Genomic DNA, 70,051 nt, shown 5'->3' with positions numbered 1-70,051 from the left:
GCTGCGAGCACTAAAGTTTCTCTAGCAAATGAAGATCACGTGGACTCATGTGAATTTGTCTCCATTGTTCCGTCGCTCCCACCTGTCCCGGTACCCGTGAACGCCCTGGTAACGTTGCCCGGCAAGTTGCGGGGGGGCGATCTAGTAGCTTCCTGGGTTCGCCCTTTCCGGGAAGCTGGCCTTGCGACCCACGCATGCTGTGCCAGTGGGGCCCGTGAGCCATTGGTAGGACAGTAGCTTCCGGGTGTGGGCCGGTAACCTTGAGCTACCGGGAAGTATTGTCCTCAGTCGGTTGCCGGGAGACACCCTTCTGACGCGTGGGTCCCCAGATCAAGCTGGAAACCCGGACACGTAGGCCGTCGTTACGCATCGTCGGACCGTGAGGGACTGATGTACGATCGCTTGCTCCGGTATTTTTCTGCGAGCAGCGAGGCCTTCCAAATTAATGACGGTGCTAAATGGCAGTTTGGATCTTGTGGATCCGTAACTTATACATGTGTAGCTTGTGTGCGTGGTTGTAGTGGGTTTCCGATCTGTAGCACTAGAAGCGGGGATCATTGTTGGGCTTGTCGTGAGTGAGTTGGACATCATACTGCTCGTGTGGGTTTTCGGTCCATTATTAAAGTGACGTTTGTTGTTTGATTTGTAGGTCAATTTTTTGCTTTTTTTATCATGTTTATTGGACGTTTTACTTGGGGTTTATTTTTCCGAAAAGCACTCGATGCACAGGATCCATAATAATTTTCTTTGAGAAGCTCATGAATATCAGGATCTTTGACATTCTGTGATGTTGTGCGTGGACTGGGTGTCAATTGTTGCATTCATAGATGAAATTATGTTGTCCCTTATGATGGGCCTCGGTGCGTAGGTCCTGGAATATTTAATGAATGTTATGGGCTGTGACCCATTACTGGTAAGTAGGCCAGTTAGACTAGACCACGGTGGGATCGATGCTATAAGTACTTTGTCGATCGTGATACGCCTTCCTTCACCCTCTACCTGTTCATTTCAGTCCTCATAGCTTACTTGTTTTACCAAGTTTTTCGCCTATGCCTACCGGTTCAGGCCTAGCCCATGTCTCTACGAAAGAGCAAGTGTGGGAGTATACGGTGGCTTTGCATCCTATGGCTCCTACCTCTCTTCAGGTGCCCTATTCACAGTCGCCGGTCGTAGTGAAGAGAGATGTGATGCCTGCGGTTTCCGGAGTGCATGTTGCCACAGCTTCGCTGGCTCCGGCGCCTCCGACTCCTGTGGCCTTTGGGGTTTGCATTGGTGGAAGTGCGCCGGCTCCGGTGCCTTCGATGTTTCCACTGGCACAGCCTACTTCCAGGCCTTCTCAGCATATGGCTACTATGCTAAGGTACTATCGATCTGTGGAGGGAGCTAGGTACCCGGAGTCAATGCTTGAGATAGGAGGTGTGCATGCGAATGCGACGGTATTTTCTTCACGCACAAATTGTTCCTATTGCTTTTTTTCACTGGTTAGAATGTTGGATTTTATCTTTGTCATTATTCTTTTGATTATAAGCTACATGCATGCTTGATTTGTATAGTAAATTTTTTTGAGTTCTGATGGATTTGTGCTGTGACCGTGTCGGTTTTGTGGATATTTTGGTCTTGGTGGAAATGGATCTTGGCTGAAGCTATGCATTGCTTGTGGATCGGTTGTTCCTGCAACATGCATGCCCCGAATGATTGCAGAAATTGATTACTTTTCTGTGTATATATATTGCGAATTAAGGATTTACATTTGAGAACAGCGAGATAAATCTTCTTTGAAAATAACCGGTTAATGGTTGTTTATGTGGCGTGCATGTCTTGCGTATTTACAAGGGTGATGTGTACTTTGATTTGGAGGGAGTTACACGTTGTGTTTTTGCGGTTTATCTTTCTTCTTTTAATCAGATTTTGTTGGAAAGTGTGGCTATTCATGTAACTTTCCTCTTTGAGAGCATTATGATTCAATTAACAAAAACACACTGATGAAACGAACATGTGTGACCGCATGGTTGGTGTTCCAGAATTTCTTAACGCCTTATATTACATGTGTTTTTTAAAACGAAATATTTTTTTATGTATAAGATCATATGTGGACGTCCCCTTTCCAGTTGTTTTGTTGTACTGGGAAACCTACGTGCGTGGTGCCTGTTTTTATTTTTTTATTTTGTGTGTCCATTAGTAATTGTAGTTTCTCCTGTAGATATATGTCTTGTTTCAGCTTAATAAAATGATCTTTGCACCATGCATTTTTGGTCCATATAGGTCCTTCGTGTTTCTAGGATCTGGATTGCGAGGCAACTGATAAGTGAACTGAAGTTCTATATCGGAGGAAGGATTCATTTATGAAGGCGAATTGGTAAAGACTTGGATGAAGGTACAAGTCCCACCGGTTGGACCTGGCATTCCTGTTAAGATAGAGGAGATAGTTAGTGATCTCACCTTAACACGTGAAGCTGTAGACGAGAGTCTTGGAGAGAAGATAATCGAGTGCTTTACAAGCAGAATGCATATTATCATTGATGACATAAACCATGGGTTTTTCAAGGCCTTGAGATATTTTCATTCCTCTCTGAACTTTCGTACAGGCCATCTGCTTGCTGAGATGTGGCGTTTGCAGGAAGAAAATGCTTCGCTTTTGCCAGAGAATGCTTTGCTTTCGGCAAATAATATGAGATTTATTGCCCATTTGGCAAAGATTTGCTGCAATTTTGGTGATTTGCTGCCTTTCTCATCAAAATCACCAGCGTTTGGTGGTCTTGAAGTGCCTCCTGGAGTTATACCATGCACAGGTAATACTCCTCCGTCTACTCGTCAGGAATTGCTAGCTGAGGAGCTACTGCGCCTTTTTTTTGGGTACCAGGACCCGGAGGAGGAACAACACGCAGGTATATTAACTTAGCACTGTGTAGTTTCGTTTACGTGTCTGTTTCGTACTGCAGCGTATCTGCTAACTCGATATGTTTCTGTCTTTTTTTATATTGTATATGGCACAGGTCAGTTGACAGGCGTCCTGTAGGAAGCAAACTCGCCTGCGGCGTGCAGTCGGCCTGTATGTAGCGAGTTCTTGCCTGCAATACAGCCATGGAATAATGGTCTCTGTTGGACTGTAGCTTTTGGTTGCGCTTGTTGATGTCCCGTCTAATGCAACACATGGTGAGTCCCAGTGATGGCAAGTATATTCTGAGTGTGTTGCGAGCACGAAGATCTGTCAAGACTGATATGTGCAAGGCGATGGATTGGCTGTTCACGTTGTTTGAACGTAGGGTCTGTGTGGTCTGCTGTTGTGAAAGTAGAGATTGTATTTCTCTATAACGCCTGCCCATGCGCATAGTATTTAATTGATGTGATGGGACGTATGTTAATTGTTACTTCATGTATTGCTCGCTTGAGTAGTAATTTCATGTAGACTACTTGAGTATATGTGGGTTTGTGTGAGTTGGCTGTGTGGCCTGGCTACGGTGTCCAGTGCTAATGACGTTGTTTCTACGTGCGGTATGCTGTAAGATTAGTATATGCGAGGAGCATATATGTGGTTAAGCTATCATTGTGTAATGTAACAAGTGTAGTCACGGTGTGTTTATTTACATTACGATAGTGTTAGGTGAGTAAGTTAGATTTTTCGTTCTGCAGTTATGTGTTACTCCTCAGGTCGCGGATTCTATAATTGCATGCATGGTTTCTTTCCATGCATGGATCCTCGGATGCAGCGAGAGCTTTGGTGAGGTCAAGATGACGTGGTTGTACGCATATCAGCATCACATGATCAGCGTTTGGTCATGTCATCTGAGATAACTTGTTGATCAAAGAAAGAGGTCACTACAACAAAAAGGTGAGCAATGGTAAAAGTTTGTATCCGACCCATCGGGTGCGCAGTAGAAGATTTTCTTCAGTGGAGGAGCCGATGGAACAAAAGAGCCTTTACAGAAAGGAGGATGGACTAAGTACGGTAATTTACATTGGGTGCATTAAGTGTGCCTATTTGTGACTATTATCTGTTCTACCATGTGTTTCTAGCGTTATCCGCACTGCCACGTACCTTCAATTTCATGACAACATGTGGTGATACACGTAACGGAACACGGCACGCATGCATTTCTGGACGTGCGGCAACATTCATATTGGGCCACGTTGCATCCATGCATGGGGGCAGGTTTTAGTGAATACGTGGTACTGGTCGTGGATTACACAGGCTTGGGTTCCTATAAAAGCAATCTCCTTGCACTTTCAAATTCTACCTGGTTGGAAATCTCCGTCGATCACGTAGTGTGTGGTATAAGATACAGTAATGGTGGCTCAATTCGATGAAGTACAACTGCTTGGAGTTGATGAATATGATCTTTGTGTACGTGACATCGAAGAAGAAAATGACCGTGCTGGGTCAGAAATGACCACGCCTCCAAAATCGAAAGGTACTTTTGTTCGAATGTTTATTCTTTGTTGGTTCGTATATTGTTAAGTTTTAGTGTATCGTCCAATGCGATAATCCTTCTCAGGTGATATAGAGAAAGTGCGTGTTAGCCGAAAATTGATATTAGGATATGTACTACGAGTTTTACAAGCGGCGGAAGCATCGTACAGCACAACTTGCACTGAAAAAGGATTCTACACGTTCGTTAAGACCATGGTAAGCAGAGGTTCACATGTCATTGACACGTGGATCTACAGTGATGGGCCTATGCGTTCTGCATACGATGCAGAGGAAGAAGCAGCTCAGAGAATGATCTGTTCACTCCAGAGGCGCATTGGATTTGAGGTGGACGATGTAAACTGGGATGAAAAAATTCGACTTCAACACGCAAGGTACAATTGCGTTCGAGAACTGCGGGATGTGAGGGAAGAGGGCGTTAGACTTAAACAAGTGATCAATCGAATGACACAGGGATGGAAAAGCACGCTTCAAGAGCTAAAGGTTCTACACGAAATGGCATATTCGACGTGCTGCTCGGCGTTTAACGCGTATACTGATACGACAGCTAATATTGTGAGCGAGGTACTTGGCAATACGGTTGAGCTCGAAGAGCAGGCTGAGAGAGCAATGAGAGAAGCAAATGTTGCCTTTGATGAAGCTACATAAAGAAGTCGTTTGTCCTATCACAACCTCCAACACAAGTTTGTAGTTAGCTGGTTGTTAGCTATTGCAATGTTCGAAGTGATTAATAATTATCGTGATGTATAAAAGTAGTATTGTTGTATTTCGTGTTTTATTTGTTTTATGTATCTGGTGGCTTCACGGGTTCGCGTGGGTCCCCAGGCCAAGCTGCGCACCCTGCCACGTAGGCCGCTGTTACGCATCCTCCCGTCGTAACGGGAGAGACGGATGCACGATCGATGATTGCCCCACTATGCCTCTGCGAGCAGGGAGTTGTGGCCACGTTGCGCATATTGTCTTGATTCCTCCACATTTTTAGGGCACTTAATTACTAATCGTGGGGGGGGCGTCCGTTGCAATTCCGCCTGCCGGATATAAATATCCAGGAGCAGCGTCACAGGGACTCCCTTCCGCCACTGCCCCTGCCATTCCCTCCACCGAGTCTCCAGCGCTCCAACTTCCGAAAAGTCTCCCACCTTTTTCCTCCCTCCCTCCATCAATGGCACCCAATGGTTCAGCACGTCCCAAGGGCGCCAGCAGCAAGGGGGGGAAGAGCGGCAAGAAGGAAATGTCGGAGCGCGAGCGCAGGGACAAGGAGAAGAGTGCCCAATTCGCGTTCTTCAAGCCCGGCTACAACGGCGAGGCTGTGGAGAAGCTGCGCTTGGCCTTGGCCACCAAGGACAACAAGCACGGCCCGACGCGCATCCTGCCCGTCGGGTCAGACCCCGGCGAGAATTACTACCGGGTATTCATGAGGTTTATCCTCTCCGGGTTCATGCCGCCGACCTCCCTTTTCCTCCATGTTGTCCTCTCTGCGTACCGCTTGCAGCTGGCGCAGATTCACCCTGCCTCTTTCTTCAAGCTCGCCGTCTTCCAGTACCTCTGCGAAGCGTTCGTGGGGGTGATACCATCCGTGCCGTTGTTCTGCCACTATTACTATCCCCGCGTCCAGAAGGGCGAGGTGATGTCTTCCGGGGTCTCGTTCCGGTTCTGGGACGGGCTCAAATCAGAATTCATCGTCACGGAGGACCGGAAGATCGAGTCGGAGTGGCGCGCGGACTGGTGCTGGCTCTACATCGAGGAGCACGACGATGCCTACACCAAGCCCACTGCGCTGCCAAAGAAGTCCCGCGACTGGCGGGACCGCGACGCCAAGCACACCGAGCTCACGCCAATCTGTGAAAAGATCGTGGCACTGCGGCATGCGGGGCTCACAGATCTGGACGTGGCCCGGAGCTTCATCGCGCCGCTGCAGCACCGGACTTACCCAGTCTGGACGTATGCGGGGGAGAACGACCGAATGAGGCTACAGCAAGGCGGGCTCACCATGGAGCAGATTCGCACGTGGCTCAGGGGGATTACCGGCGACAACTCCCCCTTCGCCAGGCTTCCTCCGGGTGTGACCGCGCTCCACGCGAATGTCGCTAATCCGGGGGCTAGCAACTATCCACCCTGCAATGAGTGGGGCATCATGGCGGGGACTCCGTCGGGCAGCCCTCCCCCGCGACCGAGGGCCCGGACCGGGAAGCAACCCGTGCCCGAGAGCGAGGAGGACGACGACTCAGACAATGATTCTGAGGGGCCGGCGGGCGCCTTCGCGGGCCACGACGCCCCCCACGAGGGCGCCGAGACCTCCGAGGACGAGAGGTCCCGGCGTGTCGATAGCCCCGCGGAAGGGGACAGCGACGACGACATCGTCGTGCCTCTGTCCCGCCTAACCTCCGTGCAATGCAGCCAGCGCAAGGGCAGCCCAGCGGCTCGGAGCTCAGCCCCCGGTGCGGTTGGGGGCTCAGGCGGTAGCGGGAGCGCCTCGCTAGCGCCGAAGGCGCTTCCCGCGGGGGGAATATTCGCTGACCGCAGGCTGGTATTGAACCCAGCGAAGTAAGTTTTTTTCCGTTTATCCTTGGCATTTTTTCGATGAATAATTCATCTTGCTTCAGGCCGGCGAGAAAGAGGGGTCCGGTGAGCTCTCCACCGGCAACCTCGAGCAAGAAGCCGCACACAGTCCCGGACACGGGTGAGGGAAGACCCCAGGTCGTGACGGGAAGTGCGGCGACGGATGCAGCAGCAAGTGGGGGCGACGCCGCCAGGGCCGCAAGCAAGCGGGCGGACCCGGGAGCAGGTGCGCTCGGCGACCTGGTCATGTACATTCCTCTCTTATTCCCTTTTCAGTTACTGACACCCTTTTTCTACTCTCTTGTCCAGGACCGGGGAGTGTTGTCGGGGTCGACCCGGCAACCATTGACGGCGATCGCCAAGAGGCGCCTGATGCAGGGGGAGGTGAAACTGTGCAAGGTACGCCACGTTTGCCGCTCTATTTCTCCCCGCCGCTTTTTCTTGTATTGCGCTTCATCTCTTCCTAATAATTCTGCTTGCAGCCTCTCCTGCCCCTGCAACTGCGAGAACAGGGGCCGCAGAACACAGGTCGGGAGGCACTGCGGTTGACAAGGAAGCCACCCCTGAGGTGATGGTGGAGAAGGCCCCCAGTGGAGAGAGCGGGGACAGAGAGGGTTCTCCCGGCGTCCAAGCCACCGACCCGGCGTTAACCGAGGAGGCAGCGGACACTGGGGCTGAGGCCCTCGATCTCGCCGCATCAGAGGTCCGCCGCGAGCGGCCTCCCAGCCCCCAGGCGGAGGCAGTGGACGAGCTCGCGGCTGGGGGAAACAGAGGGGTGCGTTCGCCTTCGCCTGTGCCCGAGGAGGTGGTGAGGTCACAAACGATGGCCGCAGGTGCCTCCTCGAGCTCCGAGGCGATTACGGGCGCAGGTTGGGGTCCGCTGAACTGGGACCCCGGCATCTTCGACCAGGGGCACGAGATCATAAAGGGCATCAAGCGGCAGCAGCTGGGATTCGTCAGCTGCTACAACAGGGTGCGCCAGCAGCTCTCGGAGGCTCAGGGTCGTTTGGACGGTGCATAGGTGGAAGTTGAGGAGCGGCGGCAGGAGCTGGCGCGGCTCCAGGAGGATATTCGGGTGGTGCAGCAAGCCCGGGCCGAGGCATCCGAGCCATTGGTTCCGGAAGCGCACTTCCAACGCCAGCTACAGGAGCTGCGCGTGGAGCACCAGCAGGTTCTCGAGGAGCTGGAGGCAGCGCGTCTTCGCGCCGAGGCGGAGCACCAGGAAGCACTAAGGGGCTTCCAGGAGCGCCTCGACAAGAAGAGCCGGCTCATCTCCAATTACTCCTCCGAGATCCAGCAACTGCGGCAGCAACTCGGGGAGCAGGCCATGGCAGCCCAAGCTACAGTGACGCGAGCCGCGTCCCGGGAGAAGGAGCTACAGGAGCAGCTCCAAACCCGGGACCGCGAGTTCCAGGAGAAGTTCAAGACCGCGACCGACCCTGAAGGGCGAGCTGGACGTCGCGAGGAAGGATCTTCGACAGCTTGACGAGGAAAACTCGGAGAAGGCGTCGAGGATCTCCCGGCTGAAGGACAAACTCCAGAGCCAGAAGGCGGAGACCAAGATTGTCCGTCGCAACCACGCGAAGCTTGGGAGCCAGAGCCAAGAAAGCACGGCCCTGCTCCGCAAGTTGGCGGAGGCAGGGAACGAGTCGCTGGCGAAGCTGTGGGTACCTCCGGCAGTCATCGACGGCAGCGACGTCAGCACCCTCATCCCGTTCTTCGCGGAGTTCATGGGGAGGCTGACGGCCGTCGAGGAACGCATCCGCAGATTCGGGGACCGGCAAGTGAGTGTCGCCACATCTTAGGTTGCCGGCGCCATCCGGCTGAGGGTCCACCAGGCCTACCCGGAGTTCCCCTTCGAGACCATCTTCAATGACTGGTCGCCGGATGAGAACAAGGAGGAGCACGCCAACGCTGTCAGCCACTTTGTCGATGAGATGGTCGCGCGAATGACGGGGCAGGCTGGTGTTGGTGACGATGAGGGGGCCGCCGCCACCGAAGAGGCACCCGCCGCTGAGACCACCACCCCGGAGGCACCCCCCGCGTAGCCTTTCCCTGTAGTTTTCTTTTTCTTTTTTTTTGGTTGTACTCCTGCAACTGGCGCGAGGCGTCTTATATCACACTATGACGGAACGATTGATCACATCAGAAGCATGGATGGATTTATCCAACTTCTTTGTTTTGTTTGTCGCTTCAATTGACTATAACATGTTATGTGGCCACAATGGCAATCCAGCGTAGCAAGCGAATGTGATAATCAAATAAAAAAAGATACAAACAGAAAAAAAAAGATTCCAACAAGCTATTTAAATATAAAATAGATTACATGGGCCAAACCGATCATACAACATGTTCTGGCTAAGACCCAGTAAAAAAAAAGAGAACCATTGACACAACATATGCAAGTGTCTCCCAATTACATTGTAGAGAAATGGATGACAATTTGAAGTTCAATAAGAATCATAAACAACATAAAGATGCGGATAAAAGCATAACCCAGATTCCTGAATTGCACAGAAAATTTGTGTTGAGAAGGCGATGTAGTTTATTCTTTACAATTCGTTTACAAGCAGAGGTAAGATCACGGGTAAAAATACATACACATACAGGATAAAAATGCACATACAAATGTTGGTTACATAGGATCTGATACTGTTGGTAGCCGGCTACGTGGTGAGTAAATAAAAATATAGCAAACACCTACTAGGGTAATGGCTTGGTACACACGTTTTGGGATTGGTGTGCTACAAACGCAATAGACAACTCAGATCTCATCTTCTGATGACACGATAATGATATACCCGTTGGCATCCGAAATGAAGTCTCTGCCGCAATATTTGCAATGCTTCCTATTGCCACCATGAAAAAATAAACGTTGTTCCTCTTTCGCTGTTTCGTTGGTAATCTTTTCCGTGTGCGCAGTTGCCGTCGATATTCTCACAACGGAGTCTTCCACGGTTTGTGCCGCCGCTTGTTCAGCCTCATTGGCCACTGCGTTTGCAACTGCCGTCCGACAAGCAGCTTCAGCTTCCACGTCTCTTGCCGCTATGGCAATTCGTTGGGCACGACGACTGTCTTCTTCTGTTGTATTAGTCTGTCGCTAAGAGCAAGCCATCGCGCTCCCATCAAGATCAACATGCATGCATGAGCTATAATTTACAACAGTTGGACGAACAAGCGTTGTTTTTCACGTTTGTTTACTTACGACGAACGACAACTCATAGGAAAGAGATGGTCAACTGACCGGAAGAGAGAATCGGGCGAAAGATTCCGAGGGCATATAAGCGCGGTCATACGATGAACTGCTAGATGATAATGAAATACTGGAAGCTTCAGACCGACGAGCTTTCTTAGAAGTCATCGCCGGTGAACAGCATTGGCTCGATAAACATCGGCTCATGATAGAGCAATGATGAAGTTACTAACAAATGTTGCAGTATATTGAACTGGAGCTCGAAATGGAAAAGAGGAGAGATTGCGCAATGTTTGGAGGCCACACGGGATGCATCTGAATTTATACTGAATATCAAGACATGTGTATGTCATTCGATGTGATTAGTCACCAGAGTACGTGTCACGTCAAGCGAAAGGAACACATGCTCCGCTAAGACGTGGAAAGCTACTCCCTTTGTCTCCCTGGTCAGGGAGCCTCCAGGACTCCATTTTTTTGTTTTTGTTTTTTTACACGTGGAAGACATTTCATTTTTTACACAGGTTAGTTACTAGTGAATCTTCCATTTTACATTGCATAATTCTTGCGCTCCAAGTGGAATAGCATTTAGCAGGATAATAACACATGAAGGACCTGAAAAATGGTTAACAAAACAAAATTACATTCAAGCCCCGACCACGGACACTAGCATCCTCAATCGCATCAATAGGCCACGGAACCTCAAAACATGTACGACCACACCCACGATCACCACCACGACCCTGCCCACGAGCAGGCACAGCCGCAAGCTCCCGAGCCCTAGCCAAACCCAGCCTAGAACCATCCATGACAACAAAACAACGCAACAACAACGTTCGAGATTGACCCAACTAGAGGTGCATATGAAGTGCATAGTAACGTCGGCTAGACCGTCGATGCTATGGTAAAACAAGCATAATGTTTCACCGAGGAGCGCATCACAGGATCAAAATTTGACGGCCACAGCACCACAACCGTGTGTGCTACTAAAAATAAAACAACACGAACCACGCCTACATGAGTAACGATGTCTATATGGGAAGGTTTGTTAAACACAGAGCTCCATATAATCCCTCGATGTGACCAGCCACCATACTGATTCAAGAAGACATGCTCCCTCTTGCTGCAGTGAGAGTGACCATACCTTCATTGAAACGCTCCTGCATCCATGCGCCAAGAGAGTGGACAGCGAAAAGTGTTTCACCTTGCGGCGTGGGCTCTTCGCACACGTCAAGTGTGTCACCACTACGCGACGAGATGTTAGTACATATGTCACGAGCAGCCTTGATGTCGGCTAGGGATTGCTCCCAGCCCTTTTCCATTAGACGGGACCTCTCTAACAACTCACTAAACCTTTGCACCATGGTTCTAAGGGAAGTACGTGCCATGGTAAATCTGCAATGGGACCGATTGAGACGTGTCCACTTCATATCATTGAACTGAAGTCCGAATCTCCTACGTAAGGCATTTATCATACACTCAGCCGCCTTTTCTTCGGCCTCAATCACGAAAGTCGCAATGCCACCCACGGCGTGTGGCACTCGTGTGCAATCAGGGTGGCATCTCATCGGCAGGATCAACTGAACGCTACAAGTGTACTCTCCGTTGGCATGATCCGTCAGGTACATCGATGCAGGAGCGCCAAGTGTCCTCGTAGCTTCGGCCAGGACAGGCCTACGGGAAACCAGCACCACTGGCGCAGCTGTGGAAGAATTAGAAAGACAAAACAATTACAAAACAATTATCAAGTTTGTCTTACAAGACGACTGAAGCACCCAGTAATAAACTCAGTATAATTACATTTTGCCTCACCAGATGCAGCAGGATCCATGTGTAGCTAAGAAGAGCACATGTGATGAACAACCACGAAACAAGCGCTACAGGCTCTTCTTCTTGCTGACTTAGGAGCAACCTTAAAGAGAATAGCAAAGCATGCATCCGCATTTATACAAGAGCCAGGTGCACGAAGGAGATGACACGTACATCGGGTCACACGAACACTCATGCATGCAATCGTTCGACACGTATTTTACCATGAGAAGTTCTACCACGTAATAGTGACAAGATGGAAATTACCATTGCGTATGAGTGGGTGGAAGGAGAGAGAAGAAAAAGCATTTGTGTATAGTTGGAAGCCAACAAGAAGGCACTGCGAAGTATCTTTCGGATCACAACTACGGAATAAAATCCATGCACACGAGAAATGTACACAGTTGGATATGCAACTGCATAAACTGAGCACGGTGGAAACAAATAAAATAAACATTCAACGTAAATTAAGATAACTAAACACAAAAGAGTATAACGTGATTTACATCGTAGGAAAAGTCGCTTCCTGACCGGGTTTGCGTAGCGTTTCCAAGCGGAACCTCTGCAATGTACTTCACGCGGTGAAATATCATGTCTCGCCTGAAAAGTGAAAACAGCATGTACCAGGCCATTACACCCGTCCATGGTATCATACGTACAAGCATCATACATAACAAAACATAGTAAAAAGGTAGTGATAATTGGGTGTTAGTAACAAAATGTATACAAAACAATATCCATATAAATATGGTATAGATGTTTAATATATTTGACATCAAATGTGACAGGAATTTGAAAACATTTAAAAGTTGAAAACAAAAGGTCCAACATCATTTTACCTCTGAGCAACTCGGCACAGGTCCTTTTGCTTTGTACCCAACACACGCAGGCCGTTCTGCTATAGAATAAGCCCACAAGGGCCGATTACGTTCCCATCGAGCCCACGAATGCTGGCTTTGTTCCCGTGGAGCCTGGGAAAGATGGTGTCATGCCGTCGCACCCGTCGAGGTCCGCTTGCTTACCGTCCAGTTAGCAGACACTAATTTACTTCCCAACGAGAACACATGTGTCAAGTTCCTTTTTGTCTGGCCTATTTCATTGTGCATTGTCAAAGAGGAATCACGTCATGGATCACATAGGTGACCTGAATATAGAACGGGCATACAAAACAATGCAAGTCGTATTAGAAAAGGAGCAAAGTGCTTATTGACGAGGCAGCTCGCATGCTCAGGCTGCAGTACACGTGTACGATTCATGCAAAGTGCAAAACGATGAACCAATGTGACATCCAACTGAAAAAAAGCTTCACGACTCGAAAACCAGTGTTGCGGCAGCAGTGGTTCGTGTGCGTCTTTTGGAGTACTAGCGTGAACACCAGGGATGCACACATACGGCACGACAGTATCTGCGGACGCGTGTACTTATGCGTGCTGGAGTCTGAGCGTTAGGCGTGTTGTCTATCCTTTTTTCACATTTATGGCCAAGCAAGGACAGCAACGCAGCCCCTGCATGAGCCGCTTGCTTGCGAAGCCAACAGGGTGAGTGATGCGGTCCGACTGGCGCGACTAACCATGCAAGCACACCGCCATGTTAGCAATGCGGTGGGTCAGCGATACTGGTTCACAAGACAGGCGTCAGTCAGCGTCGTGTTACAGCAGACGCTGGTTTCCACGGCGGTGCAGCATGCGTCGATCAGGCGACGAACCCCGATAGTCTTCATGGGAATCTGTATCGTCTCCTGTCACGCGGTTTCTATGCGAGCATGAATACTACGACCGTGTGGCTTTTACACCACTGTAAATGCCACCAGCTGCTCATCCTCTTTTATAACACTTGTTAGCACAACGCACCAACGCATCCACTTCCACCCACATTCGCTACGCAATCACAGAAACGCGCGCAATCGCCATGGCCGGATGGAGGAGCAGCCGTCAGTTCGGAGGTGCCTTCGACAATGGTTTCGGCTCGCGCAGCCTGACAGCCGGCGAGGCTTGGGCGCTGTACGAAGCGGGGTACCCCACCCCGCTGGACACCAAGCTATCGACTGGCTGGATGCTCAGCTCCGACGGCATCTGGATCCCGCCAGTGCCGCGTCCAGGGATGCCGCAGTTCTTTGCGTAGGTCTATCGCCATCGGGAACATGTGATGACGGCAGCGCAGCGTGGCCAGGAGAGGTGGAATCCTAACAATGCCACGTGGTGGCTTTCTGTCCTCCGGCAGCGCCGCGTGGAGCTGTTGGGCCCAGCGGCGTTCTGGGGTGTCCCGGGCGGAGCTTGAGGGCCATCATGGACCACCTCGAGCGTGGCACCCCTCTACCCCAGGCGACCCTGCACCCGTCCACATCGAACCGACTGCGGCGGCGCCACCCCCCCCCCCCCCCCCGCCCACGCTCAGCTCCGATGTCACGAGGGTGGCGTTGTCATCCACGAGCCCCACCCGGATGCGCCCGACGGCCAGCATGGTGGCCAAGGCGTTGGGGAGGAGCCCGCGGATGATGAGCCGGGGTGGGAGGCAGAGGAGCATGTGCAACTCTCGCTCGTTGCGCCTGATGACCCTGAGGACATCCCAGGCTGGAACGCCGCTATGGCCCTGTCTTTGGACGTCCTGCAGCCGATGCCCGAGACTGCCACCCGCGAATGGTCACGGCGGGATTACCTGGCGATGACGGGTGGCGACGACAATGCTGGCCCAAGCCGAACCGCCGCCCACGACGAAGTGGGTCTTTCAACTGGGACACCACCGACGACGACGACGGCGCGGGTGATGATGACGGCATGGAGGAGTAGAGCGGTGAGGAGGACGGCTTCTACATCTGGGCTTAGCCCATTATTATTTTTATTTCTGTTTACTATGTCTTAACTGCATACTCTTATATATATGTTATGACAATATGCTATTGTAGAAACTACCCGTTGACTTTTTTTGGTGAAATTTCTTTTGCTAATACTCACGTAGCACACCACGTAGGCTATCGCGGCACAAACGATGTGGCGTCCCGTTTCTTGCCACGTGGTGGTTCTTAACGTAGTTCATGAGTGTTGGCATATAGTCATGTGTGTGCCAACACCTGCCCAGTTGTTAACGGCACGACGAAGCGCGCATTTCCAGCTAGTATACAAGTATAGCTACAACTGTTAACAAGAACCCAAATACTAACATCCTTGCTTTAATTTTGGACAGATCTCCTTCCGGGCTATAAATCTAATCCCTTCACCAGTTCAAGTAAACTCGTATATCTCTTTTATCACCACCAAATTATATACAACTTCCATGTTATGACCACAGATCAATTATTGTATTTCAAATGCAGAAAATATGATATCCAAGGAGCTGTGTGGAACTGAAAGTCTGAAACCATGAGATAGTAGCAGTGTTTTGCTTATAACTTTGACATGAATGATCAAAATTGAGCAAACAATATACCATTCGAAAGCTATCGACAAACTCTAAAGCTCTTATTTTGTTGTCACCTCAAAATTCACAATCGTTTAAGCCCAGATTCAAATCTAAATTGTAGTTTGCTAAAACCAATTAACAGTTCCATCATCAGCTCCCTCAACCGATCGATCAACCGATCGTACAGATCACCCGGGGAGTTCCCGGGTTGGCTACTTAGGTGAACGTTGTGCTATGTTCTACTCACTCGGGTTCAAACTGAGCTGAACTGAACCCTTTGACCGGTGGTATTGGTCCTCCTTTTATACACAAGGGAATACCACATGTGCCAATGCATGCAGCATGACACGTTGCCTAGACGCGTGTCACAGCCACACGGAATACACTTTTGCTCATCCACGCTGGACGCCATGCAACGCCCGGTCCACTGTACATGATAGAAAAAATGGTTCTCAGGGTAGCCGCCCTAGCCTTGGTAAGCAAGCCTAGGCCTGCTGATAAGACTCCTGTCGGTGCATTAAATGCACTGCGCCCGCCGTCTTGTCCTGTCTTCACTGTTCTGTGGGTCCCGCCTGCATGCCTAAGCGCAGGTTGCTGGGGTACACCTTCTCGGCTAGCGCACCGGCTAGTCGCCGTGAGGCGTTCCTTCGGCTTCCCGGGACCGGGGTTCCCGGGAGCATCTTGTACTCGGCCCTTAGCTTTAGCTTCACTAGGGGTCGTCTCCTCGAGGCAGGCTTCCTGGGCTCGTCGGTTCCCGGGAGTCCTTCCTGATGGGGCTTCGTCACTGGCGACCCACGCGTCCCGTATCAGTGGGACCCCGTGGGCCATTGGTACGACAGTAGCCCTCGGGCGTGGGCCGGCAGCCTTGAAGCTTCCAGCAAGTGCTATCCTCGGTCGGTTGCCGGGCCAGGCCCTATCCGACGCGTGGGTCCCAAGGGGGGAACCCCTGGCACCCGGCCTCGTGGGCCGCCTTTATAGTTCCACTTCTCCTGGCGAAACGGTCGGGCACACGATTTCATGCCTTATCCCCCTTAATCACCAGAGAGTTAAGGCCACGTCACACACCCCCCTCTTAATCTCCGATTCTTTAGGGCTCTTTATTGTCGATCGTGGGGGTGTCCGTTGCAGTCCGCCAGCCTCGATAAATACTCAAGGCCGGCGGCGGGCATTCCCCATTGTCTCTCGCTCCTGCCATTGCCTCCTCCCAAGCTCCCCACGCCCCAACTCCGACCAAATCTCCTCTCCACCTCCGTCGATGTCTTCCAAGGGCCAAAACCGTCCCAAGGGGAGCACCAGCAAAGGGGAACCGCGAAAAGGCCGGCAAGAAGGAGCTGTCGGACAGAGCCCAGAAGGATGACAAAATGAGAGCCAAGTTCGCTTTCTTCTCCCCCGGGTACAACGACGAGGGAGTCGACAAGCTGGTCCTGGCGCTGGCCACCAAGCACAACGAGCACCGGCCAATGCGGGTCCTCCCCGTCGGCGCGGAGCGCGACGTCCACGCTGGGATCCTGAACCCGGGAGCCCGGGATCTCCCACTCTGCGACGAGTGGGGGATCGTGGAGCCCGGGATCCCCATCAGTGCAACCCTCACCCCCGTAGCCCAGGTCCCAGAAGGGCAAGGAGCCGGCTACCGACTCGGGGAAAGGGGGCCAAGGCCAGGCCTCCGCCAAGGCATAGGGGTCGGACTCTAATGACTCCTCGCTGGGCGTCGGAGGAGACCTCAACGACGACAACGGCGATGACGACGTTCCCCTGGCAGTCGGCGAACTCGTGCCAGAGGAGGACGACGAGGAAGATGACGTCCCCCTGGTGGGGCGGTCCGCGGCGGAGCGGGCGGGCAGGCGGGAGGCCAGCCCGCAGCTCCAGGAGCCTCACGGCGATGCGGGCTCTGGGCCCTCCGGCGGCAGTGGCGCGGCTGCAGCAGCCGCCCCAACCACCCCGGCAACTCCGACTGCTCCCACCGCGCGAAGCGGCCCTCCAGTAAGGAGCATCCTGGCGGACAGGGTGCTCAAGCTCAAGCCGGCGGGGTAAGTCCAATGTTGTCCAGAACAGCTTTGATTTCGCGAAATTATTTTGTGCCTGACTAATCTACTTTTGCGTTTTCTAGTTCGTCGAGGAAGAGGGGGCAGGCCAGCGTGTCACCAGCAGCCCCAACCAAGAAGCCTCGCCCGGCATCGGGCAGCGGCGACCAAGACGCTGCTGACGCACCGATTGCGATGGCGGCAGCAGCCCCTGTTTCAACACTTCCTTTACCTGTTCGCGCCAATCCCTCTGCTTGACGCAGGTGCCATTCGTGCAGCTGCCGGAGGGGCTCCGGCTGCGCCCGCGCCTACAGAGGTGCGGGTCATCGACCTTACTGGCGAGGTTGACGATTATGCTCCAGTGGAGGTTGCCTCCGTCGGAGCCCTTCAGCAATCGTTCACAGCACCTGCCAGGGCCGTGACTGCTGCCACAGGTGACGCCATGCAGGGGGCGCCATCTGAGGCGAGCGACACAGAGCAGCCTCCGCCAGCCGGGGCGCGCGGTGGTGCCCTGGAGAAGCCCCCGAGCCCCAGCTCGCCCCTTCGAACGAGCAGGGAGCAGCGGGGCTCGGCCATGCCGGGGGCGCGCCCTCGGGGTCGCAGACGGTCGCGACGGGGTCCTCTTCCTCCGCCGGAGCCGTCTTCAGCCTGGGAGCAAGGGAGCTCGCTGGGCGGACTTGGGGTCGGATCACCTTTGACCCCAGCGTGTTCCAGCAGGGACACCAAGTGATCGACAACATCCAGCAGCAGCAGCGGATGTTCGTCGATTTCTTCAACTACGTGCAGCAGCACCACGACCGCGTAGTGGCGAGACTGGGCGCCGCACGACGGGAGGCAGAGGAGCAGCGCAGCGAGCTACAGCGGCTCTGGAGGAGCTCCAGCAAGCGAGGCAAGCCGGGGCAACGCCTGCTATGCAAGTGGTGCCAGAGGCGCAGGTCCTCCAGCAGCTGTGGGATCTCTAGCAAGAGCACCAGCGGGACCTCGAGCTGGTGAAGGCCACACATGCCAAGAGCGAGGAGGAGCACCAGGCGACTCTAGACTCGTTCCAAGGGCGTTTCCGGGAGAAGACGGACTTACTATCCGGCTACTCCCTGGAGATTCAACGCCTCTGCCGCCAGGTCGGAGAGCTAGAGGCGGCGGCCGCAACAGCAGCCGAAGCCTCAGCACGCCAGGAGAAGGAGCTGCAAGGCCAGGCCCGCTCTCGGGAGCGTGAGCTTGCGGGGCAGCTCAAGGCCGCCCAAGATGCCAGCTCGTCCCTTCAGGGCGAGCTCGACATGGTGCGCCAGGAACTCCGGCTGATCGACGACAACAACACCAAGAAGGCGTCGGAGATCGGTAGACTGAAGTCTAAGTGCCATGAGCACAAGCTGCAGGCCCAGGAGGCTCGCGGTGCATGCACAGAGCTGTGGCCCCGCATGATAGGGGAGGTGGCCAGGCTGAAGAAGATGGCCGACTTGGCGGTGGAGGCACTGCAGGGGTTCGACATCCCTGTGGCTTCCTTCGATGGGGTAGACATCGGGAGCTTCACTTCGTTCTTCGCAGACTTCGTCGGCCGGCTGAGCGGCCTACAGAGCTGTGCCACGGCCTTCGGGGACCAGCAAGTCGGTCTTGCGGCCGAGCAGGTCGCCGGGCAGATTCTCACCCAGGTCCACTCCGCCCACCCCGACTTCCCGTTCGAGTCGGTCTTCGACGCCTGGTCGAACGAGGAAGAGGCCAAGACCCACCGGGAGGCGGTGCGGGGTGTCGTGGACGAGATGGTAGCGCAAATGTAGGGCAAGGTCGACGAAGACGAAGCCACTGCTGAGGAGGTTGCCGGAGAAGCCCCCGATGCCGAGGATGCCCCTGACACCGACGAAGCCGCCCCGGGAGCACCTCCTGCGTAGTTCCCTTCCTTCTCTTTTTTTCCCCTGCAAGTGGCGCGTGGCGCCTTAGAACTTTTTATGTTAGCTTTCCCTTGTCATTATCAGTGTTACTCGTCAACTTGTTTTGTCCAAGCTTTAATATATATCCAATGCTACTTTTACTTGCTTCTTTGCCTAAGACTAGCTTGCCGGGGAGGGGCTCTGTCTTTCTCGTGTTTTAGCCTTGCGTAGACGGGGACTCACCAACCTCATGCTTGGCCAGACTAGGGACCCGGGACGGACCCGCGATGCCGACCTAGGACCAAACAGCAGCGGCTAGTCACTCCGCCTGCGGGTTAACTACCCCAGCGCGCACGCCTCCGGGACAGACCCATGAGCCACGTGCGGGGGGCATCCTTCCTACGCTCCGGCTACACGGGGATCGAGCTTACCTCAGCAAGCCAGCGTTACTAAAGGGGAAAAACCAAGGACCCAAAATGAGATACTTAGCTTCCCGTTCCCTTTGCACTTGTAGAACCTTGCTGAGAGCCGTGGCAAGGACGCTGTGGCCGTGCACCCTCCAGCGACATGCATGGAGGCATGCACCCCCACAGCGTCTTCGCGACGCCCCTCACCCACTGCATCGCCATTTTTGGTGTCGCTCGATAAGAGACATGGCAAGCCCGCGATGGTGGGAACTCCCTCAGTGACAAGCGCAAAGGGATGCACCACCATCGCCTCTCTGCGACATCTCTTGTTTTCTTGCCCGTTGCTGGTGTTGCACTTGCCCTGGTCTCCTTAAATAGCCAAAGCGTTGTTCTTGCCCCCACACGCCTGGGACCACCAGTCGCCGCGTGGAGGCACTGGCCCTGTCTCAGTTTCCTGCATCAAGCCTCGAAGTAATTGCCATATATGTACAACTTACTCGCAAGACGACGACACCCGTGACCGCCCCACGAGCGTCACAGTGTGCCTTCGCCTCATCCCTATCCTGCATGTCAGATTGCTGCAGTGCCCAAGCTACATAGCAAAAAAATTCGAAATGTACGAAAAACAATATAAACTGGATAACCTCCTGCCTCCCAGCCCCCGGGCACTGAAGAGTCGACCTCAAACCTGGGTGTGAGCATCTCTACATTTCCACGGTGCCTCTCTGGCACGTAACACGTTGCGGATGGGTTCGGCAACTGCTAGGCCTCGTTCTGGGGCGTCCCGGCAACGAGCTTGGTTTTCGGGGTTCCGGCAGCCCCCTGCTCACAGCCAAGGATGAGGAGACAATTATGTGCACCTGGAGTAGGAGACAGAAGCATTCACAGACAGCAAAGCACAATAATTACCAATGCAACACTTATCTTTATTCAACTTTGTGCTAGCGGATTACAATCGGCCTTGCCCGGCTACGCTAGCTTAAAGAGGCACGCTGCCGTAGCGTCACCCGTGGGTAAGGCGCCACCGTTTCACGGGTAGAACTTGCGTAGGTGCCCAATGTTCAACTATTGGGCACCGGCAACACTTCTTCGGTTTCCAGCCGGACAGCCCTCGGTCTGGTCACCTGCACTACCCAGAAAGGGTCTTCCCAGATTGGAGTCAACTTGTTCCCAGCCTTCGTTCCTTGTATCCGGCGCAGGACAAGGTCTCCAACCTCGAGCCCCCGGGGACGGACTCTCTTGTCGTGATAACGACGGAGTCCCTGCTGGTAGCTTGCAGCTCGTACAGCAGCCCGGCATCGAATCTCCTCGATGAAGGTAAGGTCATCAATCCTCTGTGTGTGTTGGCTCTTGTCGCCGTACGTGCGTACCCAAGGTGACCCATACTTGAGCTCGAGGGGCAGCACAGCTTCTGCCCCGTAGACGAGGGCAAACGGAGTTTGACCCGTCGCCCGACTCGGCGTGGTCCGTAGTGACCACAGCATGGGCTGAAGTTCTTCAACCCAGTGTTTCCCGTGGCCTTTGAGCTTGTCAAAGGTTCTCGTCTTGAAACCCCGCAGCACCTCTGCGTTGGCTCGCTCAACTTGCCCATTGCTCCTCGGATGAGCAACAGAGGCAAAGTGAATCTTAGTGCCCATGTCCTCGCAGTAAGCTCGGAACACCGCACTAGTGAATTGCGTGCCGTTGTCGGTGATGATGCCGTTAGGCACACCAAACCGGCACACAATAACCTTGAAGAACTTGATGGCTGCCTGCGTCGTGACGGCTCGGACAGGCTCCACCTCGACCCACTTTGAGAACTTGTCGATGGCCACAAGTAGGTACTCGTAGCAGCCAACTGCTCTCGGTAATTTGCCGACGATGTCCAGCCCCCAGACCGCGAACGGCCACGAGGACGGGATGACTTGCAGGGCTTGCGCTGGTTGGTTGCTCTTCTTGGCGTGAAACTGGCATGCTTTACAGGTCTTGACTAATTGTTCGGCATCGGCTAGTGTTGTCGGCCAGTAGAAGCCGTGCCGGAATGCTTTCCCAGCTAGTGCCCTGGAGGCCACATGGTGTGAGCATGTGCCTCGATGTATATCTTTCAGCAACGCGCGCCCTTCCTCCTGAGGCACGCAGAGGAGCATGACTCCGTTAGGACACCTCCGGTAGAGTTCTCCGTCCACCAGGGCGTACATTTTAGCTTGCCGGGCTACTCGCTCCGCGGCAACGTCTTCCTCCGGGAGAGTCCCGTCCTTGAGGTAGCGAATAATATCCGTCCCCCAGGGTGGTGGCTCCCGGCTGGTGTATGCCACCAATTTGGCGGCATAGTCCCCTGCAGCTGCAGAGTCACCTTGAGTTGCTGGAGGGGCTTCCCCGGCAACTGCCTTGGGGTCGACAGAGGGCTTCGACTACCTCTGCACGAACACCCCAGGAGGCACCATGCTGCGTTCCGTTGCCCATTTGGACAGTTCATCCGCAACAAAGTTGTCCTTGCGCTTTACGTGCTCAAATCGAAGTCCTTTGAACTTGGACTCCAATTTTCGCACTTCCTCCACGTACGCTGCCATCTGGGGGCAGTCATAGTCCTTGTTTACCTGGTTGATCACGAGTTGATAGTCTCCGCGAACAACCAAGCGCTTGATGTCGAGGGCGATCGCCGCGCGTAGCCCGGCAAGTAGTCCCTCGTACTCTGCCATGTTGTTGGTGGAGTTGGCGAAGTCGAGCTGTATCACGAACTTGACCTGGTCTCTGGTGGGCGACTCGATCACCACTCCGGCACCGGCGCCCTGCAAGCAGAAAGCGCCGTCGAAGTACATGACCCAGTACCCTTCGTCCAATCTGCGGGAAGGCTTGCTTCCGGCTCTTCTTCCTCTATGCCTGTCGACGTCCACTCCGTGACGCAGTCAGCGAGAGCGGTGCTTTTGATGCTCTTGGTGTTTGCGAAACACAGCCCGAACTCCGCCAGCTCCATTCTACACTCGGCCACCCTTCCGGTGGCTTCGCGGTTGGTGAGGGCCCTCTCCAAGCAGAACCCCGACTCCACCGTGATGCTGTGCGCCTGAAAGTAATGTCGCAACTTCCTTGAAGCGAGCAGGATCCCAAGCAGAAGCTTCTGGATCTGCGAGTACTGTACCGAATCCAGGGGCAGAGGAGGTAGCCGGGGGTTCCTCTGGCTTGCCGGGAACACCCTGCCCTTCCTCCTCAGCCCCCGGAACTTGCTCTTCTCTTTTGGCAACGAGCACGGAGCTCACCACCTGGTCCGTCGCTGCCAGGTACAGCAGCAACGGCTCGCCCGGCTTTGGGGCGACGAGGACCGGCGGCGACTTCAGGTACCTCTTCAAGTCCTGGAACGCCGCTTCCGCCTCGGGAGTCCAATTGATTGGACCGTTCTTTCACCTTGAAGAAAGGCAGGGCTCGCTCGCCCAGCCTTGAGATGAAACGCCCGAGCGCCGCAACGCACCCGTTGAGGCGCTGGACGTCTCTAACCTTGCGGGGTGCCTCCATCTTTTCGATCGCTTCGATCTTCTGTGGGTTGGCTTCGATTCCCCTGTGAGAGACCAAGAAGCCCAGCAAGTGTCCCGAGTCCACGCCGAACGTGCACTTCTCGGGGTTAAGCTTGAGCTTGACCCTGCGGAGGTTGTCAAATGTCTCCTGCAGGTCGTTGACGAGCGAGTCCCTACGTCGCGCCTTGACGACGATATCGTCCATGTAGGCCTCGATGTTCCGGCCTTGCTGGGGTCCCAGACACTCGCACAGTGTGTGCTGAAATGTCGAGCCCGCATTCTTCAGCCCAAAAGGCATGCACGTGTAACAGTAGCAGCCAACCGGGGTGATGAACGTTGTTTTCTCCTCATCTTCGACTGCCATCTTGATCTGACGGTAGCCGGAGAAGGCGTCTAGGAAGCACAAAGACTCGTAACCCGCTGTAGAATCTACTATTTGATCGATACGGGGTACAGGGAAGGGGTCCTTAGGACATGCACGGTTAAGATCAGTAAAATCTACACACATTCGCAATTTATTTCCAGCTTTAGGGACTACAATAGGGTTTGCTAACCAAGTAGGGTACAACACTTCCCTGCTCTCCCCGTTATTCTTGAGCTTCTGCACTTCCTGCTGGATGAAGTCCTTGCGTTCTTGTGCTTGCCAGCGAACCTTCTGCTTGACGGGCCGCGCGTCCGGCCGCAACGCCAGCCGATGCTCAATCACCTCCCTCGGGACTCGGGAAGATCTGACGGCTCCCAAGCGAACACCTCGGAGTTCTCCCGGAGGAAGGCGACGAGGGCGCTTTCCTATTTGTCACCGAGGCTCGCATCGATGGAGACGGTGCGTGCCTCGTTGCCGGCATGCAGGGGCACCTTCTTGACCTTGGTGCCCTCCTCCTTCAGCTTCGTGCCCTTGCTTACGCGTGGGCCGGAGCTGGAGCTGCCCCCGGCATCCTGCCCGAGAGCGGCTCGCGCTTTCTTCTGTGCGGGTTATTCACCCGCAAGTGGATCCTCGCTCCTGGCAACGTTGTAGTCGCCGGGATCCGCCACTGCGGAGGTCTTCACGACCTCGCCCACGCACCAAGCAGCGTCCTTCAGGTCGCACTTGATGGAGAGAACACCGTATGTTGACGGCACCTTCATCACGCTGTAGGCGCAATGCGTTTCCGCCATGAACTTGATCAGCGCTGGCCGACCAATGATCCCGTTGTACGGCAACGGGGTGTGAGCCACATCGAAAATGATGTGCTTAGTCCGGAACGCTCCCCGAAAACCGAAGGTCACCGGGAGCGTGATTCGCCCCATGGGCTGCACCACTCCGGGGTTGATCCCCTGGAACGGATCGGTGGGCTTCATCTACTCCAAGGGGAGCTGAAGCTTTTCCACCAGCTTGGCGGACAGCAGGTTGAGGCTTGCCCCGCTGTCCACCAGTACCTTGGTCACCGTCATGTTGTTTATGATCGGTGACACTACGAGGTGGAGCACCCCTGAACCCAAGGGACGGATCGGGTGATCGTACGAGTTGAAGGTGATCGGCACATGCGACCACCTCAACGGCTGTTGCGCCTCCATGCTGGGGAGGAGGGCACAGACCTCACGCGTGAGCCACTTCATGCCGGCGTGAGACGTGAGAGCATACGCTCCCCCGTGGATGCAGGCGACGTCACGAGGCTCCTGGAAGCCGGGCTCGTCGGCGTCGTCGGTGCTGTAGACATCCCCGTGCTGCTCCGCGCGAGGCTTGTTGCGTCCCCGGGGAGGCCGGTCCTTGCCGCCGCGGGCCTGACCGCGACCCCCCGCGGGTTCTCCTTTGTCGCCGCCGGCTGCGCCCCGGCCTGCTCTGCCGCAGGGGTTGTTCGGGCAGTTCCGGTAGAGGTGCCCGATGTCCCCGCAGTTGAAGCAAGCCCCGGCAGCGCGGCGCTCCTCGTGGCGTTGCTCGCGCTTCTCCTTGATGGTTAGGAGAGTGCGGCAGTCTTGTTTGTCGTGGGTGGCGTTGGTGTGGATGGGACAACGCGCAGCCGTTGCCGGCTTACTGTCCGATGCTCCTGCCGACGCCGCCTTCTTGGCGGGCCTCTGGGGAGCCCCCGGCTCCGCGGCAAGCACTTGCTTCCCGCCCCGTTTCTGGGAGCTCTTCTTCCCGGAGCCCTCTAGGGGGTTTGCCGCTACTTTGGCGGCAAGCTCGGGCGCCAAGCGCCCTTCCTCGGCCATCGCGCACTTGTGCGCGAGAACGTAGAGATCCCTTGTGGTCCGGATCCGGTGCGTGTTGAGCTTCTCACGCATCTTCGGGTCGCGGACATTGATGGCGTACGTGTTGATGATGGCGGCCACTTCCGCCTCAAGGATGGAGTAGGAGAGGTTGGAGAACCTGTTGGTGAAGTCCCGCAACGTCTTCCCCTGTTTCTGCGCGACCGTGTGCAGTTATGCCATGGTTCCCGGGCGCTTGTAGCCACTCTAGAATGCGTCATGAACTGCTCGCGTAGGTCAGCCCAGGAGGCTATGGACCCGGCAGGCAGGTTGAGCAACCAAGTCCTCATCGCTCCTTTGAGGACCATCGGGACCAGTTGGCCCTGATCTTGTCGTCGGCGCCAATGGCGTGCATGCCCAACGTGTAGGTCAGGAGAAAATCCTTGGGGTTCACGGTCCCGTCGTACGTCCTGAGCGTCGGCGCTCGGAACTTGCGGGGCCACGTCACCCGGCGCAGCTCGCAAGTAAACGCGGCGCAGCCATCCTCGGCGCCCATGGGAGCATCCTCCTGCTCCTCTGGGCGCTGGTGTTCTGCCTCACGCCGGCGCCGGCGCTCCAAGCGCTGGCGGAGGTCTTCCTTCTGGCTGGCGTTCAGGACACCTCGCACGTCACCCCGTGTAACGGTCAGTGATGAATCCAAGGACCCCACGGGATCCTCGCCTCCTTGCCCTCCCAGCGGGGGAGGGTGTTCTCCGTGCCCCGAGACACGGGGCGTGTCTCCACGTCCCTGGTTCTGCCCCCGGCCTAAACCAGCCGGGGCGCCCTCGCTTCGTGCAAGGAGCGCAAGGAGCGCGTCTAGCTCCACACCCCATGCTTCGTGTGCCGCCGTGCCTTGCGATGGCTCGTAGCGCACCATGACACACGCGGCTATGATGGCTTCCGCTGGGGGCTGGGCGGGAGGCTGCCGATTCTCCGACCGGCTGCCCTCCGCCCTGTCACCTGGCGCCCTCGGGTGAGTGGGGCAAGACTCCGTCGGCGTCGCATGCGACGCGCTGTGCTCATGTCGCAGCTGCCGCTGCGCGTCTTCGGCCCACGAGTGGACTCGTTGGCCGGCGTGTGCGGCATTGTGGCCGCTCGCGCGGCTGACTCCGGCGCTGGGCGCCGCAGGCCCCCTCGGCCGATTGTGTACCGACGGCCGAGGAGGTGGAGGTGGCAGCTGCGGCTGCTGCTGCTGCCGTGGAGGGGACCCCTGATCCCCTTGTGCTTGTGACGCGCACGCAGCGTCATGGGACCGAGTGCGCATGGCGAGAGTGTCACGCAAGTCGACCCGGGGCTCGTCTGCCTTCTTGGGTGGCATGGCGAGCTAGTCGTTGAAGATGTCACGGACCAAGAAGCCGGTGTTGACGATGATGACGCCGGCGGTCAACCGAAGCTTTCTGCACGCGCCAGGTAGTCGGAGCACGGTCTCCGGCACCGGGGATGTCGAGCACCCCCTTTTTGGTTCGGTGGAGGGCGAGGTGATCACTCCGGCGATCGCCAGCGTGGCGATAGACATGAAGTGTAGACACAAGAGTTTTACCCAGGTTCGGGCCACCTGGAGGTGTAATACCGTACTTCCTGCTTTGAGTTGTATTCACAAGTTTGAGTGCGTACGGATCACCCGGAAAGTTTCCGGGTTGGCTACTTAGGTGAACGTTGTGCTATGTTCTACTCACTAGGGTTCAAACTGAGCTGAACTAAACTCTTTGACCGGTGGCATTGGTCCTTCTTTTATAAACACAGGTGCCAATGCATGCAACATGACACGTTTCCTAGACACGTGTCACAGCCACACGGAATACACTTTTACTCATCCACGTTGGACGCCATGCAGCGCCCGGTCCACTGTACACGGTAGAAAAAATGGTTCTCAGGGTAGCCACTCTAGCCTTGCTAAGCAAGACAAGGCCTGCTGATAAGACTCATGTCGGTGCATTAAATGCACTGCGCCCACCGTCTTGTCCTATCTTCACTGCTCTGCGGGTCCCGCCTGCATGCCTGAGCGCGGGTTGCTGGGGTGCACCTTCCCGGCTAGCGCACCGGCTAGTCGCCGCGAGGCGTTCCTTCAGCTTCCCAGGACTGGGGTTCCTGGGAGTATCTTCTACTCGGCCCTTAGCTTTAGCTTCACTAGGGGTCGTCTCCTCAAGGCAGGCTTCCCAGGCTCGTCACTTCCCGAGAGTCCTTCCTGATGGGGCTTCGTCACTTGCGACCCACGTGTCCCGTATCATTGGGACCCCGTGGGCCACTGGTACGACACCTAGGGACTAAACGAAGGGTTACCCTTGCACTGGAGACTTCAAGTTCGCCGCCAATTTGTTGAGTTCCGACTGCATGAGGCAAAATACACTACTACAAAAACATTTATCAGTAAGGGTCAAAAAACTATATCAGTAACGAGCAGGCCGCCCGCCACTAACTTCTTGTCAGTGATGAGTTTATCATCAGTGACGAGCAGCCCACCCGTTACAGATGTCCACGGTGGAGCCGTTACTGATATGAATCACATCAGTGGCGGTCAGCAAATGAGCAACCGACTGTGATAGAAGTTTTGCCAAAATAAAATAAAAACAGGCCACAGGCCCGAATCTTCTATTCAATAATCAAAAATCAAATAAATTAATCTAATCACAAATCAAACAAATTAATCTGAATCCGCTGCGTACAGATCCTGTATACAACCACAAATTTCTATACCAATAACAACAACCTAAATCAACAAATCAGCGGCGACGGGAACCCACGGGCTTTGTCTCCTCTGCGGCGGCGCCCTCGTTGACTGCGAGGGAGAACAGAGGGGCAAGGGAGTGAGAAGGGAGTGAGGGAGAACAAAGGGGCAAGGGAGACAAGAGAGAGGGGAGAATGTACCGGCGGCCGAATCCGGCAAAGATGGCGGGGGCGGCCAGCACCGGAGGCTGCGCTCGCGCCATCCTCCGCGGCGGCAGCGGCCGACGGTCAGGACCCGAGGCGGCCCGCGCCCGCCTCCTCCGCGGCGGCGGCTGCCGGGACCCAAGGCGGCGCCACGCCCAACTCCTGCGCGACGGCGGCGGCGGCCAGGATCCGAGGCGGAGGCGAGTGGCCGGGGCCGCCGTTGGGGCTCGCGGCGGACAGCGGAGGCTTGCTGCCGGCTGGCCGGGCTCGCGGTGGGGACGAGCAAAAGAGAGACGGGGAAGAGAGAGCAAAGGGATAGCAGTGGGAGAGGGAGTTCGAGGGAGAGAAATGAGGTGGTGGCGGCGACAGTGGGAGAGAGTTAGGGAGTGGGTGGGGATTAGGGTTAGCCTAGGGATTTTTATAGCCTAAGGATTGGGTTGGGCCTTAGATGGGTTGGCCGGCGCCCCTAGAAAAGGCATTAGTGGCGGGCATGAATTTATAGCCCGTCACTGATGAGGCCATACAAGATATTTTTTTTATTTTTCTGTTTCATATAATATATAAATATTTTGTATAACTAAATTGGTCTACAAGTTTATAATAATGTTCAAGTTTGTGTGAAAATTGGATAAAGGCCATTTGGAACCATATTAAGTGTACTTGCTTCACAAAATACCCCTTTTTTGCATTTCAAAAATAGAAAATCATTTTTTATAACCAAAAATTTGTAGAACTCTTTGGCAATATTGTTTGTCATGACAAGATGCACCTTTATGCAAAAAAGTATACATTATCATGAACTATGGCATAGAAATGGACAAAATTTCTGTCATTTGGCACAAACCATAAACTTGAAGTGTGGAAAATAACAAGTTTGTACTACATAGTTCATTTTTCAAATGCTAAGATATGATATTATTGTTCCATCATGTTAAGCAAGAAAAAATAAGACTTAAGCAAAAAGAATCACATTTTTCTGATTTTTTATGAATTAGTAATGATTATTTCAGTCTTTAAGGGTCTCCAGGGGTCATCAGTGGCGGGCCCAGATTTAGAGCCCGCCACTGATGTGTGTTTTTGTGATTTTTGTATTTTTTTTCACATTGAACCTTTAGTGACGGGCCTATTGACATGCATTAGAGACTCTACTACAAGCAATTCATGGGGAAAAATTACCCGCCAGGCACCCAGGACAGGCCGGCATCCATGGCTACAGGCAGGCGATGGTCCAGCGTGAGGGCGAATCCTTCACGGTCGGCTGCTGCGAGGTGGAGGAACGGCAGGGCGGCAGAGGGAGGCGGTCTTGGGGGCGACGGAGCAGGGCGGGCAGCGGCGGGAAGCAACAGCAGCAGCGCGGCCGCACGGAGGCAGGAGGAGCAGCAGTGCTTGATGGGAGAAGCTAGGGGTCTTCGTGCACCCTGGAGAAAAAAGAGGAAGAGACCGTTCGTGCTCTGGAGAAAAAGAAGCCAAGGGAAAAGAAAATAGTAAGGGTAACATGGTAATTTAACGGGTGATGGAAAAGTCAACTTTCCGTTTTTGGACCGGCAGTGTGTTCCAGGAAATGGCTACAAAATTATAATGGTACCCAGCAAATCCACAATCGAGCAGTGTGTTTGGACAAAGACCACAAAATAACGGTGTTCCCTGACCAATTTTCCCATAAATGAAGGAAGGAGAATGGGGCACGGTCGCACGGAGGAATAGAGGAGTGGGTGTGGGTGGCAGTGGCACTGGTGGAGTGGATCGGAGGAGGCTGCGGCTGGATCGGGAGGGGATGTGATATCGGTAGAGAGAGGGGCATCTGAAACTTGTGTTTTTAGAAGGTGGGCTCTGGACTATAGCTGGCCAACAGGCCGGGCTCTGGACTCAAACACGGGACCTCGAGTGCACAAGCAAGCAGCCTAACCACTTGAGATCGTGTTGGATTGTGTCTCTCTAGGTTTTCCACGAGAGCTCTGCCCTCGCCGTCACAGTTGAAGATTTAGTGTTCCTCTCACCTCCGGCCGCCATCTTGGCGCTTCGAGGTGGGGGAACCACGGTTCCTTCTAAGATTATCTAGAAGTGTTTGCATATTTCAATTGTTTGGTTCCGATCAGCGGCGCAATGGCAGAGATTGCGATGTCGTCGCGAATAAAGGTATTCTGATTCTTCCTCTGCTATGATGCTGCCTCAACGGGCGTTGCTGCGGAGCCAGAGATTTTTAATCCCCCGTGGGTTTAGTGTACTTGATCTTGTGTATCTTGAGTTTGTGTACTCGCAGATCCGTTTACACGTATCTGTTGAGTTTTTGTTAGTGTGTCATGGTGTTTTTGTTGGTTTTATCTTTTGTAATTTTGGAATACTTCTAGCGTTCCGACAAAGATCTTGCTGTTCGACAAGATGCACGTTTAGGGGATCATCCCCGGCCCAAGTACGTTCAACGCTCATGGCTTGCATCGTTTTGGACGAGCGACTTAAGGGCCTTTTTGAAACTTTTGAAGGTAGTTAAGTTCGTGCAGGGATACCAGTAACGATGTTGCTGCTACAGTCTGATTGCAGTCTCTATGTTAAAGCCTCGACAGAATTTCATGTTGCAAAATATGAAAGCCGTGTCCTTTCTCTCTCCCCCGTACCGCCTGCTTCTTCTTCTCTTCACCACCTTCCCATCCTCCCCGCCTTCGGATCCAAGCAGCCTCCAGAGGCGCAAGGGCAGCAGCAGCTCGCGGCGGCGGGGAGAAGCGTGCGGAGCCACAGCAGTTCGTACCTCTTCCTCCACCTTCTTCTTCTGCCTCTCTCTCTCACTCACTCACTCTCCTGCCGACAGACCCCGAGCGGCAAGCACATGCGGCCGGAGGCGGAAGCCAGCACTCCTAGCTTTGTGACGGCGGGAGCAGCGAGTAGGAGTAGTACAAATATGAATGTATCTATGCTAAAAAACGTCTGTATACATGTAATAGAGAGTCACTTAATATGGTAACGAGGAAGCAATAGTTTGGCAGGAGAACTTCAACCCATGGAAAAGCTGGATCGATGGCATTTGGCAGGAGGGACTTCCGAGCACACCCTATGTCCCACCCTACTAGTTTTTGTTTTCTACGTTGCATATTTAGTTGGTCTGTCACGTGTAGGTGTGTTGAAGTTGCCGAATTATAACATAGCTGTCACATGTGCAAGTGGGTGGGAAAGCGGGCCGGAGGGCTGACAGATTTTGTTTTAACTCCAACTAGTGGTGACCTCGACGATCCCCTTTAAGATCCCATCTTCCGTTGCTCGTTCGATGCACAAGTCCAAGCTCCACGCCAGCATCACCACACAAGAAGTAGAGCAATGGAGGACCTCGTGATTGGCTTGGCCAAGTCAGTGGTGGAGGGGGCGTTGACCAAGGTCCAGTCGGCGATCGAGGAGGACGAGAAGCTCCGGCAGAGAGCGCAGAGCAATCTGGCGTTCATGACTGTGGAGTTCGAGATGATGCAGTCCTTCCTCGACGTCGCCAACAAAGAGAGCGGCAACAACAAGCTGGTGGCGACCTGGGTGAGGCATGTCCGCAAAGTAGCCTACGACGTCCAGGACTGCATCGAGCTCGTCATCCATATGGACGACAGGCCAAGCTGGTGGCATCGGTTGCTCCCGACCTGCTCGGGGGAACCGCTGCTGCTAGACCAGGCGGTCGCAGAGATCGAGCAGCTCAAAGCCAGGGTTGAGGATGTGAGCAAGTGTTACACGCGCTACAACCTCATCAACGACTCTGGCTCCAAGCTCGTCATGCTGCAACCACCGGCGTCCAGAGCTACGGCGGTCAACATGCTCATGGAGGCAAGGCACGCCACCCAAAGGCAGCAGGGTTTGGGGGATCTCACGCAGTTGATTACAAAGAGAAACAACGACTTTCAAGTTATCTCGGTGTGGGGGGCAATCGGCGACCATGGGACAACATCCATCATTCGGAAGGCCTACAATAACCCAGATATCTGCCGAAGCTTCACCTGCCGTGCCTGGGTGAAGCTAGTCCATCCTTTCAATCCTGACAAGTTCGCCCGGTCCTTCATGGCTCAGTTCTATGCAAACTCTTCCCAAGCTCAAGGAGGGTCCGTAGGTGTAGAAGTGCGAAGGAAGATGAAGGCCAACCAAGAAGATCTCCTCAATGAGTTCATGCAACAAGTCAACAGGAAGAGGTATCTAATCGTTCTAGAAAATCTGTCCAACATGGTAGACTGGGATGCTATCAGGACGTTCCTTCCTGATAAGAAGGATGGCAGCCGGATCATCGTCTCCACACAGCAATCCGAAGTAGCAAGCCTGTGCGTCGGACATTCTTACCAGCTGTTGGAGCTCAAGCAATTCTCGCCTGAGCACTCTGTTTGTGTCTTTTTCGAGAAGGTAAGCCTGAAGCACCATTAATTACTTTCAGTAAACCTGTTTTCTTTCATTGTTAATTTACATTGCCCAGCATTTTGGACACTGGTTGACTTTTAACCGATTCTTATTTGAAATTTGCTTATATGGAGGAAAAGGAAATAGGAGGGAGAAAAGAACCGACTCTTCGTAAAAAGTCAGACTCTTAAGAAAAGAATCGATTAACAGTCAGTTAAGAGTCAACATATTTAACATCATACATCATCACATATAATGCTAACAAACCATTTATAGTAAGGGTAAAAACACAACCTATTACATGTGTATTTTGTTGTCGATTCTAGATGATGTGGAGAGTCAATGCCGAATCTATCATTGCGGATACCCTAACACTCTCTCATTGCACGTGTTTGATCGTTACTTTCTTTATGATGAATGAAGATCATTTTAGCAAAAAAATCTACTCAATTTCTGTATATGCAACCCTTTACAAAACAAATAAGTCAACAAACAAATCGGTGCTTGATTTTTCTCCATATTCCTCATGTAATTAATTTTATGATTCATTTGGGCTCCCTCCAATCTCTCCTCAGCTTGACATTACCTCGCCCACTAGGATAATAACATTAAAATCTTTTACCTAGAAATAACAAAATTAGGGAGAGAAACAATGATCACTATATCATCTTGTTACACAGTTTCCCTTTTGTTAAATTGTACCTCTCGCTGCCGTTGGGCGGACCATGAGGCAGCAGGAGCCTGACTCCAATATCCTAAGTATGATGAAATGGAGATACGAAGGTTATTTACGGCGGCTGCTCGTGATTCTGTAACCATCATGCCCGACGATTGTTCCTCATGTTGTCTATATGCCAAATTCCGAAGGCAAGAATCTTGACACATTTTGTAAACCGACAATCAAGAAAATTTGTTCTGCGTTCCGAAGGCAAAATATTGACAAAGGTTGTAAACCAACAATCCAGCAAATTTAGTCTGTGTTGGTTTGTTCCTTTTGCAAGCCGTGTTTTCAACTGGCATGTTGGGATAGTTAAATACCACCAGGTTTCAGTTTGATGAAATGACTTGTAACAACACACCAGCAATACAATTCATGGAAGGTAAACAGGCGTAAAAAATAAATAAATCAATGTGCCTTTGTAGGATGCAACATTACACTATGCCACTCCATTATTCAAGCATAAAAGTCACCACAGTTGTAAAACTACCGAAATTTCCTTTCAAAATTGAAAAAAACCCTGATGAGTTTTAGATGTTTTAGTCGAACAAAGGCGGTTAAGAAATCTGGGCTCTTGACTGAATATATCCTGATAAAATTCTTAGTACAGATACAACTTTCTAGCCTGCACAACAAAGTATCTACCTGGTTTACCATCAAAACAAAAAAGGACCCCGAAAAACATCCACACCTACCATAATCTGCAAGATAACTGTGGTAGCACATACGAAACAAACTAACCTAAGTCAGCAAATGCAGTACCTAGAAAGAGCCAAACTCATTAATAAACATGCCCTCGTTTTTTACAAGATGGTCAAACAGTGGAGTGCAAATTAAACAGAGCCTGCAATTCAAGTAATTGGCAGTATGTAAAACATAAACGTTTGCTCAGCTAGGCAAAATCACAAACAGATGGTGACCAATTAATTATATACTCAAAAAATATGAAATCAAGCACACGAAGGATCTCTACAGATCACATGAATCAGAAGGAATAGATGGAATCAAACATACGAAGGATTTGCACGCATCACACTGATCGGAAGGGATCTCACCTGTTGAGTGCGGGCGGGAAGCTGGGGGGCAGTACAAGACGGAGCGGCGTGGATCGGTTGAGAGGTGGTTGTGCGCATCCACCATCGCGCCTCAACGAAGAGGTGGTCACGCCCCCTCCGGCGAGCTCGGCGTGGAGGCTTCGTTCCGCGCCCTGCAACAGCCCTCGGCGGGGAGAGGGGCTCCGGCGGCCAGGACGAGCGAGTAGATGGGAAAAGGAAGGAGGAGACGACGTGCGGCGGCTCGTGGGCGCACGCGGGCAGCAGCGCCGTGCGGTACTCAGCTGTAATTTAATACTCCCTCCATTAATTAACTTCCTATCCATCTAGACGGGAGTATATTGGTACAGATAACATTAAAATCTTTTAACTAGAAAATGTGGACAGGCTAATTGTACAATGATTAATTATTCATTGCAAGACGGAAACTCGGAATGTGGAGAAACTTTTAGAAAACTTGTCTATTCTACATGTACACATAAAAATTAAAAGTATTTTTCACACAAAATAGTTGAAACTTTAGAAGTTCGGCTTGCACTCATTTTGCAATATATAAAAGTCTGTTACTTCCATCCGGATTTCATAAGACATGCATTGAATTTTGTGTTAAATTTGACCAACAATTACACAAATTTTGGATATGCCAATTTTGTTCCATACAGCCGAGCTATATGGACAAAACAAAGAACAAATGATCTTGTTTCAGACTCATGTTTATACAAAAATATACAAGTATCTGCAACATCCCAATGTCAAGGGCCAGTTGAGACACTGAATGTTAGATCTGCACACAAAGAATGAACAGTACACAAAATGGGAGTTATGTGTGTGTTGGTTCATCATTTATACGTGACATTGTATCAGTATGCGGGGGATTAACTTGTGTGCATATCTGACCAACATCACCACATTGTACAAATGCGATTCAACTTATTTCTGTTCATCGTATGTGCATGACTTGGGCACCTGATTTCTGAAAATCTGATCTTGTCCGAGTCATGGTGTCAGTTGATTTATTTTTTTTACCGCCGTTCTCACCAGTTTCTTATTTCCAGGGTTCTCAAGGTCAGGCTTCTCGTGATAAAGGCAAGGACAACAAAGGTGGCACGTCCAAAGGGTCCAGTGACCACCTTTCCTCTGACGACAAAATGGAAGCAGCCCGTGACTGGATGTTGAATCATGCCCTTGTTGAACGCGGCTCGGAATTGACTGAACTTCGTAAATATATAGCTATGGTACGTATCAACTCTTCGCAAGTAACGTCCGTGTGGGGCATGCCTGGCGTTGGGAAATCAGCTATTGTGAGAACTTTGTACTACGACAAAATGCTTGGCAGTGACCAATTTGTCAAGTACGGTTGGGTGGATGTATCCCACCCCTTTAATCTAAGGGACTTCTCAGGGAGTTTACTTCTGGGCTTTCATTCAGAATCTCACCAATCCAAGGATGCTGCATATCGTGTTGCAATGGGAATCACAGACCCCATTGAAGAGTGTCGTAAGTTTCTGAGCAACTATCGGTGCTTGGTGGTTATTAATAATCTGCAGTCCACTGAAGAATGGGACTCGATAGAAAATAACTTGGTATCTCGGCCATCTACAAGTGTTATCATTGTTGTCACAACTGAAGCAAGAATTGCCGCACACTGCGCACATAACAAAGAAGATATTTTGAATGTCAAAGGTCTAGAGGCTGACGCAGCATATTCTCTCTTCAAAAAGGAGGTATGCTTACTTATATTCTCTGTTTCCAATTCTAATTTTGAATTCCAGTTGAGATAATCCTTTTTGAAATCATTTGGTGGAAACTTGAAAGAATCCTTAAAACTTAAAATTAAGTTTAATATGTTAGAACACGGTTTATCCTCCCATCATTATACGGATACAATTTATACGGATTTGCTAGTTCTCAGTTGCCTGAGATTTGTTATTTCTCAGTCGACGGCCTGATCCGTCGGATGAAATGTCAAGATTCGTGCTAGTTTATGCAACGACAGATCAAAGATAAAGACGTAACGACCCATGTAACACAGCAACAACATGTTGGCCCAGTGGCTAGCTTGGTTTGGCATCGGTGGAGGTTGTAGGTTCGAGTTCTTGGTATGCCTTTTTGCTGTTTCTTTTTTTTTTCATTTTCGTTTTTTTTTTGTTTGTCTTGACTTCTTTTTTTCTATTTTGTTTTTCTTTTTGATATGCACATCTAGTGTCAAGCGTAGGACAAGTTGCATGCTTTTAAATTAATAATGACGCAAGTTGTTGGCATGTTTTTTCACATCTTTTATTTTTTTAAAGAACTGCACATTTTGAGTTTTCAGATTTTTTTTTTAGTTGCAACTTAGTGTCTTTTCATAAATTGCAAGGAAATTTCTGGATAGGCGTTTTGCAACTGCAATTTAGTTTAATACTACATCCGATCCTAAATTATTGTCGTAGTATTACATGTATCTACACATTTTTATGAATAGATACATCCATACTTGGAAAAAATTTAGACAAGAATTTAGGATCGGAGGGAGTAATTACAACTGCAATTCGTCTGCTTAGTTTTTGCAGTTGCAACTTCGCGTGTTTTCATAAATTACAAGCAAAAATTGTGCCGTGAGCTTTTGCAACTGCGACTTAGTTTAATAACCACAAGTGCAATTTTTGTGACTGAATTTATGTTCCTAAAAATTACACACACACAACACACGCATGCATGCATGCACACACACACCACGCATGCAGACGCACACACCATGCATGCGGACTAGCCGTGTTCTCGGTCAACTGATCCCTAGGGACTCCCTAATTCATATCATACAAACTGAATCTGACTTGACTGATCTGTGCATCCGAATCTGTGTTTAATTAGCATATATTGCTCTACATGTATGGACTCGATACATATCTGTGTTTAATTTTGGTTCCCGTGCGCTAGGAATCCCTTTTGATCTTTTCTGTTTCCAAAATCACATATTGAAGTTTCTATAATACAACACTCTAAACTGTATGGTCAAAAAGAAAAAAACTCTAAACACCTTTGAGTTATTTTGCATCTGAATCATCATAATGACATGGAATACTAGTTGATGTTTTCATTTTGAGAAACACCTTTTTATATGTTGGTAGAGTTGTGGGTGCATGACTCCACCCATCAAGATTTAAATCCTTATGCTCACAATCATGTTGCAAGGGTTTTCCTTACACTCTTTCCATCAAAAAAGTTGATGCTTCCATTCTAATTAAGCTTCATTCTTAAATTGTTTGTGCAATAGGTACAGAAGAAGAGTCAGTCAGACTCACTACCTATTAGGGACCTTCCGGCAGACCTACAAAAACGTTATTGTCTTTTTGATGGGAAGCTAAAAGAACTTATTTTACGGTGTGGCGGACTTCCCATGGTAATAACTGCTATAGCTGGCTCGTTGGGCACCGATTTGACCGAGAGCAAATGGAAGGACAGTATAGCCTCTCTGAACGAGGGATTTATGAAAGAGCTGGAGAAGAAGGCACACTTCGATAGTCTACGTGGTCTATTCAGCTGGATGCATTCCTATGTTGGTAACTGCCCGGATATTCTCAAGCCATGCATCCTATATATGTCAATTTTCCCCCCAAATCAGTGCATTCGGCGCAGGCGTCTGGTAAGGCGGTGGATCTCGGAAGGCTATTCCAAGGAGAATGACAACAGGTCTCTGGAGGAATACGGGGAGGAGTTGTTCTCTATGCTCGTCAATATGAGTATAATCCAGCAGCCGCCACAGTCGGTCACCACCGCATCAGATGACACACGGATGGTCTTGTGCCAAGTGAACAGATTTTTGTACGAGTACATCATCTCACGGCGAAAGGAAGAGAATCTGGTCTTTCAACTGGGGCACGGTCGCAATCTGTCCACCCAATGCACGTGGCATCACCTTACCATATGGAAGGAGTGGAACAGAGACCAGGTTGTGTTCGAGAGCATCAACTTGTCACGGCTGCGGTCACTGACAGTGTTTGGAGAATGGAAACCGTTCTTCATCTCTAAAAGTATGAAGCTGGTTCGAGTGCTTGATCTGGAGAATGCAACAGGTGTAAAGGATGACGATCTCGAGAATATGGTGAAGCTTCTGCGTCGTCTCAAGTTCCTCTCATTGAGAGGATGCCGTGAGATCTGCAACCTGCCAAGTTCAATAGGTGATCTGAGGCAGCTCCAAAGTTTGGACATCAGGCACACCACCATAGTGGCCCTTCCAGGGAACATCACCAAGTTACAGAAGTTGCAGTATATTCGTGCCGGCACCATCGTCCAAGCAGAGCAACCATCAACACCGTACCTTTCAGTATGCCGGGTTCCCGGGATCTGTGGACGTCGTCGCCTAGTCGGTGCTAAGGTGCCTCGTGGGTTTGGGAAACTGACGGCGTTGCACACACTTGGTGTGGTCAATGTTGGTGCTTCAGCCTGCAAAGGCGTCCTGAGACAGCTCAAGAAGCTAACACAGTTGCACAAGCTCGGAGTATCAGGCATCAATAGGAAAAACAGCCGGAAGTTCTTCGCTGCAATCTCAGGTCATAGGCATTTGGAATCCTTGTCAGTGCGGCTCCAAAGGGGCAGCCAAGGTTGCTTGGACGACATCTCCCTGCCTTGGGAGAATCTACAGAGCCTTAAACTGTATGGGCTTGAAGATAAGTTGCCACTATCGAGACCCCGTTTACCTGAAGACCACTTGCCTCAAGATGTAGTGAGCAACCAGGTTACCAAGCTCACAAAGTTGGTTCTACAGATGGACATTTTGAAGCCACGGGGAATAAAGTTCCTTGCCGAGCTACCAAACCTATGTATTCTGCGCCTTCGAGTCAAGCAGCCCAGCCTCCATTTTTTTGTCAAATTGACTGGACACGAGTTGCCCATCTATGAAAAGGTCAAGATCCTCGAGATTGCGTGCAGCTCCAGGTTACGTGTCACTTTTGGATCCAAAGCAATGCAAAATCTTGAGCTGCTCAAGCTTGACTTCAGCAGTGGGTCGCCAACATATCAGCTTTCTGGCCTGAATCATCTATGTCAACTCAAGGAAGTGTTCCTTAAAGGTTCCAATGATGAAACACAGAAGACAGGTCTGCAGACTCAACTTGAGAATCACCCATATAAACCTATTGTGAAGCTGGAGGAATAAACATGTCCGTCCCAATGAATAAAGAGCTCGAGACGCTCATTTCCCTTCTCCCTTTTCATTTTTTCCGATACATTTACCAGTTTTCTACATAATACATTTGTCTTTGCTATTGAAACGCCTGTCCGTGACTGCCTTGAGCTGCAACCATCATGCCAGCAAAACCTGAAACGTACGCTTGCCTGCTTCTTTGTGTAACCTATTTTGTAGTCAGGCCCTGATCTTCGTATTGATTCTGTCAATCTACTCCCCTGATCTGTCGCTGCTAATCGAGTTTTTTTATCGATCAGCTCAATCGTTTATTATTGAGTTTTTTTATGGTACCTACCTTATACTGCTTGCAAAGAAGTGAGCAGTATATAAATCTTGAGTAAAATACACCGTCCATGAACTCGGTAAAAATGAACACTTTAGTCCACGAACTCAAAAAACGCACACTTAAACCCCTAAACTGGGACTACTGTGTCACTTTAGTCCAAAAACGGTTCGGCGAGGCTTAAACATGCCACGTCGGCTTCGGCGACCCCTTCACCGGCGTCCTCTCATCAAATTTGAGCATTGTGAACTTGATAGCAACCTTAGGCGAGACGGTGGCGGCAATAGCGTGGTTCTCAGGGCCCCAGGATCCCTGTCTGGGCGCGGCCGCCTTGCCCCTCGCGGGCTGCTCAGGCATGGTGATTTTGCAAAAAAAAAATCCTAAGAAAATCTAGTAGCAGCCCGCGGTTCTGGCCGAAGCCGACGTGGCGGCCACATGGCGTGTTTAAGCCTCGCCGGACTATTTTTGGACTAAAGTGACACAGTAGTCCCAGTTTAAGGGTTTAAGTGTTCGTTTTTCGAGTTCGTGGAGTAAAGTGTTCATTTTTGTCAAGTTCATGGACTAGTGTATTTAACTCATAAATCTTCATGATTTACTCAGGGCAGAATAGATATTTCCTATCTAAAAAGAATTAAGCAGTCCAGGTTTGTTCTTTTATCTTCGTGACTAGCACTCGTGTTGGGCTTCAGCCTATTTGCGCTCTATCGTATGTTCCCGTCCACCCACGATCGTTACCCTGGCCGCCGCCCCACGTGTAATCGACCTCGCCGGCCATAGCAGCTCGTCGCTGGGGATACCGTGCTCCAAGAAACTACTCCGTAGTTCGAACTTCAAATTGGATAAATCATGAATATATATACTAGTTGTTTCTGATCTGCTCGACCTGACGGACTTGTTCATGGTTTTGGTTTTGTCGCAGAGGTAAATACATCCGGGGTCCTATTTTTATTATTGCGGTGTCAGTTTAGTCCTAAAACTATGAAACTGGACATTTTAGTCCTAACTTTATGATAAGTGGTGCATGCGAAGTCCTAAGCTCGCTCGGACGCGTCTGACTCACCTGCGTGGCACGCTGACTGCGAACACGTCGGCTCAGGGGCGTTTGGCACGAGTTTTGCAGCCGTGGCGGTTGGAATTTTTTGCTGGTTACAGGATTTTTTTTGCCGATATGGTTGGTGGATTACAGGATTACACTGAATTAGAACTACATTTTGTAAGAATCTGCCAAAGATTGGTGGTCGACCATATCGATCGGGGAAAGTAAGACGAGGTTAGGAGAAATCAAACCATTCTATTCTAGCCAGGGGCTCGCTTATACTATATTGGGAAGACAATTTCATTACTACAAAACAGTGCATATGTGACGACGCCCGTCACTGATGACCGTCATCAATAACGAGCCTTTCGTGCCCGTCACTGATGACGCCTCATCAGTAACGGGCCCGGGAGACCCGTCACTAACGGTTCAATGCGAAAAATAACAAAATTCAGAAAAAGACATATCAGTGACGGGCTCAATATCTATGCCCGCCACTGATGACCCCTGAAAACCTTCGAAGATTGAAAAAATCATAACTAATTCCTAAAAAATCGGAAAAATGCGATTCTTTTTGCTATAGTCTTAGTTTTTCTTGATTAACATGATGGTATAATAATATCATATGTTAACATTTGAAAAATGACTTGTGTAATACAATTTTGTAATTTCCCACAGTTAAGTGTATGGTTTAAGCCAAATGATCAAAATTTTGTCCATTTCCATGTCCTCATTCATGATAATGTATCCATTTTTTGCACATAAGTGTATATTACCATGCCAAAAAGCGTTGCCAAAGAAATGTGTAAAGTATTCTTGATTATATCTTGTTATTTTCCATAGTTGAACTTTATGTTTTATTTAAGCCAAATGACCAAACTGTTTCCATTTCTATGCCACATTTCATGATAATGTATCCATTTTTTGCACAAGAGTGCATCTTGTCATGACAAACAATATTGCCAAATAGGTTTACAAATTTTTGGTCAAAAAAATGATTTTTTATTTTCCAAATACAAAAATGAGGTATTTTGTGAATCACTTGTACTTAATATTGTTCCAGACGGCACTTATCCAATTTTCAAAAAAAATTATAACTTGTTTCAATGCTAATGTCCAAAGATATTGAATTTTATAGCTTTATAGATACTTTTATGTGTTTCAAGCCAAATGACCAAAGTGTTATATAAGATTGATAAATGGTGCAAGAAATGGGGTGATTTGTGCGTGTTTTGTGACGCCGGCTTCTCAAGGACACAGTGCCGCCGCCCGCCGCCGCCAGTGCTCCAGGCCCCCCGCGCTAATGCTCCTCCGCATGCCGGTGGAAGAAGGTCACCGGATCCGGTGCCGACGAGGAGAGAGCGAGCCGCTACGAGAGATCGAGAGAGAGTGAGAAATAAGGGGAATAGAGAACCGAGAGAGAGGAAGGGGGCATACCTGAGATCGACCGGCCTGGCCCGCGGCCGCCGGATCCACCGGCGTGGAGGCCGAGGCGGCCCGATCCCGGCCCGCGGCGACCGAATCCGCCGGCGAGATAGAGCCAGTCCCCCCCGTCGGCGGCGTCGTGGTCGAAGAAGAGGGAGGCGATGGCGGGGCCGAGCCCGGCGAGGAGGTCGTGGAAGTGCGGCGGCAGCGGTTTGGGCGGGGAGGAGGCGGGCCGGAAGGCGACGGGCGACGGGGAGGAGGGGCGCTGGGCCGCTGACTCGGGGAGGGAGGAGGGAGGGAGATAGAGTGCGGCGGCTGGGGCAGGAGAGATGGGGATGGGGGAGATAGTGGGGGAGAGGGGCTGGCGCTGCTGTGGAGGAAGCGAGAGGGGCGTGGTGGAGGGAGGAGATCGGGGAGGAGGGAGGAGATCGGGGTGGAGGAAGGAGAGAATGGGGGCAAGGAGGAGATGTGCGGGAGGAAGGGGAGCTGGGGCTTTTATATGGCGCCCTCCAAACCCTAGGATTGGGAACGGACTGGGTGTTTCGGTCCAGCATTAGTGGCGAGCTCTAGCCCAAGGCCCGTCACTGATAAGTGCCATATTATTACTTTTAGTTTATTATATAATATACAGTTATAATATATAACTAATTTTGTCTATAAGTTTAAAATTACGGTCTACTTAGTATGAAAATTGACATATGTCATTTTGAACCATATAAATTGTACTTATTTTTTTTTTATTTGTGTATTCGGGGCGGGCTTGTGACCGGCCTCATTTTTTTTTATTTTCTTCTAATCCATATCAGTGTCGGACGTGTAGCTTGACCGTTACTGATGAGAGACCTCATAAGTAACGGGTGGACCGTCCGTTACTAATGTTAAGCACATCAGTAACAGAAAGTTAGTGACGGGCGGTCCGCCCGTTACTGATACACTTTTTTGACCATCACTAATGAGTCTTTTTTAAGCAGTGTTTGCATGCGTGGAACCGAATACATACTCGATGCTTTGTCGCAATGTTGTTGCAGGAGCCGAGTTTATTTAGTTATTTGCATCAGCTCGATGCGTTAATACACCTGTACATTTCGTTAAAAAAGGCTGAAGAATCTAGGCAATCGATTGCAGCACAATGCAACATCAAGCCGCCACGGTGTTGTTCCAACGTTCTTCGCCTCCACCGCCGTGCCCGAAGGTTTCGAGCAGCTGCGTGAGCTTCTCGTACGAGTCGCCTCCTTTCTCCATGGCCACGCGAGCTTTCGACGCGTACTCCCTGGCCTTCTTTCTCCTCCGCTCCGCCTCCTCCCCTCCACCCAGGAGCGCCAACACAGCGCGCGCGACGTCTCCCCGCAGCACCGGCACGGTTGTTGCCGCGTCGTCGTACAAGATCATCACGGGCGCCGTGGCGCCGACGGGGACGCCGACCCCGAGCACGTCGACGGCCAGCTGCTCGTTCAGGAACTGGTCCGCGAAGTGCGGCCACGTCACCACCGGCACGCCGTGCGCGATGGACTCTATGAGGGAATTCCACCCGCAGTGCGTCACGAATCCCCCCACGGCGCCGTGCGAGAGGATGGCGAGCTGCGGCGCCCAGCCGCGCACCACGAGGCCCCGCCCCGCCGTGCGCGCCTCCAGGGCCTCTAGCCATGGCGTCACGTCCGGCGATGCCAGCTCCGACTCCTTCACCACCCAGAGGAACGGCGCGCCGGAGTCCTCCAGCCCGTGGCCGACCTCGAACAGCTGCTTCGGGAGCTTCCGCGTGACGCTGCCGAAGCTCACGTAGACGACGGAGCCGGGCGCCTGCGCGTCCAGCCACGCGGTGATCGCGCTCTCGCTGACGCCGACGCCGGGGTTGGATTTGACGAGGCAGAACGGGCCGAGCGTCCACACCGGCTTGCCGAGAGCAGCCTCGTAGCAGGCCACGGTCTCCGCCTCGAGGTCCAAGAAGGTGTTCACCACCACGCCGTCGGACGCGCGCATGGCCGCCATGGCCTCATCACGCAGGTCCTGGCACCCGGGGGAGGTGAAGAAGCCGCGGGCCCTGGCCTTGGCCACCGTCACGGGCACCGGCATCCCGGGCACGACGTGGTGCGAGCACGGCGACTCCTGATCGCGCAGCCCGTGCGCGTCCGCCAAGAGGTCGCAGAGCGAGAAGAAGCACGACGGGCCGTGGAAGAAGAGCCGCGGGACGCCGAGGCTGGCGGCGACGGAGGCCGTCCACGGGTTGCACCAGTCGGAGACGATGCAGCTCGGGCGCGGCACCAACGCGCGGACGTAGGCCTCGAACGGCGCCGCGAGCTCCCGGAGCGCGAGGAAGAAGGGGAGCATCTGGGTGTTGTCGGCGATCTTGTCGGCGTTCTGGCAGTCGGGTGGCAGGCCGAAGCGCGCCGGCGAGAAGGATAGCTCGATGATCTCCAGGAGGAGCTTGGGCTCTGCGCGCGCGGCCTGGTCGGCGACGCCGCGGAGCCGCCGGGCGTTGACGGGTGTGGTGAGCAGGCTCGCGCGCGCGCCGCGGGACGCCAGGAGCCGCGCGAGGTCGACCATGGGGATGAGGTGGCCGTGCGCCGGGAGAGGGACCAGGACGAAGTGCGGCGGCGCCGGCGCTGCCGGAGCTGCTGCTGCTGCGAGTGCCGTCATTGCGGACGCACTCGTGCAACAACGTCGCGGTCGCGAGTGCTGCAAGGGGGGCGCAGGTTCTGAATAGAGAAGTGGGTTCTTATTGCCCACTTATTAAGGCTCCGTTTTAGGAACGTGCAGATTTGAGCTGGCCTATCCATGATTTGCCGATTTTTATATTAAAAAGACTTGGTCAAATTTTTATGCTTTTGATCTGCATCCATCATCACCTTCAATCATTCCATATAAAATTAGTGCCAAGTTACGAACTAAAATTTGCACTAAACCTTTCACTAAAGTTGTGTACCTTCAACTAGCACAAGATTTAGTCGTGTTCAATTTGATGTGACCGAGATTTCTATGGTCTATAGGCAACTGAGAATTCCAGAAAAGGGTTCGAATTCATCCACAAGGCTCGTGCCGCACATTAAGGTTTTTCAAAAAGTTACTCCCTCCGTCGCATATTAAGTGACGAAATATTATAGTTATATGAATTTACACTCTTTGGGTGTAGTACCTCCGTTCCATAATTCTTGTCGGAATATTACATGTATCCAGATGCTTTATAAGATTAGATACATTTATATTTTGGTAAATTTGAGACAAGAATTATGAAACGGAGGGAGTAGATACATCCATATTTGAGCAAATTTGAGTCATTTAATATGAGACGGAGTGAGTACGTGGCTACAAAATTTCGTTGAAAACATGTGCAGATTTTTTTTTTAGTTATGCCAAAAAAAATGTAAAAGATCAAGGGGTCGATATCTCCAGCGCACACATAGATTCATACGTATATTTTGACATTTTGTTCTTTATCTTTTTTTTGACTTTTTGTTAATTGCACATGACATAAACCAAATGGACAGTTTGCCTCCAATTGTTCGAATGGAATTGGAAGGTGCACCACCAGCGTAACTATCGTACATTGCTTCCTGACTGGAAGTGCATGATTGTTTTGTGGGCCATGAGACCAGAAGAAAATCAGAAGAAACTAGTGGCTGCAAGTAGAACTTAGAACACTTGGAGTACTGTGGGTAGCAGTCATTTTTCTTTCAGAATTCTATCCTGAGAACAACCGACTTCTCTATTTTTAGTGCTGGAAAGGTGCTGGCTCTTAGACAACTCGAATGGCAGTGCATCAGCAGATGGCCATGTGAGTTTAATTGGTTGGTGCATGTGGGCCAGACAAGCTGATTTAGCGGGTTTAGGATTGCATGACTAATGGTACTCCCTCCATCTAAAAATAAGTAACTTGAATTTATATAGATTTTTATATAAATCCTCGTCACTTATTTTAGGACGAAGGGAATATAAGATTTTATGTGTTTGATATAAATCTCAAATTCTCAATGAAGTCACCATGGTCAGGTCATGGTTGGTGGCTTCACTACTACAAAACGGTCTATATGCAACGTCACATCAATAACGGGTCCGGCGCGGCCGTTACTGATGAACCGAGAGGACACCGCCTGTCTCCGGCCAGCGACACATCAGTGGACGCGACCGCCACTGATGTACACTCATAGCTCGCGAGTAACATCAGTGGTGGTCGGTTATGAGGCGACCGCCACTGATGAACCATGCATCAGTAACGGTCGGCCTAACTCGACCGTTACTGATGTGTACACGATATCAGTAACGGTCGCGAAAACCTCGACCGACACTGATATTCGTCGCGTTTTAAATATGTTGGGCAGAGCCGCAGCTGGTCGCGCCGCGCGTCGTAACGGACCAGCTGCGGCCCCTTCCTCTCCGGCGACGGCAAGGTGTTGCCCGACCGCCGGCGAGCCCCCCAAGTAGCCCCTCCTCCCTCGCCCTTCCTCCTCCCCCCCCCCCCCCCCACCCACACACACCCCCGGCTCTAGTCAAGCAGATTATGAATGAAGGGATCAGAAGATAATTTCACCTCGTCCTTTTGGCCGGCCAATGCCCTGGCAAGAGCGTTAACCTCAACTACCTTTTGGGCGGCAAACGCAAGCCATGACTTGATCTCTTCGTCAAGCTTAGTCTCATTAACAAGATCCACAGCAGTGTGCATGAGTGAGCAGGAAGTGGAAACCACAAGCTTGTCTGCACGAATGCCATTACTTGATACGGCAGGTTGTAGTTACAAACCATCATAAGGGATAATTGCACAGCATGCTTACCCTTCCCAACAACAGCCTCAAGAGACTGTAGAGTGATGAGAGATGCAGCAAGATCGTCAGCCCAAATGTTGAGTCCATCTACAACACCAGCAAAGAGGTACTTTCCAGCAGGGAAACCACTCCTGACAAGAGCAAGAGTCTTGGTTCCACGTTCAAGGTCAAAACCATAAGCAGTCACACTGCTCAATGATGTAAGGGTCCTGAAGTTGTCAGAAATGGGTAAGTGTTTTAACCTTGCAAAAAGTATATGAGGGACAGTAGGTGTAAACATTATACACTGACATGTTAAACAAGCTTACTTGTATGATTCTGCAGGAACATCAGCAAAGTATGTCTCAACAAGCACATTCAATCCAGAAAGTGATGACTCAAGTTCCGTGTAAGCTGCAGAGAATGCAGCCAGTTGGTGAGAATCGAGGTCCTTGACAAGGGTGGGCTCATCAAACTGAATCCAAGAAGCCCCAGCTGCCTTCAACTCAACAATAACCTCCCTACAAACCATCACAAATCAAATTATCAACTGAATATTTAGGGGCAACAGTAGTCATCAACTTGTTTCATCGCTTACTTGTAGACAGGAAGGATGCTGCTAAGAAGGGAAAGAAGAGAGAATGATTTCTCTACACCCTTGGCAGGCTTTGAGAGCAGCAAGTATGAGACTGGTCCAACAAGTACTGGTACGGTGTCAATGCCAAGCTGCATGAGAAGCAAGTACACATAACATAAGACATACAAGCAAGCAGAAATAACCTTCAAAAGAAAGCAAACATATTCATTTTCAAGTGAGCATCGCAAAAAAAATCAGAAATCACTGCTGAACTCCAAAATTCTGAAAATCAGCATCCCGTTCCAACATGAAAGGGAATATAGACTGGATAACCATTAATTGGAACCCTTTCCATCTCAAACCTCCAATCAAACATCAAAGTAAATAGCCAAGTCACAAAAGGAGACTTGTCCAAATAAAGTACTAAAACTTGATAATTGATTAGAAATGGAAACATGCTTGGATGAGTGAAAAGCTCCTCCAAGCATGTTCCTCTTTTAGATGATTGATAGTTGTTGCTTTCACAGGGTTTGCCCTCCCGAGTGAGTATTGTATTACTCACTCAGGAGGGCGAACTGCTACAGTTCGTCAAAAAAAATGGAAACATGCTAAACAGATGTGACTTAAATAGATCTTGATCATCGTATTACCAACTCTTAACATACAATCAAGAATAACCAACTAACTAACACAAAAAGGGGGTACTTTCACAAAATAGATGAAGCCAGCTAACATATGATTCTAGTACCATACCGCCTTAGCCTCCTTGTACTCGTTGATAGCCTTGTGGGAAGAATAGGAGAACTTGGTGTTGGGACCCAATTCAGGGACGATAAAGTGGCTGTGAAAGCCAAAACACCAGTTAGTACAAATATTGTATACAGGGTAAACTATATGAGAGCAAGCTTAAACAGAAACAATGGACTTTTACTAGTAAAATTAGTGCACACAGGGTAAACTATATGAGAGCAATTTTAAACAGAAACCATGGCTTACTAGTTGGTGTCAAACCACTTGGTCATCTCCATAGCAGGGACAGTGGCATTTCCCCTAGCCATCAAGAAGTAGGTGCTCAAATTAATCTCACCCCCGGTCCACGAGTAGCGGTCTGGGACAGCCCCGAGCATGGCGGTTGTGTCGAGAACCTGGTCATAGTACGAGAAGGTGTTGCCGGGGATGTACTTGATCCCAGCACTAGCCATCTGCTTCCAGATGCTGGCCCTGAGGTCGGTGGCTACCTTCTTCAGATCCTCAGCGCTGCTCTTGCCATCCCAGAAAGACTCCAGGGCAAACTTGAGCTCCCTCTTGGCGCCCATGCAAGGGTATCCAACAATGTGGGACGCCATCTTTCTATCCAATAACAGAATTATAATCAGCCCGATTCACAATAATACCGCACGGATCTCTATGTTTATCACAACGTCAAATAAGAGAACGCATTGGTAAAGGACACAGCATTGCAGCTATTTTCCCTGAGTAACAATTTACTATCAAGTAAACCAACCAGCAACAAAATTACAACCATTTTTCCCAGTAACGATTTTGAATCGAGGCAACTAACTAGCAGCAAACATTATAGCCATTTCCCCCAGTAACAATTTCAAATCATAGTGAACTAACCAGCAGCAAACGTTCTAGCCAGTTTCCCCGCTAACAAGTTCCAATAGAGTAGACTAAAAGCAGGATCATATCATCATAGTAAACTGACAATATCAGATAACTTGATATAACTGAATGTAATTACACTGCATTAGAGATTGGCATATACGTAAAAAATGATAAAATAGAGACCCCTAAGCATTATCATATAACAGAAGATAGAATTGGAGCTCTTCAGATAAAAAAAGGAAATTACATAGTCAGCAGCTATTTTCATCAGAGGAGAGATGAACAAGATACTTGAACTTATTCCTGATGAATGTAAGAAATAAACCTTAAGAAGCTAAGACACTATCACTGCTATCAACAATTTCTCGTTCCTCGATTATGAGATGTGTTAACATGTTCCTACATGGGTGTCATTTCTAGATGTTGCTACTGAGTTCCGTGACAAATGGCAAGGAAATAGACGGTCCTCTATTTCAAAGGAAGATGTAAATGCAGCAAAATGGAAGCAGTTAAAGATAACATTGCAGCAAACACAAGGTTAGTGTTTAATCTCCTGCGGCCCTATTCACTTCTATTGCACATTGGCCAGTTATTAATTTCTGCATGTCAATAACAAGGTTAGTGTTCAATCTCCAGAAGACTAGCGGAAGCAAGAACAAGCAATCTCATCAAGGACGACCACTCAATTTAAATGACAAAGAAACTTAGTACTATTTTCAATATCAGAACTATGGGGAAAATTGAAAATCCTTTGAGTGAAAAGGATAAAAAGCAGTTTCAGATGGATCTAGAGCAAACAATTCCAGAAAATTCGAACACATGATGAAAATCCACACGCCAAGCCTAAGGGGGCGGGAGGTGGAGTCATTCGGATAGGCCATATTGAGTCCTGGTCAACAGGAGTAAACACCATTAAAAGAACCAATCAAGATCATCCTGATCGAACTGCAGCAGTGAAAGCATCTAATAAGATTGAAGGATCGAGCAGCAAAAATATCGAGACAAACGCACAAACAATAGTGATCGAGCTATACAAAAAAAAATCACGAAATGGTCTCGAGATTGAAAAGATTGAGGGATTCACACTCCGTGCCTTATCTCGATCAGAAGCAGTTTGAACAAAACGCAAGGACGCAACAAAACATTCATAATCGAAGACAGAACAGAAAAGACAACCGGTAGGGGATTGAGGGAAATTTACACACCACAATGCTTCAAACGCAACAAGCAACACCACCCCGGGATGCAGGATGCTTCAAACGCAACAAGCAACACAACCCCAGGATGCAGGATGAGAGAGAGAGGTAGACGAAGAAAAAAAGAAGGGAGGGGAAGGAGATGGCGAGAAGATCCGGTGAAACTTGATCAAGGAGAAACTATTATGACAAGCAGCATTGGTTTTGCACAGCTTGCGCTGCGCTGCCTTTGCCTGGCTGGCAGGCGGGCTCTCTTTCGGACGTGCCATCGGATGGCTATCCATGCCTGACGTGTCAGATCCGACGGTTGTAGAACCGCTGTCGTGCCACTCGAATCCGGCGGTTCTAGGCCAGATACCGGCCCTCGGATGGGGAGCGTGCGGTCCTGATGGTACATTATGTACAGCCAAGCACCAGTGACGGGGCGAAGCGGTTTCTTCGCCGCCGCTGCCGTTCCGCCAATGTTCCGCGGCGGCCGGCCTGAATAGCGAGTCGTCTGTTCTTCAGCAAAAGCCAGCGGGTATGTGCAACCAACCAGCAACACGAATCCCAACACTTGCAGTCGCAGATCCTCCATGCTCGAGTCCAGATCACCCCCAAACCCGTAACCTTCCTCAGAGGATTCCCCCGGGGATGGTGTCTCCGGCCATCCTCCCTCCTACCGCAGCGGCGCACCGCCTCGGCTAGCCGGAAGCCCAGAAGGCCGGAACCCCTTGTACTGCCCGGCGGCGCCGGCGGAGAGGTTTTCTTTTTTTTTTTGATGGTCGGTAGGGAAGTCTTTCTTTAGTCTTAACGTACCCAAAGTGCCGATTATCTAGATGATTTATTAGTCTCACTGAAAATTGGGGGCCCACGTACCTTGCATAAATCAGATTTATGCTATCGAGATTACCCATAAAAAATTATGCTGACAAGAAAAATAAAAGTCCCTCCGCCAGATGTGGTCTTCTGTCTCCCGTATCTTCGGGTTGGTATATCGATCGAGTTAATCTTGTTGCTGATGCTTTGCTCGTTTCATTAAGTGTCACGTCCAGTGCGTGATTTAGATAGTGTCGTGTGTTCAATTTAGGGCATGTACAACAATACCCATCAGTTATCTGTAAGAAGTGACACCTAAGATTTTTTGTGAGGCGGAGGAGAGAGAGAAGAGAGAGACCGAGACAGTCGGTAAAAATACACTCTGATTATTTCCATGCAAATCGGACCTTGCAGACTGATATTTTTCCGTTGTATGAAGAGGTTGGCTTGATCGTGAGCCGGAGCTTGTCCGAGAAAATAGGTTTGTTCCTTGCCTTTTGAAGACAAACATGAAATGAGATGAACTTCCATGTGTGGGACGAAACGGACACTATAAATGGAGGCGACCGACGAAACTCGACCGAGGGTATGCGTAAAAAGTCAAAACTATCGTCTGTCCAAGATTTGAACATGTGTTGTTATAATTAAGAAGGAACAAGACAAGGATGGGTCCCACTAACTTGTCACGCCCGTTTCACATGTGTTCTTTTGGTTAAAGAGGAATCAGACCACAGTGGGCCCCACAAACTTGCCACGTCCGCCATCTTCTTCCTCCTCTCGCCGGCTGCCCGGGCTCGCGTTGCTCCTCCCGCGCGTGCGCCTTCGCTGCCTCACGCACGTGTGCCCAGCTCCCCCAGTCAGCCCGTCTTTTTCCTCCTCTGGGCGCTGCACCGCCTTGCGTTGCTCCTCCTGTGCACGCGCGTCCCTCGTTGCCAGGGCCATGTCCTACCGACGCCGCCATGCCATACAACTGTCGCCTCCTTCCTAACCACGACGAAACAACCGTGTCATGAGATGCGCATCGTCCACCTCTATGTCCTGACGCTAGGAATTGCCGCGGGAACGAGTACATCAAGCAGGTGTTCGATTTCTTCGACTTCGGCCACCATCGCTTCTCCGGCGAAATTCTGGCGCCTCGTCCATGGAAAGCTCGTGATTTTCCTCTAGCAGCTTCGGGGGGATCTCCTCTTTCTCACTACAAGAAATATCTTATTCGGTGACAGATAGCCCCATGAAAAAATTCCAATCCGTCACGCAAAATACTTTTTTTATGACGGCTTAGGGTTTCCCTTCACCTAAGATTATTAAAGCATGACGGAATCGTTTTTCGTCATTGAAAACCGTGGCCGATTAAGTGCGTAACGGAATTTAGAGCGTGCTACATTCAACCGTCACCTAAGTCAGCAATAGAAATAAAAAGGAAAATTGAGTTGTGGTGGGTTTCGAACCCAGGTCATTGGGGGTGGAAATAGATCGCTTACCGCTAGCACTACTACAGAAAGGCTTATCAGTAACGATCGAAAAACCGCATCACTAACGGGCGGGGCGACTGTTACTAACTTACTGCCAGTAATGATGGTCATCATCAGTAACGGTCGCTCCGACCGTTACTGATGATACAATCATAAGTGGCGGGTGGCCCAACCGTTAGTGATGATTCCCATCATCAGTGACGGTCACGTTACGCGCCCGTCACTGATGATTGGAATCATCACTCACGGTCGCTGTGTTCCATTAGTGTCGGTGAGGCAACCGACACCGATACGTTTTCAGTAATTAAAAAATAATTAAAACCACAGAAAATACACAGCATTTATACATAAAATAAACAGCATGTATACAGAAAATACACAACACATAGATTCGAATTAAAATCACAGCCACATCAATTAAAGCATACAAATGTATCTCATGCAACGTTCACTTCACGACATTGATTACAAAGTTTCAAATTTTCATAGCAAAGTCAAGTTTGAAGCTACTATTGTGGGTGAACCCTAGTAACCACTTCTTCCACGTGTTCGTAGAAATCCCCACTCGGCTTGATGACCTCATTGCTGATGAGATGGCCGAACTCCCTTTGAATGTTATACATGATCCATTTAGATCTATGTGCCATTGTCATTCGGGGCCGCCAGTACTCTTCCACAGCCGCGATTCATCCCTTCCACTCAGGTTTGAACATGCTGGCATTCTCCATAAGGATGTGCCAGCAGTAGTATCCACAGTACACACTGCCGGGCGGCTGTTGATTGCAAGGAAACCTGTGGTTGTGGTGAGGCTCGTTGCGATAGCCTTTGCCAGCTAGTTTTTGCTTGCTCACAACTTTCCAGGCAGTGTTAATGAGTGTTTTGATTGGTTTCCAGTAGAGACCTCGAGCACCCTTCGGGCGAAATAGTGAATCGAAATAGTATACAGCGGACCAAGGCAAACAAATGAGTAGTGTCACCCAATGGTCTCTGTTTTCAAAAGAAACGAACTTTAGTAACTAATGGTGTATAAGAAAGACTGAATTAGAAAAAACAAACGGTTCCATATATAAAATTCAACTTACTCCAAATTAAGGAAGAAGAGGATAAAGTCGTGGTCAGTGTATTTATCCAGACATTCCAGCAAGTATTTGGTCGCCAGAGCTCTTGAGTGCTCCTTTTCTAGCTCTAGACCGATGTCACCGTAGTTGAACACCGCAGGGTCTAGTAGGCAGACCACAACCATAACAGGTTGACATCAAGGTTTTGGCGGTTGAAGAGGTGGAACAGTTCGTTGAATTCCACACCAAAGGTTATAAGACGTTCCTGAATGCCCCCGGTTTCTTGGTCAAAGAAGCAATACTCTCGTGGTATTCAAACATTGATTTATTGGGCATGCTGTTGAGAACCAGCTGATGCTTGCATGTAGAACTGATGAAGCTCTTGCATCTCTCTTGACACGGCACGCAGTGAAGCTTCGGTGAGCATCGATCTTCCAGGATAGTAAATAAGCACCCGGTCAAACTCCCTAGCCACGAGATAGGATCCATTTTCCAATCTCTGGCCTTGACAGGGGTTCTTCATGAGAACGTCAGTCCTATTGTCTTCCCACACTCCAGTTATGTCAGGCACATAGTGCATCTCATCTTCCTTGACATTCGAGGAATCCTTGCTGGTCTTGCCTCCGCGCCCCCTCTTTTTATGACTCCTCTTATTGTCCCAATCCTTTTGCTCCTCTGCCTTGTACTTGTCATCGATCTTGCAGCCACCCATGGACTCAGCGGCACCCAAGAGAGAGAACATCAGTGGCGGTCGCGCCACGAGCGACCGTTACTGATATGATCTGGGCGTTAGTGGCGGGCGCGTTCGGGCAATCGTTAGTGATGTACCACTCATCACTAACGGTCGACCATTCAGCGACCGTCACTGATGACTCTCGCAGGGAATGATGGGACATTGGTGGTGGTCGCCTCGCGCGACCGTCATTGATGTATGGCTGGGCGGGGACGGGCAAACCCCCGTCTGTTCTTCAGTGACGGTCGGGGCCGCGACCGACAGTGATGTTGTTCATCACTAACGGTCGCGTCCGACCCGTTACTGATGTGTTGTGAGATATAGACCGTTTTGTAGTAGTGTAGGCTAGTCTTGGATTGATGTTTTGGATAGAAGTTTAGCTCATTTGTACAACACTTAGTTACTTCTGCTGCCACAACAATAGAAATGAAACGGAATTTAGAGCGTGCTACATTCAACCGTCACCTAAAGTCACTAAGTCAGCAATAGAAATAAAAAGGAAATTGAGTTATGGTGGGTTTCGAAACCAGGTCATTGGGGGTGGAAATAGATTGCTTACCGCTGGCTAGTGTTGGATTAATGATGTGGATAGAAGTTTAGCTCTTTTGTACAACACTTAGTTACTTCTTCTGCCACGGCAATAGAAATGAAAAGGAAAATTGAGTTGCGGTGGGTTTGGAACCCAGGTCGTTGGGGGTGGAAATAGATCGCTTACTGCTAGGCTAGTGTTGGATTGATGCTTTGGATAGAAGTTTTCAAACCCAGATCGTTGGGGGTAGAAATAGATCGCTAGTTGGAGCCAGAAGACGCCGGCGACAGTGATTTGAGAAACAGATCACCGTCCCGGTGAAAAAAATGACGAAGAGGGTTGGATGATCATTCCAGATCCGGTCAGACAGATCCGAGAAGACCTGGCCGCACTAACTCCACGATGAGGTCGAAGCAAACCGAGTCTCATCGATCGGAAAAGGAACCAATGGACCAATACGTGTAGACGATCTGCAAAACACATAGACATAACCAGATCCACCACTCCAAAAGAGTAGCGACCAACCGTCCCGCACTCCTCAACGCCACCGGCAGGAACGCCGTCGACGAGGTGGATAAGGAGTCGGGAAAACCTTATTGTTGACATGCACAGTGCTGCCATCACCACCATAGCTCGGCTGCCGGCTGACCAAATCCTAATTTTTGAAGACCTGCTATAACACCAAAACATAGAGAAAGCAGGGACGTCGTTTCCCGGCCGGCCAGCCAGGAGACGAGATCGATCTTGACCGACCGCTCTGGTTGGCGGCTAGGGCACGAGACTTTTCCTATCGGGTGGGATTAGTTCCAGGTTGCAACACCTGAGTTGGTAAAATTTTACCGGCTAATACTCAAATAAACCCAAAATATTTTGTGAGGCTCATGCCTAAGTACGCATGAACAATAATTCATCTTGTGCTAATCATTGCACTGCGGCATTTGGTTTGATTTAGGCCTATGATCGTGGCTGGATGTTCGTTATAAGTCTAAAAACTTAACATTTTCTGCGACCAACGAGGTCGGAATTATTCACAAGTCCTGATTGATGAAGATGAAAAGGATTGGAAAGAATTTTCTAAGAAAAGAGACAAAGAAGGTCGCCATGGTAGTAGCTGCCTTGTCAGCTGGAAGAAAGTTTGTGCCCGAGGTGGAGGACTCGGGGTCAAGGAGATGCACATTGTAGCTTGCAGTCTTCTCTCAGGTTCAGGCTCAGACGCTCAGATGGCTGTGCTTCCATTGGGACCCGAACGATAGACCATTGAAGGGAACTTGAACGTTTAACTGATATGGAATTGAATACAAGAATTTAATTTGAAATTTTATGAAGTCACACGGTAACTAAACCCAATTCCTTCCCCTAAAAATACTAAACCCAATTTTTTTCTAAAAGCCATAATTTCTCTAGAATTGCCTCTCGCTCTACAATTCCAATGTGAGTATGTGACAGACAACATGATTTTTGAATCTGGATTAAATTCAACCAAATTAAATATTATATAATTTTTTAATGAAATGAGGGGTACCAAAAGAGTTGTAACTCTATTTGTTGTGTGTACTTCGACTGATCTAGGAGACGAGAAGAATGATTGCTTCTGGAGTGATGGTTGGTTGAATGGTGCTTCCCGACGTCCATGCCCCTGATATCTTTAAGCTTGCTTATGGGAAAAAAAATCGGTTTTTGAGGGAAATAGAGATGGTAGATTGGTAGGTGGATGAGAGGATTACACAGAATTAGAACAACTCCCTCTATTCCTAAATGTAAAAAGTCATAATTTTTTCATAAGTCAGACTTTTTTTTAACTTTAACCAAATCTACAGAAAAACCTACCAACACCTAGGACTTCAAATTATTAGATTCAATATGATATATATTCCTCTTTATATTATAGTTATTTAATATTCTAGACGTTGTATTTTTTTTTTGTAAACTTGCTCAAACTTTCAGAAGTTTGACTCAGCGCAAAGTTAATACTTCCTACATTTATAAATGAAGGGAGACATCTTAGTTGGATCAACTCATGCACCTAGGGTAACAGATTCAGGGAGCTATTCTTTCTGATACGCGAGACCGGGCTCGATGGATTTACGGTGTCTGGGAGTTCACTTCCACTGGACTGAAGGTTAACTTTCAGAAATCCAACCTCATTCCCATTAACATCCCCCCGAGAACTTGCTGATTTATTTGGATGCCAACTTGGCTCTCTCCCCTTCACTTACCTTGGATTACCAATGGGTAACACCAAGCCTAGGATTGATGATTTTCTACCTATGGTTCAAAGAATTGAGAAAAGATTATCAAGCTTCTCTAGCATGCTTTCATATGGAGGCAGGCTTCAACTTGTTAACTCTGTTCTATCAGCCTTACCCACATTCTATATGAGTAATTTTATTTTGCCTACTGGAGTGATTAACCAGATTGACAAATACAGAAGACATTGCTTATGAAGAGGCCAGGACATCACGAAGAAAAACCCTCCACTAGCAGCATGGGAGATGGTCTGCAGACCCAAAAAAGAAGGTGGGCTGGGCATTAAAAATCTGGCTGATCTGAATAAGGCACTCATCATGAAAAATGTTCACAAGTTTCTTAATCATGCTGATCACCCATGGGCACATCTTGTCTGGGAGCTACACTACCCACATGGGAGCCACACGGCTAATCCTATGAATGCATCATTCTGGTGGAGAAGACACTCTGAAACTGATGCATTTGTATAAGAGGAATGCTAAATGCACTATTCATAGTGACACTACTGCAATCTTCTGGAAGGATAGGTGGTTAGACAATATCTTAGTGCATCAGTGGCCACAGCTCTTTTCCTTTGCCCTGGATCAGAGCATGACAGTTGCTGACATTTTCAAATGCAATGACTTGCCCTCATTGTTTGCTCTACCCCTCTCTGTTGATGCATATCACCAGCTTCAGGACATGATTCATCTTATCCAGCTAACAAATATTGATCCTCGGCATGATTGGGACATTATCTCCATGCCTAAAGGTTATTGTACTGTTGCTGCCTATGACCTATTTGTGAATCATGTTGACACTCCTGCCACATTTATGTGGAACTGGAAATCCTACTGCGAGTTCAAGCACAAAGTTTTCATTTGGCTACTCCTTATCAACAGACTCAACACTAGAGCCATGTTACAACAGAATTTTTTTATCCACCCCTCATATGCCTGCACTCTCTGCCAGGGAAATCAGATTAAGACCAGAGATCACCTCTTTTTCCGGTGCCCATTCTCATTGAATTGCTGGAGATACATCTGCCCTGAATGTTTAGGAGCTGAAACAGCAATTCATGGTCTCTTTTCATATGAAAATTACTTCTCTGGTTTGCTGGAGTATCTGGAAAGTGAGGAATGATTATATCTTTAATAATGTGAGACCTTCCCTCTACAGATATAGGCAAATCTTCAAAGGTGAGCTTAACCTAGTCTTTCATAGATCTAGGAGAAAGAAATATTACTAGTTTGCTAACTAGATTGAGAACTTTCGCTAGTCTGACTGATAATTTCCCATTATCGGTCTTGTACATATTTTTAATATATTTTAATAAAGTTGCGGTAGATCATTGACCTACTATTTTCCCTTAAAAAAACGGCGTCTGGGAGTTTCTCTGCAAAATACTACCTATGAGATTCAGTTTATTGGCACAATTGTGAAGCCACTTCTGAAAAGAATCTGGACTCTGAAGATGGAAGGAAAAGTGAAACTGTACATCTGATTGCTAATGCAAAACTCCGGATGGCACCCCTCGGGTTTGGGTACGGGACAGCTCTATCATACCCGTACCCGACGACCGGATACGAAATTTTACCATACCCGCCACCCGCCACGGGTATGGGTTACCCGCTGGTATTTTTACCCAACTTAAAACACCGTTATTTCGGCAAGCGGTTTAACAGCGAACAGACAGCAACATTCAATAATCAACAACAGGAACAACAACATTGGAGGGTGGCATCGAGGGACTCGAGGCTCCCGACGCGGGAGGCCGTGGCGCCGAAGACGCGGAGCGCGCGCACGACAGGGAGCGACCAGCAGCCGTGGGACTCCTGCAGGGGGCCGAGCGCGTGGAGGACGAGGTCCAGGGCCTTCTAGTGGTTGCCCGCGGACGAGCACGGCCGCCTCGAGGGAGGCGAGGCCGGCGGGCCAGGCTTGGGCGGTCCCTTGCGCCGCGTCGGGAGGAGGGAGCGTGCTGGAGCGGAGGAGGTGGGATCTACGGAGCTATGGAGTGGAGGAGGCGGGGCGGACTGGAGTGGGAGCGGTGGCGCAGGAGGGGCGGCGGGGCGGCGGAGTGCGGAATTGCGTGGTCGCTCGTGAGAGGAGGCGCAGGAGGGGCGGCCGACAGGGGATGAGATGAGGCCCTGAGTGGGAGGTGAGGGGAATAGGGCATGGGATTAGGGTTAGGTCTTGTGGCCATCCTCGTTATATACCAAAGCTATTGGGTTGGGCCTTCTGCAAGATTTAATGGGCTTTGTATTGGGCTGAGAAGTGAGAACTTAGGTGCGGATAGACGGGTAGACGGATTCGGGTAGTAAAATACCATACCCGTACCATTCACATATTTGTGGGTATTATTTTTTACCAAACCCGTATCTTAAACGGGTAGAAATCCGTCGGGTATGCGGGTATCGGGTACCCATTGCCGTAGAACAGGGATTGGATGGCCGATAGTTTAAGGTTGAGCCGTTGGCCTCACAACGACGCCTGCATTGTTTGTGATCAATCGGATAAAAAGTGCAGTCCATCTCCTTGTGCACCGCCCTTTCGCGAAGGAGGTCTGGCGATGCTTTACGGTCAGTGACTAAACTAGAAGTGTTCCTAAAAAAAAAAGTGACTAAAACAGAAGTGGCGCCTTCCGCAACGGCGCAATGTGCTCGGCAAGCCCATTATTTCAAAGATTGGTGGTCGACCGACGACCATATCTTGGAGAAAGCAAGATGAAGGTTTGGAGAAATCAAACCATTCTAGTAGCTAGGGGCTTTATATACGTTGTTTGCATATATGTTAGGAGAAAATTTGCATGTGTGCACTCGATGCTTGTCGCGATGTTGTTGCAGGAGTCGAGTTTATTTATTTGTATCAGCTCGATGCTTAAATAAATCTACACATTTGGAGAGAAAAAAAGGGTTGAAGAATTCGATCGGCAATATCAAAGCCGCCACGGTGTTCCAACGTTCTTTGCCTGCACCGCCGTTCCTGAAGCTTTCGATCAGCTGCGTAAGCTTCTCATACGAGCCGCCTTCCTCCTCCTCTGCTCCGCATTCTCCTCTCCAGCCATGAGCGCCAACACAGCGCGCGCGACGTGCCCGTCGTCGTACAAGATCATCACGGACGCCATGGGGGACGCTGACCCCGAGCACAGAGAAAAGCAAACACCGGATTGAGAAAACCAAAACGAGGCAAGCAACATAGAAGCATGCAGGATATGCATTCAGTCAGTTCATACAGAACCCTTTTATTTCCCTTAAAAAGTTCATCCAGAAGTCCAGAACCATAGAACACAGCAAATTCATCGGCAGTGCAATGCTGCTATAGCAGTTGTACTTAGTTCTCCCCTACGGTTCCTTCGGCAATTTATCATTCATCAACGACAGAGTTTCTGGTTTCCTTGCGGCCACTTCCCCCGAAGATCTGAATCAGCCGCGTCAGGTTCTCATTCGACGACCCACCTTTCTCCACCGCTCTATGCGCCCTCTCGGCCTCTCCCCGAACTCCTTGGCCTTCCTCCTCCTCTCCTCCGCCGCCTCCTCATCCCCCATGAGCTCCGACACGGCCCTCGCGACGTCCCCCCGGAGCACCAGCACGGCCTCGTCCTCAAACAGCTTCACGGGCGTCAAGCCCGCGCCGACGGAAACGCCGACGCCGAGCACGTCCACGACCAGCTTCTCGTTCAAGAACTGATCGGCGAAATGCGGCCATATCACCACCGGCACGCCGTGCGCCATGGACTCCACCTCCGAGGTTCCAGCCGCAGTGGGTCACGAAACCGCCCACGGCGCGGTGCGCCAGGATAGCCAGCTGCGGCGCCCAGCCGCGCACCACGAGGCCCCGCCCTGACGTGCGCGTCTCCAGGGCCTCCAGCCACGCTTGCGCCTCTGGCGAGGCCACCTCGGACTCCTTCACCACCCCCAGGAACGGCTTCAGAATAGTACAATTAACTGGATGCACAGAAGGTGTTTGTGATATTGCTTAGCTGCGTCATGTTAAAATCGTGGAGTAATGTTAAACCATAATATGTTGTACTTATTCCTTTGCTGTTTGATGCATGATTAATCCTGCATGCTGAGCCTCGGATCCCCGATGCAATATTTGGTACATGCTGCCACACTTGATTTGGTTAGCTAGTCTATTCAGAATGTGATGTATAGTTACATATATGTCTATGAAACCTTTGTGAACATGTTGCCACACTTAATTTCTTCTTAAAGTACTACCATAACCCAAAGTCAAAGATGATAAGTAACTAGTGACGAGAATCTATTAGAAGTTGGCATAACAGTGACCTGATTACAGGATAAAAGTAGCTAACTGTACTTAATTAATCTCCAGTGATTTGGTGAACCAACGGTGGTGTGGTTCCTCGTGCTAACATGAACCAACAGTGCTCTAGAGACATCATCATGTAGACTATCTCATTGTACTTTGGTGTCATCAGATATCCACCTTTGCAGCTAGCAGCTACAAAGTTGTTAGTGCTATTGGTTACTAGATTGTATCCGTTTTCCTGCATGTAATTCACTCTCTTAAATTGTTATCAGTATCACATGATGTTTGCTTCCTTATTTGCCTGCAGAGCGCTATTAATTTTCTAATGGTTGTATACAAGAAGTAATTTCCTTCAATGGGTGGCTATTTAGCTGATGCTTGCGTGGTATTTACAAATGTACAAGAGCTTATCCATGTTGTTCTCCTGTTAGAAACTTACTTGATTTTAGTTGATCCACATGGTATTTCAGAAATAATGTGTTTTTCTTTATTGATGTAGCCGGATCTTAATAGACTTGAACACTTCGTTCAGACAGTAGGTTTCTACGAGTACTAAAATATTTCAGAAAAGAGCTCGCTTGCACCAGGTAAACCAGGATGCCAAGCTTGATTTTGTGTGTGTACTGGATCCGCATAACTTCATATTTGCTTTTCTAGGTTACATCTTACATGCATGTAGCCTTATTCCACAACATAATCTGTTATTTTATTCTAACTCAAAGTACAGTAGTTCACTGGCCTGTGTAATCAGGGACACATGGCCTGTGTATCTTATTATCTATGGCCTCTGAAACTTGTTTTATTCCAACTCAATTTTTTGCTTGCCATCGAATTTCTGCTCTAACTTGATAACCTCATCTGGACACCTGATATCATATTAGACAGAACTAAACCAACAATGTTGCGCCATCATAGGAATATGCTAACTACCGAGGGAAGGTGGCTACAAACATTGGAAATTCACAACCTGGGATGGCTACCGATGGCTCACATTCACAAAGTACTCTTGAGAAGACAAGAAAGAAGAACAGAGTTTCCAATGTTAACATGAATGAAGCCAGTGTGTTGTTTCGAAGGGAATATTTTCCTGACCTGAATCTGAATATTTGTCTTGATGAAATGTATGAATCAACTACGTATTGCAACACTTGTATTGAACTGAGTGTTTTTCGTCAATTGAATTATATGAATTTGGTACTACCGAAGACCGAACAGTGTAATCAGATTGTAGCACTAACAATCTGCTGATTGTTGAGGCGTTTTCCAAATGAGTCTCGATTTGAATTTCAAGGCAATTTTGTATTGTGCTTGAAAATTTATTCTGTGGCATTTTCCACAAGTGCCTAAATTTAACTTCGAGACAATTTTTATAATGTGCCTGAAAATTTAATAGGCGGCAGGGTTCAAAACTGCCTCAAATTTGAAGTCATGGCTTTCTTTGATTTGCCTTAAATTCTGATTTTTGGAGGCATTTTTTTAAAAGTGCTTCAAAAGTTCTTTCCCTGCACCTTTTTTTTAGGCAATTTACAGTGCCTTCGAATATACTCCGTGACATAGGTTTAGACACTCCACCGTCTGGAAGTGCCAAACTAGCAATCAGCACATTGACGAGGTCCTTATGAACCTCACAATTTATGCCATGGTGTGTGTCACTTTTGACCCCACCATTGATAGGTGGTTCTGCTTTCTTGATCAGTCACACGTATAACAGCTGAAAAGAGCCGTGTACTTGATTCCGATTGTCAGATGGTGGATCGTCTTGTTTCTCCGGACATGCATCAGGAGCCAAGGAAAGAAAACCGTAATCAGAATTGTCGTACTCGTAGGAGTGAAGTTTCAAAAAAAAAAATGATGCAAGGTGTGGGTGTTTAATTTTGTCCCACATGTCCGCGACGGATCCTGCTTCGGTGAAGTTGCTCCGGCGAGTCACCACGATTCTTTACCCCTTCCATCTGTCTTTCAAATGACATCCAACGGCTCAGCCTTGAACCGAGGCAAAACGTCCAACACTTGCGTTTTCGGCAGATGAGCACAGGACACTCCGAACAAGGAAAAGCACCGATCACAATACACACTCACCAAAGCTCCACCCAAACTCGTGCTGTAGCTACAGTGTGCCCTCGGTACTGCGAAGTCATCATATAATCGGCTGCCGCTTGTTATCCGTTCATCATGCATAATGGGAGAATACGAGCAATCCAGGACCCCGGAGAAAACAGAGAAAAACAAACACTGTAAATGTTTTTGCATACACCGTACCTCAATCCAACACGTCAAATCGCATGCAATTAAAGTTCTGCTCAAAGTTGTTTCCTCACCGGATTGAGAAACCCAAAACGAGGAGGCAAGCAACATAGAAGCATGCAGTCACTTCATACATAACCTTTTTTTCCTGAAGAGTTCATCCAGAAGGATCAGAACCATAGAACACAGCAAATTCATCTGCAGTGCAATGCTGGTTCTAAAATGCTGCTCTCGTAGCAGTTGTACTTGTTGTTCCCTACCGTTCCTTCGGCAGTTCATCAACGTCAGAGTTTCAGGTTTCCTTGCGGGCTGCGGCCATTTTCCCCGAAGATCTGTATCAGCCGCGTCAGGTTCTCATACGACGACCCACCTTTCTCCACGGCTCTATGCGCTCTCTCCCCGAACTCCCTGGCCTTCTTCCTCCTCTCCTCCGCCGCCTCCCCATCACCCATGAGCTCCGACACCGCCCTCGCGACGTCGCCCCGCAGCACGAGCACGGCCTCGTCATCGAACAGCTTGACGGGCGCCACGGCCGCGCCGACGGACACGCCGGCGCCGAGCACGTCCACGACCAGCTTCTCGTTCAGGAACTGGTCGGCGAAATGCGGCCACGTCACGACCGGCACGCCGTGCGCCATGGACTCTATCACAGAGTTCCAGCCGCAGTGGGTCACGAACCCGCCCACGGCGCCGTGCGCCAGGATGGCCAGCTGCGGCGCCCAGCCGCGCACCACGAGTCCCCGCCCCGCCGTGCGCGTCTCCAGGGCATCCAGCCACGCTTGCGCCTCCGGCGAGGCCACCTCGGACTCCTTCACGACCCACAGGAACGGCTTCCCGGAGTCCTCGAGCCCGTGCCCGACCTCGAACAGCTGTCCGGGGAGCTTCCGCGCGAGGCTGCCGAAGCTGGCGTACACCACGGAGCCGGGCTCCATGGCGTCGAGCCACGCGGTGACCGCGCTCTGGAGGTCGGCGCCGGAGGACTCGTCGTGCCCGCGCGAGGCCACGTCTTGCCGGCTGTTGTTGACGAGGCAGAACGGGCCCAGCGCCCACACCGGCTTTCCCAGCGCCGTCTCGTAGCACGCCACGAACTGCTCCTCGAGGCCCAGGAACGTGTTCACCACGGCGCCGTCCGCCGTGCGCATGGCCTCCATCGCCTCCTCCTGGAACGCCTCGAACCCGGGCGAGTTCAGGAACCCAGGCCCCGTAGCCTTGGTCACTTCCACGCGCACCGGCATGCCCGGCACCGCGTACGCCTCGCTCTCGTCCTCGGGAACTAACCCGTGTTCGGCGGCGGTGGCGACGTTGATGTCGCAGAGCGAGTAGAAGCAGGAAGGCCCGTGGAAGAAGAGGCGCGGGACGCCGACGCGCGTCGCCACGGCGGCCGTCCACGAGTTGCACCAGTCGGCGACGATGCAGCTGGGCCGGCGCGCCTGGGGCTGTGCGCGCAGGTAGGCCTCCAGCGGGCCGGCGAGGCGGTGGATGGCCTGGAACAAGGGGAGGAAGTGGCTGTTGTCCTTGATCTGGTCGATGTTCTCGAAGCCCGGGGGAAGGACGACGTCGTCTTCGTCTCCGGCGGCGGCGGGCGGCGGGAACGGGAGCGCGACTATCTCTAGCGGGAGCTTGGCGTGCCGCGCCCGCTCCACGACGCCGCGCAGCCGCGCCGCGTTCACGGGCGTGGTGACGAGGCTCGCGCGCGCGCCGCGTTCCGCGATGAGGAGCGCGAGGTCGGCCATGGGGATCATGTGGCCCGGCGCCGCGAGGGGGACGAGGACAAAGTGCGGCGGCGATGACGTAGCAATAATTGAGTCCTCCGTCGGCGCCATTGCAGACGTGTTCTGTTGGCCCGCCGGATGAGTGGTGCAAGAAGCCAGCGCTAGACTGGCGGTGGAGATGTCAGATGGGGATTTCTTTTCCCATATGTATTTGGGTGTGTATTTATGAACTGGCACGTTTAATATTTGGACTCGTTAATATTTTTCCTTTTTCCGTTTCTTGGTCTACTGGCATTCCCCTGTCACTGTATCTTTTCCGAAGGAGACAGCCGATATTTATGTGGCAGTTAATCTTTATTTATAATTAAAATTAAGCAACGCCCTATTTTCTCGCATATCCGAAGAACCGACTCTATGTTTAAGAATTTTTCTCGTTCTTGCTATTAGCACGCTAAAATGGCGCTAAACACTATTTGCTATAGCGTCGCTCCAAAGTCCAAATAGTACCACGTCGGCCTAAAGACCAGACTCAAAATCTCTCAGTCTAAGTCTCTCAGATATAACCAGCTCCACCATGAAAACGGAGGCGGCAGATCCTCTAGCTCGTGACCGACAGCGGTGGCAACGACTCCTTCCTCCAGCTTGCAACAGGCCGTCTGCTTCAATTATGCATTGTATCTTTGTTTGTGTCATGGATTTGGTCTTGTAAATGATTGGAGAACTTTTAGTACGTTGTTATGCTGAAACCTTCAATTTTGGACTATATTTGATTCATTTTTTGCAAAACGCTATTCGAATAGCGCACGTTGTAGCGTCTATAGCATCAGGAGGAGACCGGTGCTAAATGTCATAGCGCGCTATTTAAAACCATGAATTAAATTGATACTTTCGACTGTTCATTTTTAGATATTTTAAGTAATTCTTATAAGAAGAAACTACTTAAATCTCTATATTTTTTGTGTGGTCTCTTGATTCTTTTTTCTAATAAAGGAAAATCTCGTTCATCAAAAAAATAAAGGAAAATCTCCGTCTCTGTATGGAAGCGAGATGCTCACTTGAGCTCTCATACCACTCTACCCTGAACCGGAAATAAAAGCTGACTGTATGAAAGTTATCATACATCGAAACTTCCACTGTGGAGTACAATATGGATATAAATTTATTGCCATTGCAAAAAATAGCAGTGACGTATTTTATTTTATTTTTCTGCATATCATAAATTGTCGTAATTTGTTAACCAAAGTTTCATCTATAAACTTCATCCTAGAGTACACGTATTAATTTTTTTCAAATTTTTAAAAAACTTCTACCATGTGCCAATATATATAACTGAGGTCAACAGCTTGAAAACTACAGATGTCAATGTGCCAAAATTTGAGTTCCACCGGAAAGAAGATAAACCATGCAAAAGCTAGTTGCTGCTACGTTTGCTGTCTGTCAAACATGTGGGGGTTTTCCAAGGACTTGAGCATTTTTTTTTTCTTTGCGAAGGACGTGAGCAATTGAGCAAGAACAGATCAACCAATTTTCTGTAGCGTTCGACGTGATCCCAAGGAAAGTATTGCACGCTATACACAACTTGGTAGCCTCCGATGGTTCGGATCGGTTGATGATGCAATTCTGGCAGCTTCGGACGAAGGATGTAGAATGAAAATCAAAACAAGATTCTGTGTTCTTGTTCCTGCCACGGAAGGAAACTGTTTCTTTCTGGCTCTGTGCAACTGAACCAAGGGTGCTGTTGCTAGCTGGGTCCAAACGCAACTGATGAACTGAAACGGATATTTTGTCACAGAAATGAACTATCGATTATCGTTATTTGATAAGTGAACATATGGCGTGAAAACCCTCTTTACAGTGTAACTGCGTGAAAACCATCGAAAATATTCAAAAAGTTAAAATAATGATGTAAAATTTCAAATGCAAACTCAATTTGCAATCAGGAAAAAATCCGCATCAACGGCGGTTCTTCATTATTGGACACTATTCATTTGCGTTTTTATTTTATTTTTTCCAAATGGAACAGAGTTTTGACTTGAAATTTTACAAACCAAGGTTGGTAGAGCAACACATCTCCAACATACTGTATTTTTTGGCAGAATCATTTTAAAACTTCTAAATATGATTTTCGTGAAGTTTTCACAGTTTGCAAAATGTTGTTTTCACCTGATAGTTGGCCAAATTAATAACCATAAAAGCAAATTACAGCGATGTCTGAATTCCAATAACAAATAGTATGACCTAAACAATTGAAAGCATCTTGTCAGCCATCCATTTATAACTAGGCGATCATCTCGAAGAAACACCCGAACGAAAACTGAGCTGCATGTCAACCAGGATGATTATGCTTAACAAGTTGGGACTAGATACCGGAGTAATTTGGTTTTATGGGCGGGGCAACCAAACAACAGAAAGAAGGCCCGGGTTGTTGTGCAGAGCAAAGCCCATTTTATGTATATTGGCCCAAATTGGCGTTGCGGCATGGGAAATCTGGTCCGTTTGTGAGCCAGAACAAAGGACAGATTCTAAGGAAAAAAAAGGACAGCTGACAGACAGTAAAATAGCTGTATGAAAACGTAATCTCTAGACAGGTTCGGTAGCACAGGTAAAGTTGTTGGGTCGGTAGTAACGATTGGGACTTGGATGGGCGTGCTGAGACTTGTTCTCACCTTGGATTTGTGTTCGGGTGGTGTTACTCCCTCTTCCTTTGCTCCCTGATCTTTTCTTCATACCAAAAGCATTTCAAGAGCGCACTGCGCACATGATAGAAAGGTCAAGTAGATGTCATTCTTGGTATGAGTAAATGGACACGTTGCCACGCATAGAGGAGGAGATTCACCACCTGCTTGATCATACGAGAAGTCCAATAAGCATGTCGCTTGTATTTGCAGCGTATGATGGAGGGTTGCAACTTGCAAGAGAAGAATGAGATGTACTCACACATACACGCGCGTGCCATGGCTGATGTGCTGTGAAGATAGTGCCGGGAGAAGGCGGCACGTCGTTGCCTGCCCGTGCATGTGTTTCTTCTTTGGGGTCAGCTGGTCTTCTTCGGTGGCTTGATTGGCTGGAGTTAACCTACAGGGGCGCTCTATGCGCGAAGGACGACGTCTGTCCCGTCCCGTATGGGGGAAATTTCTAGACAAGAAAACGACCAACAAAGTTGTGACACTTCCAAGTTCTGCACGTTCCAGCCGCGAGGACATTTGCGCGCGCGGCCATAAAATCGGAGTAAACGGAGAGTCCTGGCACGCCGGTCTCACTCACTCTCTTCTGATCCACTACGACACCACGCAATGGCGCCCACAACAACGGAGACTCAGGCCCTCGCAGCTGCTGCGACAACCACGGCGGCAACGAAACCGCACTTCATCCTGGTCCCTCTCCCGGCGCACGGCCACGTGATCCCCATGGTCGACCTGGCCCGCCTCCTGGCCTCCCGCGGCGCGCGCGCCAGCCTGCTGACCACGCCCCTCAACGTGGCGCGCCTGCGCGGCACCGCGGACGCCGGCCAGGCCGCGCGCTTCAGGGCGCCCCTGGACCTGGAGCTCGTCGAGCTCCCGTTCTCGCCGGTCAACTTCGGCCTGCCCCCGGACTGCCAGAACGCCGACAAGGTCACCGACAACGCCCAGTTCCACTCCTTCCTCCTGGCTGTGCGCGAGCTCGCCGGCCCGTTCGAGGCCTACGTGCGCGCGCTGGAGCACCGGCCGAGCTGCATCGTCTACGACTGGTGCAACTCCTGGACGGCCGCCGTCGCCGGCAGCCTCGGCATCCCGCGGCTCTTCTTCCAGGGCCCGTCGTGCTTGTACTCGCTCTGTGACCTCATGGCCTACGAGCACCGGCTGCGGGAGAAGGTGGCCGCCGCGGATGGGGACGAGGAGACGATGCACGTCGTGCCGGGAGTTCCGGTGCCCGTGAAGGTGACCAAGGAGACGGTCCCCGGGTGGTTCTACGCCCACGGATGCGAGTGGCTGCTGGACGAGGCCATGGCGGCCATGCGCACGGCGGACGGCGCGGTGGTCAACACCTTCTTGGAGCTCGAGGCGGACTTCGTCGCGTGCTACGAGGCTGCTCTCGGCATGCCGGTGTGGACGCTCGGCCCGTTCTGCCTCGTCAACAACCGGGACGACGACGCCGAGGACAAACCCCGCGGCAGCGAGAGGGTGATCACCGCGTGGCTGGACGCGCAGGCGCCCGGCTCCGTCGTCTACGTGAGCTTCGGCAGCGTCGCGCGGAAGCTTCCGAGGCAGCTGGTCGAGGTCGGCCACGGGCTGGAGGACTCCGGGGAGCCGTTCCTCTGGGTGGTGAAGGAGTCCGAGCTGGCATCGCCTGGCGTGAGGCCATGGCTGGACGCCCTGGAGGCGCGCACGGCGGGGCGCGGCCTCGTGGTGCGCGGCTGGGCGCCGCAGCTGGCCGTCCTCTCGCACCGCGCCGTGGGGGGCTTCGTGACGCACTGCGGGTGGAACTCGCTGCTGGAGTCCATCGCACACGGCGTGCCGGCCGTGACGTGGCCGCACTTCGCCGACCAGTTCGTGAACGAGCAGCTCGCCGTGGACGTGCTCGGTGTCGGCCTGCCGGTCGGGGCCACGACGCCCGTGATGATCTTGGGCGACGACGCGGCCGCGCCGGTGAAGCGGGGC

General features: G+C 50.4%; 5 protein-coding genes and 3 long non-coding RNA genes across 8 annotated transcripts in view; 3 read left to right on the top strand and 5 right to left on the bottom strand.

Annotated features, from left to right (window-relative positions):
• The first annotated feature begins 31,442 nt into the window (after positions 1-31,442).
• On the top strand, positions 31,443-39,721 carry LOC100835112 (putative disease resistance RPP13-like protein 2). Its single transcript, XM_003571053.4, has 3 exons — positions 31,443-32,581; positions 35,401-36,069; positions 37,602-39,721. The coding sequence occupies exons 1-3, from the start codon at positions 31,532-31,534 to the stop codon at positions 39,480-39,482; spliced, it is 3,600 nt and encodes a 1,199-aa protein (XP_003571101.1). The 5' UTR covers positions 31,443-31,531; the 3' UTR covers positions 39,483-39,721.
• On the bottom strand, positions 32,775-34,658 carry LOC112271779. The gene is made up of 2 exons (XR_002965183.1): positions 33,278-34,658; positions 32,775-33,197 (listed from the first exon to the last, which is right to left on the bottom strand). It is a non-coding gene; the product is annotated as an uncharacterized LOC112271779 (long non-coding RNA).
• A 3,488-nt stretch (positions 39,722-43,209) lies between the features above and the next one.
• LOC100834807 (UDP-glycosyltransferase 73E1) lies at positions 43,210-44,973 on the bottom strand. Its single transcript, XM_003571052.4, has one exon. It carries the CDS (start codon positions 44,888-44,890, stop codon positions 43,394-43,396), a length of 1,497 nt encoding a protein of 498 aa, XP_003571100.1. The 5' UTR covers positions 44,891-44,973; the 3' UTR covers positions 43,210-43,393.
• A 1,760-nt stretch (positions 44,974-46,733) lies between these two features.
• Positions 46,734-48,912, bottom strand: LOC104583973 (5-methyltetrahydropteroyltriglutamate--homocysteine methyltransferase 2). The gene is made up of 6 exons (XM_010238028.1): positions 48,563-48,912; positions 48,320-48,407; positions 47,588-47,715; positions 47,319-47,510; positions 47,020-47,219; positions 46,734-46,942 (listed from the first exon to the last, which is right to left on the bottom strand). Exons 1-6 carry the CDS (start codon positions 48,910-48,912, stop codon positions 46,734-46,736), a joined length of 1,167 nt encoding a protein of 388 aa, XP_010236330.1.
• Positions 48,913-57,525: 8,613 nt separating this feature from the next.
• LOC112271452 lies at positions 57,526-59,384 on the bottom strand. The gene is made up of 2 exons (XR_002964428.1): positions 58,597-59,384; positions 57,526-58,311 (listed from the first exon to the last, which is right to left on the bottom strand). It is a non-coding gene; the product is annotated as an uncharacterized LOC112271452 (long non-coding RNA).
• A 717-nt stretch (positions 59,385-60,101) lies between these two features.
• Positions 60,102-62,748, top strand: LOC112271726. The gene is made up of 2 exons (XR_002965016.1): positions 60,102-62,045; positions 62,374-62,748. It is a non-coding gene; the product is annotated as an uncharacterized LOC112271726 (long non-coding RNA).
• Positions 62,749-63,671: 923 nt separating this feature from the next.
• On the bottom strand, positions 63,672-65,629 carry LOC106866541 (UDP-glycosyltransferase 73C3). Its single transcript, XM_014901112.2, has one exon. It carries the CDS (start codon positions 65,523-65,525, stop codon positions 63,987-63,989), a length of 1,539 nt encoding a protein of 512 aa, XP_014756598.1. The 5' UTR covers positions 65,526-65,629; the 3' UTR covers positions 63,672-63,986.
• Positions 65,630-68,670: 3,041 nt separating this feature from the next.
• LOC100833588 (UDP-glycosyltransferase 73E1) overlaps positions 68,671-70,051 on the top strand; it is a 1,727-nt gene continuing 346 nt past the window's right edge. Inside the window, exon 1 of the mRNA XM_014901113.2 lies at positions 68,671-70,051. This exon is cut by the window's right edge and continues 346 nt beyond it. Within this exon, the coding sequence (XP_014756599.1) occupies positions 68,708-70,051 (1,344 nt within the window). The 5' untranslated portion in view covers positions 68,671-68,707.

Source organism: Brachypodium distachyon, chromosome 3 (genome assembly GCF_000005505.3).
Source record: "Brachypodium distachyon strain Bd21 chromosome 3, Brachypodium_distachyon_v3.0, whole genome shotgun sequence".
Taxonomy (NCBI): Eukaryota; Viridiplantae; Streptophyta; class Magnoliopsida; order Poales; family Poaceae; genus Brachypodium; species Brachypodium distachyon.
This window is presented reverse-complemented; position numbering and strand designations above follow the sequence as displayed.

What these genes read in the sequence shown, in the direction of transcription:
- LOC106866541 (XM_014901112.2), bottom strand. Translation starts at nt 65,525, where the DNA reads ATGGCGCCGACGGAGGACTCAATTATTGCTACGTCATCGCCGCCGCAC.
- LOC104583973 (XM_010238028.1), bottom strand. Translation starts at nt 48,912, where the DNA reads ATGGCGTCCCACATTGTTGGATACCCTTGCATGGGCGCCAAGAGGGAG. An exon ending in AAGTGGTTTGACACCAACTA is followed by an intron (nt 48,408 to 48,562) that starts GTAAGCCATGGT and finishes TGGCTTTCACAG; the next exon opens with CCACTTTATCGTCCCTGAAT. An exon ending in AGTACAAGGAGGCTAAGGCG is followed by an intron (nt 47,716 to 48,319) that starts GTATGGTACTAG and finishes CTTCTCATGCAG; the next exon opens with CTTGGCATTGACACCGTACC.
- LOC100835112 (XM_003571053.4), top strand. Translation starts at nt 31,532, where the DNA reads ATGGAGGACCTCGTGATTGGCTTGGCCAAGTCAGTGGTGGAGGGGGCG. An exon ending in TTTGTGTCTTTTTCGAGAAG is followed by an intron (nt 32,582 to 35,400) that starts GTAAGCCTGAAG and finishes TCTTATTTCCAG; the next exon opens with GGTTCTCAAGGTCAGGCTTC. An exon ending in ATTCTCTCTTCAAAAAGGAG is followed by an intron (nt 36,070 to 37,601) that starts GTATGCTTACTT and finishes TTTGTGCAATAG; the next exon opens with GTACAGAAGAAGAGTCAGTC.
- LOC100834807 (XM_003571052.4), bottom strand. Translation starts at nt 44,890, where the DNA reads ATGACGGCACTCGCAGCAGCAGCAGCTCCGGCAGCGCCGGCGCCGCCG.